Raw genomic sequence first — 72,089 nt, forward strand, 5'->3', positions numbered from 1 at the left:
TGATAGGAGTTCTTATCGTGTAAATGTTTTCAGAAAATTAATGTGGTCATAAAACTATTATCGTGAAAGGTTTCAGAAAAGATTACGTTGTTTGTTACATGGTATAAATATGAAGTAAAGCTTGATCGTAGCAATATATATAAATATAAACTCTCAGTGCCAGTTTCTTAGGCATTTGCTATATCTCGCAAGGCAATGCGAAAATCATGTACGTGCATAAATTCGATACGCAGGCTTTTGAAGAGGTTGTGATACCTTTAATGAGTTACTATTCTTAGCAGATGAAAGGTTTCGATTACAATGCAATGATGTGAACAGGCTTTGGAAGAGATGGTTGAAATTCAGTTCAAATATAGAAGAGATTTTGTAGATTCTATATTGCGAAAGCAAATTGTCCTGAAATGGATAGAACTAGTCAAAACAGTATGAAACATTAACATTAATGTCAATGGAAAATCAACGAACAAGAAATAATTCTTTCACTTATTTCAAAAATGAAAAGAGAGAGATGGCTGAAATTCAGCTCAAGTATAGAAGAGACTATATTTCAAAAACAAGTCCTAAAATGGATAAAACATAGTCAAAAAGCACGAAACATTAACATTAAAGTCAATGGAAAATCAGTGAAAAAATGAAGTCATCCACATATCTCAAAAACTATAATGAGATGGCTAATTGAAAGCTTATTGCAAAGACATAAAGAAGAGCTTAAAAGCAATGCATAGCACGTAAGGTAAATATGGATAGAACATTGTCAAATGTCAAGTTGTTTGAGTAAAATCAATAATAATGATAAAGTATAAGCACTTTCTGCGAATTACCCAAGGCAACCCACGCGGAGGTTACATTCTTGAAATATTTCGCATCTGGATTTGGAATCTTCAGAGCGGATTTAATATGCAACATGACTTTTGACCTGATCACATGATACAGGTTCTGGTTCTCATGGCAAACCGGATAGAACTTTATATTAAAAAATGAAGACCACAGTGGAAAAAAAAGAGGTAAGTCAAGAAATCGTCGAAAACGAGTTAAGAGCAGAATTATGTATCCTGAGAGATGTAGTTTGCATTGACTAAATCCCACAGTAAGAAGAAGGTTAGTCACTAAGAAATTTAATGTTAAAGAGTTTGCCTGTAGGAGAACAAGTACTTAAGTCAGTGGAAAACAGGGCAATTGTGTAAAATTATAAAAAGAAACCTGACTTATCTCCTTTTCCCCTGTAATCGTCATATATTAGCGTCTTAATGGCTTGTGTTTACCATACTAGCTGGGATGTTACCAACAACACATGGTATAAATAGAAAGACCACCATGTTGTTGTTTCTATTTTCACATTCCTTTGTTCATTCGCCTAGTTCTACAAGGTCATCGTGATATCATTTTCACAAGTTTTACACCGTCTCTGTTTTAAATCGGTAACGCTAAGCTTGTGTTAATTGCAACATCGGACCCCTTAATGTTGAGATATCACGCTAAGATGGTAATCATGCTGAAACCACTGGCCTGAGTTAAAATTGAACTATTTTAATAGCATCACTTTAATGCTGTGTAGTATTCGACACTTAAATATTGTTAATATGTATCGCCCTGTCCACCTCATTTGTGTTATTTCTGTCGTACAAACTTCTAAAATTCGGAAATTTACGATGTTCTACCGATATCTTTATGTAACACTGAACAGTACAAATGTTGTGTGGTATGCTTTTGTTTAATACATAGAGTAACTGAAATAAGTACATAACCGGGTTTAGTGTCATTGAGACACTCACCCACTCACCCCTCTCCCACACACACAAACACGAAACTCACAAGAAATACAAAACATAAACAGTGTTGTGATGTCAATTAAAATTAAGAAAGCCCGGCAGCATATTGCAAGAAGTTTCCCGCAAGGGCATAGGGAACATAACATAGCACTTAACGGGTCTGCTTCCCCGACACGAAACATTTAAATGAAAGGGAGGAGACAGCATAATGGAGCCAGGTGCATTGTTGTAAAAATCTTTAAGTTTTTCGTCCCACGATTATGCAGGCAAGGCTAAAGGAGACGATGATGATGGAAAATGAATGAAAGAATGGATGAAGAAAGTGGGAGGAAACGGGAGAACCGGGGAAAACCTACGCACACGGTGTTTGTCCACCACAAAGCTCACTTGGCGTGAGCTGGGATCGAACCAAGGACCACATGTACCAGAGGTGAACGCTCTACCAGTGAGCCACTACGGCCAACTAGGTGCAATGTTGTGTTGTCACTCTCAACAATACTGGAGACAACGTTTGAGTGATTTCACACGGGGAAGAATCGTCGGAAAACTGGAAGAATGGTGAGATATGGCGTTTGGTATTTCTACATCATTGTCTACATGAAGAGTATTCCCAACCACAGGCAATGCTGTGCGAAGTAGAGGTGATGGTCAACCACGGTCAACTATAACAGTCACATTGTGAAACATATACAAAAGAACCGACGTCAAATAGTAAATGCAATTGCAAGCACACCTAAGAGGACTGCAAGTCGCACAACTCATGCTACGTACATAGTGACACGTAGACTGCATCGGAGTTGACACCCAAGCATTGCTGCCATCGTTTGCATTTGTGCCAAGAACATAATAACTAGACCGACAAGCAGTGGGGTCGCGTTCTGTTCTCAAATGAGAACAGATTCTTTTCATACGTGTAGTCTGCTCCAATTTCTTCCTTATGAGTGCTAATGCGCGACCGCATCCAACACTGCATGTAACGGAGCTCTTGGAACAAGAGAACAGACCCGCCTATTCTCCCGAGTTGAATCCCATCGAGCACGTTTGGGATGATATGGAGACACATCTTGCGGCATGTCCACATGCACTAAGGATCATACAATAGTTTTCTCCCGATCTAGTAATGGAACTTCATACCACAAAAATTCATTATCAACTTTATAGTTAGTATGGGAGCATGTTGTAGATCATACATAGTTGTTCGTGGTGATTACACACCCTTACTTCTTCTGTAATTTCAAGGTGGTATCGTATGTCACAGTACCTTCGCTGTAGTTTTTATTTGAGTGTAAAAGTGCCAATTTTGTTCTTCTAATCACATGTTTCTGTTGCTTTCTGAATTATACTATAATACTATTTTCTATGTATGGTTAAAGTTTTACCAATGCATGCTACTTATGCTACTTGGGAGTGGCACAGCATATATAAGTTAAATTATATAATTTTGGTAAGAATTTTAACATAAGTATATATATAAAAAATAGATGATCATACTTACAGCAGTAAGTTTTGCGAGAACTCCTCCACCGAACGAAATAAAAAGTGCTGTTTTTAATTCATTTGTAAGTTTCTTTCTCAGCTTTGGATCCTGGAGAATCTTAAGCAACGTTGAAGATTTCTGATTTTTAGATTTTCCTTGGACTTCTCTCCCTTCCTTTTTATTCTTTCTTCTAACTTGTCCTTCCTCCTTGCTATTGTCTCCTTTTTGACTATGTTCATCTTCCTCCTTTCTATCTGTCTCACTATTTATTTGCCCTTCCTTTTTATTGTCTAGTATTCTTGATTCTATGTCATGTTCAAGCGATCCTCTTCCATTCGTCTGTTCATAACTGTGACTGATATGTTTTTTTCCTAGTTGCCCATTACCTCGTCCCTCAGTATATCCACTATCTTCTTGTACGTCTTCTCTATAATTGTATTGTACTCTTTGTCGATTACCTTCTTGTCCATTATCTACTCTCTTTATGCCTGCATTACTTGGTTGTTTTTCTTTGCTATTCGCTTCTTGTTCTCTTTGTCTAATATCTGTTTCTATTTCTTGTTCACTACTTTGTCTTGCTTGTCCTCTTGCTTGACCTGTTTCTCGCTGTCCATTACTTTGTTGTTTTCCTTCTCCAATACGTTTTTGCGTAGTTTGCGTAATACCTTGCTTTTTCTGTTCATTAGAACCTTGATATCCTTGCTCAGGATTTCGTTGTTGTCCAAGTACACTAATATCTCGTGTCTCAAGTCCATTTGTTTCTTGTCCACCTCGACCATTACTTCCTTGTCTTTTATTTAAATTAACATTTGGTTCTTTCTGTCCGTTACTTTGTTGTTTTTCTTCTCTTATAATCTCTTGGCCTTCGTGCGTATTATTTAGTTGCTCGCCCTGCCCATAACCTGCTTGTCCATTAGATTGTTCTTTCTGACCATTTGTTTGTCCATCTTCAGGTCTTCCTGCCCAAATTTGCATATAATATTCTTGTTTATTTTGACCACTACTCTGCTTCCCATTCTGTTCTTTTTCCTCTAGCCATCCGCGTCTGTTATATCTTTGTCGTCCTTCTTCATTATCTTGTTCCCCTTGTTGAGTATGCTTTTGCTTGCTTTGTCCAAAATTTCGCGTATCTCTCTTTTCGTCGTCTTGCCATCGCAGTCCTTGTCCTATCAGTCCATTACCTTCTTGTCCATTATGTCCTTTCTTTTCCTGATTATTATTCCATTGTTCTAATTGTCCATGGATTGCTTCCCACTGCGGTTTACTTTGATTTGTTCTTCCTTGTAGATTTCCTGATTGCCATTTTTCTTGATGTGCTTCTCCCTGTCCATTACTTATATGCAACTTATCTCCATTTCGTAGCTGTTCCTGATGTCTATTAATTCCTTTAAATCCATGTTCATTTCCATGTTGTCCATACAATTCTCGCTCTCTTTGTTCTATTTGCTCTCCTTGCCAACTATTTTCATTATTCCCATTAGTTCCATCCTGTTTAAAACTATTCCATTCAGATTCATAACTTTCTTCTGTTGCCCTTCCTTCAACAGGTTGTATTCTATGTACACTAGAGTTTTGTACTTTCGGTTCATTATTTTGTGGCCAATTTTGAACATAATATTGTTCTCTTCCTCCTCCATTCTTTCCTTTGTTACCATGTCCATAAGCGCCTTGTATACCTAATTTGTACATTTCTCCTTCTTGTTGTTGATTGTATTCTTTCCAGTCCTCCTTGTCCTTTTTTCTTTGTCCTGATTGTCCACTACTTGCCCTACTTGTCATCAATCCCTGTCCACTAGGTTGTTGTTCTGTATCTTTTTTACTATTTTTAAATTCTTGCATGTTCGTTGGTCCCTGGCCATAACTTTCACCTTCGACTTCTCCAATTCCACCTTTTTGTCTATATCCCATATTTTCTTGCCTCCTATTATCCAATTCTTGTCCTTGAAAAATTCCTCGGTACCGTTCCTGTCGAATACCATCATGCTCATTTTGCTCTCGTTCTGTACTATCTTCTAATCCTTGCTGTCCATAAAGCAATTGATTTCTATGGCCATACTTTTGACTTCCTTGTGGTTCATTAATTTGATGCCCTTGTTGTACATGTGTTCCTTGCCTTCTCTCTTCATCTCCATGTTGTGCATAACCTTGTTTGCCTGAATGATCATTATCACTTTGTCCTATCTGCCAATGTGTTGCTTCCTTTCCTTGTCCATAATAATGTGGATCTGTTTGTCCTATAGCTCCTTGATCTCCTTTCTGTTCTTCCTGCCAGCTATTTCCTTGTTCTTGCTGTGGATAATTTCCTTGCCCTCTCACTCCATTATGTACATCATATCCTTGAAAATTTCCTTGGTACCATCCTTGTCTAATACCTTGCTGTTCTCTTTGCTCTGATTGTGTACCGTGTTTTTGCTGTCGCTGCCCATAAAATGGATGCTCTTCATTGCCATAATTTTTAATTTCTTGAGGTTGATTAAAATGTTGTCTTTGTTGTATATTTGTTCCTTGCAATCCTTCTTCTACTCCTTGTGGCCATATATTGCTGATCCTTTCTCTTACTGGTTGTGTATAATCTTTTTCTTGTGAATGTTCATTTCTACTTTGTACTTCTTGCCAATTCGTTGCTTTGTTATCTTCTTCATAATATTGTGGATTTGTTTGTTCTGTAGGTGCTTGATCTCCGTTTTGCTCCTGCTGCCAGTTATTTCCTTGCCCTTGATGAACATATCTCATTTGTCCTCGCACACCTTTATGTAAACCTTGTCCATGGAAATATCCTTGGTGCCACCCCTGCCGGATACCATCACGTCCCCTTTTCTCTGATTTTGTATTGTGTTCTTGCCCTCGCTGTACGTAAAGTGGTTGCTCATCAAGCAAATAATTTTTAATTTTTTGTGGTCGATTACTTTGTTCCATTTCCTGTAAATATGTTCCTCGCCTCTCTTCTCCGCCTTGTTGTGTATAACCTTGATTTTGTGTATATTCACTTTCACTTTGTCCTTTTTGCCACTTTGTTGCTTTGTTTTCTTGTCCATAAAATTGTAGATCCGCTTGTTTTACAGCTGCTGGATCTCCATTTTGTTCTTGTTGCCAGTTATATCCTTGCAATTGCTGTGGATAACTATCTTGTTTCCTCACGCCATTATGTATACCTTGTCCTTGTAAATTTCCTTCGTACCATCCTTGTCTATTATCTTGCTGTCCTGATTGGTCTGATTGTGTACTGTGTTCTTGCCCTTGCTGTTCTTGTCCATCTAGTGGTTGCTCTTCATGCCCATAATTTTTAATTTCTTGAGGTCGATTTGTTGGCTGTCGTTGCTGGAGATGTGTTTGTTGTAATCTCTCATCTCCGCCTTGTTGTGTATAACCTTTTTCTCGTGGATATTCATTTTCACTTTGTCCTTTTTGCCGATTTGTTGCTTCGTTTGCTTGTCCATAATATTGTGGATCCGTTTGTTGTATAGCTGCTGGATCTCCATTTTGTTCTTGTTGCCAGTTATATCCTTGTCCTTGCTGGGGATAACTACCTTGTTTTCTCACGCCATTATGTACACCTTGTCCTTGTAAATTTCCTTCGTACCATCCTTGTCTATTATTTTGCTGTCCTCTTTGCTCTGATTGTATTCTGTGTTCTTGCCCTTGCTGTTCTTGTCCATCTAGTAGTTGCTCTTCATGCCCATAATTTTTAATTTCTTGAGGTCGATTTGTTGGCTGTCGTTGCTGGAGATGTGTTTGTTGTAATCTCTCATCTCCGCCTTGTTGTGTATAACCATTTTCTCGCGGATATTCATTTTCACTTTGTCCTTTTTGCCGATTTGTTGCTTCGTTTGCTTGACCATAATATTGTGGATCCGTTTGTTGTATAGCTGCTGGATCTCCATTTTGTTCTTGTTGCCAGTTATATCCTTGTCCTTGCTGGGGATAACTACCTTGTTTTCTCACGCCATTATGTACACCTTGTCCTTGTAAATTTCCTTCGTACCATCCTTGTCTAATATCTTGCTGTCCTGATTGGCCTGATTGTGTACTGTGTTCTTGCCCTTTCTGTTCTTGTCCATCTAGTGGTCGCTCTTCATGCCCATAATTTTTAATTTCCTGAGGTCGATTTGTTGGCTGTCGTTGCTGGAGATGTGTTTGTTGTAATCTCTCTTCTCCGCCTTGTTGTGTATAACCTTTTTCTCGCGGATATTCATTTTCACTTTGTCCTTTCTGCCAATTTGTTGCTTCGCTTCCTTGTCCATAATATTGTGGATCCGTTTGTTGTATAGCTGCTGGATCTCCATTCTGTTCTTGTTGCCAGTTATATCCTTGCAATTGCTGTGGATAACTATCTTGTTTTCTCACGCCATTATGTACACCTTGTACTTGTAAATTTCCTTCGTACCATCCTTGTCTATTATCTTGCTGTCCTGATTGGTCTGATTGTGTACTGTGTTCTCGCCCTTGCTGTACATAAAATGGTTGCTCTTTATGCTGAGAATTTTTAATTTCTTGAGGTCGATTTGTTGGCTGTCGTTGCTGGAGATGTGTTTGTTGTAATCCCTCTTCTCCGCCTTGTTGTGTATAACCTCGTTCTCGCGGATGTTCATTTTCACTTTGTCCTTTTTGCCAATTTGTTGCTTTGTTTGCTTGTCCATAATATTGTGGATCCGTTTGTTGTATAGCTGCTGGATCTCCATTTTGTTCTTGTTGCCAGTTATATCCTTGTCCTTGCTGGGGATAATTGCCTTGTTTTCTCACGCCATTATGTACACGTTGTCCTTGTAAATTTCCTTCGTACCATCCTTGTCTATTATCTTGCTGTCCTGATTGGTCTGATTGTGTACTGTGTTCTTGCCCTTGCTGTTCTTGTCCATCTAGTGGTCGCTCTTCATGCCCATAATTTTTAATTTCTTGAGGTCGATTTGTTGGCTGTCGTTGCTGGAGATGTGTTTGTTGTAATCTCTCTTCTCCGCCTTGTTGTGTATAACCTTTTTCTCGCGGATATTCATTTTCACTTTGTCCTTTCTGCCAATTTGTTGCTTTGTTTCCTTGTCCATAATATTGTGGATCCGTTTGTTGTATAGCTGCTGGATCTCCATTCTGTTCTTGTTGCCAGTTATATCCTTGCAATTGCTGTGGATAACTATCTTGTTTTCTCACGCCATTATGTACACCTTGTCCTTGTAAATTTCCTTCGTACCATCCTTGTCTATTATCTTGCTGTCCTGATTGGTCTGATTGTGTACTGTGTTCTCGCCCTTGCTGTTCTTGTCCATCTAGTGGTCGCTCTTCATGCCCATAATTTTTAATTTCTTGAGGTCGATTTGTTGGGTGTCGTTGCTGGAGATGTGTTTGTTGTAATCTCTCTTCTCCGCCTTGTTGTGTAGAACCTTTTTCTCGTGGATATTCATTTTCACTTTGTCCTTTTTGCCGATTTGTTGCTTTGTTTGCTTGTCCATAATATTGTGGATCCGTTTGTTGTATAGCTGCTGGATCTCCATTCTGTTCTTGTTGCCAGTTATATCCTTGCAATTGCTGTGGATAACTATCTTGTTTTCTCACGCCATTATGTACATCTTGTCCTTGTAAATTTCCTTCGTACCATCCTTGTCTATTATCTTGCTGTCCTGATTGATCTGATTGTGTACTGTGTTCTCGCCCTTGCTGTACATAAAATGGTTGCTCTTTATGCTGAGAATTTTTAATTTCTTGAGGTCGATTTATTGGCTGCCGTTGCTGTAGATGTCTTCCTGGCAATCTCTCCTCTCCTCCTTGCTGTGTATAACCTTGTTCTCGTGTGCGTTGATTTTCACTTTGTCCTTTCGGATAATTTGCTGCTTTATTGCATTGTTCATAATATTGTTGATCCGCTTGTCCTATAGATGCTTGATCTCCGGTTTTTTCTCGATTAAGACCTTGCTCTTCTTGGGAATACCTCTCCTTGCTTTCCCATTCATTGACATTTTGTCCTTGCTGTACATCTATTTCTCTGTTGGTACTTCTTTGCAGTTCACGTATATAACCCTGCTGTAATTCATGCTCATTTCCATCTTGATCTTTTTCCCATTTGTCTTCTGCCTTTCCTTGTCCATAATTAGAAAGCTGCATTTGTTCTATCGTTTCTTGATTCCCTTTTGGTACTTCCTGCCCTATATGTCCGCTAGAACCTTCGTCGGTGTACTTGCCATCTTGTTTCGCTTTCTGTGTATTAAATTTTTGATCAGTTTGCCCCTTACACTGTCCTTTGGCATGCTCATCAGTATTCTGCTTACCATATTCATGGTTTTTCTGTTCCTTTTTTCTCTTCCAATTATTTCCCACTACTCCCTTTGCAATATTTTCGTTTTCTCTATCAATATCATATATTTCAACTCCTTGTTCCGTTTCACTGTTGTTACTCTCTTCTGCCTCCTGTGTATAATTTTGCTGTCCTATTGGTTTATTTCCTTTCTGATCTTGTTGAGAAGAACTAAGTGGAGTTTCTTGTACATTACTTTGTTCTCCATGTCCAATACCTGTTATACTTTCCTGTTCACCATCTTGTTGTAGTTCCAGTCCAGTACCTTCTATCTCTTCCCCTATGTTACCTGTTTGATCTGCATTTACACCAACATGTACATCACTCTCATTTCCTCCTTGACCATTATCTCCTAGTCCGATCTTATCTTTAGTAGGTCCTTTTTCTTGTCCGTTTGTATAATCGTTCTCGTCTTCAGCTGTGTTTTGTTCTTTCTGTTGATTAGATTCTTGTTGTCCAATTTCAATTCCTTGTTCCGTTTTACTGTTGTTACTCCCTTCTGCCTCCTGTGTATATTTTTGCTGTTCTATTGGTTTATTTCCTTTCTGATTTTGTTGAAAAGAACTAAGTGGGGTTTCTTGTACATTACTTTGTTCTCCCTGTCCAATACCTGTTATATTTTCCTGTTCACCATCTTGTTGTAGTTGCAGTCCAGTACCTTCTTTCTCTTCCCCTATGTTACCTGTTTGATCTGCATTTACACCAACATGTGCATCAGCCTTATTTCCACCTTGAACATTATCTCCTAACCCGATCGTATCCTTAATAGGTCCATTTTCTTGTCCGTTAGTATCATCGTTCTCGTCCTCAGCTGTGTTTTGTTCTTTCTTTTGATTAGATTCTTGTTGTCCAATTTCAACTCCTTCTTCCGTTTTACTGTTGTTATCCCCTTCTGCCTCCTGTGTATAATTTTGCTGTCCTATTGGTTTATTTCCTTTCTGATCTTGTTGAGAAGAACTAAGTGGGGTTTCTTGTACATTACTTTGTACTCCCTGTCCAATACTTGTTATATTTTCCTGTTCACCATCTTGTTGTAGTTCCAGTCCAGTACCTTCTTTCTCTTCCCCTATGTTACCTGTTTGACCTTTACTTACACCAACATGCACATCACTCTCATTTCCTTCCTCTGTATTACTTCCTAAGCCGATCTTGTCCTTGATATTTCCTTTTCCTTGTCCATCAGTATCACCATTCTCGTCTTCAGCCGTGTTTTGTTCTCTTTGTTGATTAGATTCTTGTTGTCCAATTTCAGTTCCTTGTTCCGTTTTACTGTTGTTACTCTCTTCTGCCTCCGGTGTATAATTTTGCTGTCCTATTAGTTTATTTCCTTTCTCATCCTTTTGAGAAGAACTAAGTGGGGTTTCTTGTACATTACTTTGTTTTCCCTGTCCAATACCTGTTATATTTTCCTGTTCACCATCTTGTTGTAGTTCCAGTCGAGTACCTTCATTCTCTTCCCCTATGTTACCTGTTTGATCTGCATGTACACCAACATGTACATCACCCTCATTCCGTCCTTGACCATTATCTTCTAACCCGATCGTATCCTTAATAGGTCCATTTTCTTGTCCGTTAGTATCATCGTTCTCGTCCTCAGCTGTGTTTTGTTCTTTCTGTTGATTAGATTCTTGTTGTCCAATTTCAACTCCTTCTTCCGTTTTACTGTTTTTATCCTCTTCTGCCTCCTGTGTATAATTTTGCTGTCCTATTGGTTTATTTCCTTTCTGATCTTGTTGAAAAGAACTAAGTGGGGTTTCTTGTACATTACTTTGTTCTCCCTGTCCAATACCTGTTATATTTTCCTGTTCACCATCTTGTTGTAGTTGCAGTCCAGTACCTTCTTTCTCTTCCCCTATGTTACCTGTTTGACCTTCATTTACACCAACATGTACATCACTCTCATTTCCTTCTTCTGTATTACTTCCTAAGCCGATCTTTTCCTTGATATTTCCTTTTCCTTGTCCATTAGTATCACCTTTGTCGTCTTCAGCCGTATTTTGTTCTCTTTGTTGATTAGATTCTTGTTGTCCAATTTCAATTCCTTGTTCCGTTTTACTGTTGTTATCCTCTTCTGCCTCCTGTGTATGATTTTGCTGTCCTATTTCTTTATTTCCTTTCTGATCTTCTCGAGAAGAACTAAGTGGGGTTTCTTGTACATTACTTTGTTCTCCCTGTCCAATACCTGTTATATTTTCCTGTTCACCATCTTGTTGTAGCTGCAGTCCAGTATCTTCTTTCTCTTCCCCTATGTTACCTGTTTGACCTTTATTTACACCAACATGTACATCACTCTCATTTCCTTCTTCTGTATTACTTCCTAAGCCGATCTTGTCCTTGATATTTCCTTTTCCTTGTCCATTAGTATCAGCTTTGTCGTCTTCAGCCGTGTTTTGTTCTCTTTGTTGATTAGATTCTTGTTGTCCAATTTCAGTTCCTTGTTCCGTTTTACTGTTGTTACTGTCTTCTGCCTCCTGTGTATAATTTTGCTGTCCTATTGGTTTATTTCTTTTCTGATCTTGTTGAGAAGAACTAAGTGGGGTTTCTTGTACATTACTTTGTTTTCCCTGTCCAATACCTGTTATATTTTCCTGTTCACCATCTTGTTGTAGTTCCAGTCCAGTACCTTCTTTCTCTTCCCCTATGTTACCTGTTTGATCTGCACTCACACCAACATGTACATCACCCTCATTCCCTCCTTGACCATTACCTCCTAATCCAATCTTATCTTTAATAGGTCCTTTTTCTTGTCCGTTAGTATCATCGTTCTCGTTCTCAGCCGTGTTTTGTTCTTTTTGTTGATTAGATTCTTGTCCAATTTCAATTCCTTGTTCCGTTTTACTCTTGTTACTCTCTTCTGCCTCCTGTGTATAATTTTGCTGTCCTATTAGTTTATTTCCTTTCTCATCTTGTTGAGAAGAACTAAGTCGAGTTTCTTGTACATTACTTTGTTCTCCCTGTCCAATACCTGTTGTATTTTCCTGTTCACCATCTTGTTGTAGTTCCAGTCCAGTACGTTTTTTCTCTTCCCCTATGTTACCTGTTTGATCTGCATTTACACCAACATGTACATCACCCTCATTCCCTCCTTGACCATTATCTCCTAGTCCGATCTTATCCTTAATAGGTCTATTTTCTTGTCCGTTAGTATCATCGTTCTCGTCTTCAGCTGTGTTTTGTTCTTTCTGTTGATTAGATTCTTGTTGTCCAATTTCAATTCCTTGTTCCGTTTTACTGTTGTTACTCTCTTCTGCCTCCTGTGTATAATTTTGCTGTCCTATTGGTTTATTTCCTTTCTGATTTTGTTGAGAAGAACTAAGTGGGGTTTCTTGTACATTACTTTGTTCTCCCTGTCCAATACCTGTTATATTTTCCTGTTCACCATCTTGTTGTAGTTGCAGTCCAGTATCTTCTTTCTCTTCCCCTATGTTACCTGTTTGACCTTTACTTACACCAACATGCACATCACTCTCATTTCCTTCTTCTGTATTACTTCCTAAGCCGATCTTGTCCTTGATATTTCCTTTTCCTTGTCCATCAGTATCACCATTCTCGTCTTCAGCCGTGTTTTGTTCTCTTTGTTGATTAGATTCTTGTTGTCCAATTTCAGTTCCTTGTTCCGTTTTACTCTTGTTACTCTCTTCTGCCTCCGGTGTATAATTTTGCTGTCCTATTAGTTTATTTCCTTTCTCATCCTTTTGAGAAGAACTAAGTGGGGTTTCTTGTACATTACTTTGTTTTCCCTGTCCAATACCTGTTATATTTTCCTGTTCACCATCTTGTTGTAGTTCCAGTCGAGTACCTTCATTCTCTTCCCCTATGTTACCTGTTTGATCTGCATGTACACCAACATGTACATCACCCTCATTCCGTCCTTGACCATTATCTTCTAACCCGATCGTATCCTTAATAGGTCCATTTTCTTGTCCGTTAGTATCATCGTTCTCGTCCTCAGCTGTGTTTTGTTCTTTGTTTTGATTAGATTCTTGTTGTCCAATTTCAACTCCTTCTTCCGTTTTACTGTTTTTATCCTCTTCTGCCTCCTGTGTATAATTTTGCTGTCCTATTGGTTTATTTCCTTTCTGATCTTGTTGAAAAGAACTAAGTGGGGTTTCTTGTACATTACTTTGTTCTCCCTGTCCAATACCTGTTATATTTTCCTGTTCACCATCTTGTTGTAGTTGCAGTCCAGTACCTTCTTTCTCTTCCCCTATGTTACCTGTTTGACCTTCATTTACACCAACATGTACATCACTCTCATTTCCTTCTTCTGTATTACTTCCTAAGCCGATCTTTTCCTTGATATTTCCTTTTCCTTGTCCATTAGTATCACCTTTGTCGTCTTCAGCCGTATTTTGTTCTCTTTGTTGATTAGATTCTTGTTGTCCAATTTCAATTCCTTGTTCCGTTTTACTGTTGTTATCCTCTTCTGCCTCCTGTGTATGATTTTGCTGTCCTATTTCTTTATTTCCTTTCTGATCTTGTTGAGAAGAACTAAGTGGGGTTTCTTGTACATTACTTTGTTTTCCCTGTCCAATACCTGTTATATTTTCCTGTTCACCATCTTGTTGTAGTTCCAGTCCAGTACCTTCTTTCTCTTCCCCTATGTTACCTGTTTGATCTCCACTCACACCAACATGTACATCACCCTCATTCCCTCCTTGACCATTATCTCCTAGTCCAATCTTATCTTTAATAGGTCCATTTTCTTGTCCGTTAGTATCATCGTTCTCGTCCTCAGCCGTGTTTTGTTCTTTTTGTTGATTAGATTCTTGTCCAATTTCAATTCCTTGTTCCGTTTTACTGTTGTTACTCTCTTCTGCCTTCTGTGTATAATTTTGCTGTCCTATTAGTTTATTTCCTTTCTCATCTTGTTGAGAAGAACTAAGTGGAGTTTCTTGTACATTACTTTGTTCTCCCTGTCCAATACCTGTTGTATTTTCCTGTTCACCATCTTGTTGTAGTTCCAGTCCAGTATCTTCTTTCTCTTCCCCTATGTTACCTGTTTGATCTGCATTTACACCAACATGTACATCACCCTCATTTCCTCCTTGACCATTATCTCCTAGTCCGATCTTATCCTTAATAGGTCCATTTTCTTGTCCGTTAGTATCATCGTTCTCGTCTTCAGCTGTCTTTTGTTCTTTCTGTTGATTAGATTCTTGTTGTGCAATTGCAACTCCTTGTTCCGTTTTACTGTTGTTACTCTCTTCTGCCTCCTGTGTATAATTTTGCTGTCCTATTGGTTTATTTCCTTTCTGATTTTGTCGAGAAGAACTAAGTGGGGTTTCTTGTACATTACTTTGTTCTCCCTGTTCAATACCTGTTATATTTTCCTGTTCACCATCTTGTTGTAATTCCAGCTCAGTACCTTGTTTCTCTTCCTCTATGACACTTGTTTGATCTGCACTCACACCAACATGTACATCACCCTCATTCCCTCCTTGACCATTATCTCCTAATCCAATCTTATCTTTAATAGGTCCATTTTCTTGTCCGTTAGTATCATCGTTCTCGTCCTCAGCTGTCTTTTGTTCTTTCTGTTGATTAGATTCTTGTTGTCCAATTTCAGTTCCTTGTTCCGTTTTACTGTTGTTATCCTCTTCTGCCTCCTGTGTATAATTTTGCTGTCCTATTGGTTTATTTCCTTTCTGATTTTGTTCAGAAGCACTAAGTGGGGTTTCTTGTACATTACTTTGTTCTCCCTGTCCAATACCTGTTATATTTTCCTGTTCACCATCTTGTTGTAATTCCAGTCCAGTGCCTTCTTTCTCTTCCTCTATGACACCTGTTTGATCTGCATTTACACCAGCATGTACATCACCCTCATTCCCTCCTTGACCATTATCTCCTAGACCAATCTGATCTTTAATAGGTCCTTTTTCTTGTCCGTTAGTATCATCGTTCCTGTCTTCAGCTATCTTTTGTTCTTTCTGTTGATTAGATTCTTGTTGTCCAATTTCAACTCCTTGTTCCGTTTTACTGTTGTTATACTCTTCTGCCTCCTGTGTATAATTTTGCTGTTCTATTGGTTTATTTCCTTTCTGATCTTGTTGAGAAGAACTAAGTGGGGTTTCTTGTACATTACTTTGTTCTCCCTGTCCAATACCTGTTATATTTTCCTGTTCACCATCTTGTTGTAGTTGCAGTCCAGTACCTTCTTTCTCTTCCCCTATGTTACCTGTTTGACCTTTATTTACACCAACATGTACACCAGCCTCATTTCCTTCTTCTGTATTATTTCCTAAGCCGATCTTGTCCTTGATATTTCCTTTTCCTTGTCCATTAGTATCACCTTTCTCGTCTTCAGCCGTGTTTTGTTCTTTTTGTTGATTAGATTCTTGTTGTCCAATTTCAACTCCTTGTTCCGTTTTACTGTTGTTACTCTCTTCTGCCTCCTGTGTATAATTTTGCTGTCCTATTGGTTTATTTCCTTTCTGGTCTTGTTGAGAAGAACTAAGTGGGGTTTCTTGTACATTACTTTGTTCTCCCTGTCCAATACCTGTTATATTTTCCTGTTCGCCATCTTGTTCTAGTTCAAGCTCAGTACCTTCTTTCTCTTCCTCTATAATACCTGTTTGACCTTTATTTACACCAACATGTACATCACCCTCATTTCCTTCTTGTGTATTACTTCCTAAGCCGATCTTGTCCTTGATATTTCCTTTTTCGTGTCCATTAGTATCACCTTTCTCTTCTTGAGCTGCCTGCTGTGCATCCTGTTGGTTAAATTGTTGTATGTTCTCGGTGACTTCTTCCATTTTTCTGTTGCTAATGGCTTGTGTCGCTTGTGTATGACTTTTCGCTTCTATTTGTTCATTTTCTTTTTGATCTTGTTGCCTAGAACTTGCTGTAGTTCTTCGTTCGTTAGTTTTTTCTCCTTGTCCAATACCGGTTTGATTTGCAAGCATACTATCTTGTTGTGCTTGCTGCCCGGTAACTTCTTTCTTTTCTTCTATTTTACCTGTTTGACCTGGATTTACACCAACATTTACATTCCCTTCATTTTCTCCTTGTCCATTACTTCCTATCCCGATATTATCCTTAATGGGTTCTTTTGCTTGTTCATTAGTATAACCGTACTCTTCTTCCTCTTTATTTTCTCCTTGTTCTGCTTGTAGAGTACTTTGTTGCTGATTTTGTCTGTTGATTTGGCTTCCTTCTCCATTCTTATACTGTTTCGGGTCTTCATTATCTCCTTGTCTGCCTTGCTGTTTGTCTTCTTGCTTTGCCTTTTCATTCATTTGTAGATGTCCAAATTTAGTTTCATGTTCAGCGTTTTGTTCGACAACTTTTTCATCTTTAGGTTCTGTAGCTTCATTTTGTTTAATCTGTAATGAAGATGTATTACAGTACTGCAGATAAATACAGAAAAAAAACGATATGTACGGCGTTGAGACCACAAGAAAATCAAGTCTAGATATCAAAGTTTTGAGGAAAAGAAACATTTTTTTAAGTACAAGGAAAAGTTAAATTTTAAAATAAAGCTTTGCCTTTTCATTCATTTGTAGATGTCCAAATTTAGTTTCATGTTCAGCGTTTTGTTCGACAACTTTTTCATCTTTAAGTTCTGTAGCTTCATTTTGTTTAATCTGTAATGAAGATGTATTACAGTACTGCAGATAAATACAGAAAAAAAAAACGATATGTACGGCGTTGAGACCACAAGAAAATCAAGTCTAGATATCAAAGTTTTGAGGAAAAGAAACATTTTTTTTAAGTACAAGGAAAAGTTAAATTTTAAAATAAAGCTTTTTTACATTTGGCCATGAATTTTAAAGTTGTCAAAGTGGCTTCAAATACAGATTTTATAAAAATGAAATGTACCTAAGATAAGTGAAAGTGAACTTGATTTCCATGTGCACTGAACGCGTCATTTATTTGGCAAGAAAGGTGAAGTGAAATGAGAAAGGAATATGAATGACACAGATGTTATGCTTAAATGAACACTTCTATGCTATGCAAGTTTCACGTTTTACAGAATACATATCATCTTGGGAGCTAAATTCTGTAACTGTTGTCGTCTAACTTACTTCTAATACTTGTATTGGGTGATGTTAATTGTAACCCATTTTTTCCAAGCTAATTTTGAGTTTGAGGCTTTGAAGGACAGTTTTGGCTACATTTCAACGTAGTGTTAACCGTGGATCGGTATACAGAAAATTTATACACTTGACCTAATATAAAAGCACAACACTTCCAATCATACAAATAAACAAAATACGTTACCTGAACAACGAATATTTATTGTCAATTTAAATGCTTTAATAAAAGACACGACACACAAATTTCCATAAAACTTAGAGATTAGAATCTCAAAATAATAATTAAAAATATTTAACTACTTTCTCTGAAATGGATTTTTGATCGTGGCTCACTTATACACTTTCACGTTTTCGCTGTATATACTTTCCACACTATATTCCAAGGGGGGAAGGAGTGATAGCAGTTCTGAGAGATTATCTCGTGGCGAAGATGTAGATGCGAATTCTTCCACTATCCACTGATGTTTTCTTCTGAATTCAGAGTGCTTAATAGTTGAACAATCATTGTATTATAATCTAATCATAGTATGAAATATCCGGCGTACATAATGTTCTACGGCAGAGAATAACAAGTCTTAGTTATTCCTTCCGTTTATAGATGCCCATTGCCCATTAAAAGAGTAGTTTCTCAGGGTGGTTAATGCATTGTTCTTCCATCCAGGAAATTCGCGAAGGATTCACAATAGTTCGTTTAAATACTCAAGATGAGCAATTGCGTATAAAAACATATAGAAACTATGCTCTAAGTAAAATATTCAGTGCGTTATTGATGTTCTTGTCGGAGAAAGTTTCGTGAGAGGATTGCTGAGTATAGTTTCTCAAGCATATAAAATGTTGCTGATTAACTAAACGAAAATGTTCAATAATCCACTGAATATTCATAAACATCAGACATATGAAAATATTTTAGTTCAAATGCGATTACCAATAGTGTCGAGTGGTGCCTATTCTTCTAGGCTACACCTGGTGCGATGGAAATAGAATTGGAATGAAAAAGATACTTTGTTCGATTGGTTACGACGACTAAAATGAACTAACTTGTTTCTCACCGATGTTCACCATCACTCAGAAAAAGTTTTTGGAGCATGAAAAATATATTAAAATGGATTTTTCCGTAAATTTCTTTATATGGTTGGAGACAAAACTACATATAGAACTGGGAAGTAGTTATCTATATGACATCTCGACATGGCGAATAAGCGTAGTATGATTAAGAACTATGGCGGTAAAAAATTCCAAAGTTTTCAAACGTAAAATCTCAAATGTTTTATCTTGGTTTCAAAGTTTAGTATAACTGGCAACACTGTTCAGTAATATTATCCATTGAGATTTGCAACATTGTTTTGTCTACCCACAACAAACATTACTATAAATTCCTTCGCACTAATTCTTCATCAGATGGAATGTGGTCACTGACAATGATTTCACTGAAGAGGGTGGGTATATATGGGAACTGTGGAAATTCAACATTTGGTTTTCCAGTGTAGTATAAAATATTAGGGTATTTTATAGTTAAATTTACTTGCTGTTTAGGAGTTTATTCGTAAGTTCTTTTGTACTTTTTGGATTTTTAAGGTTAATTTGAATTCCATAATAGACGTGTTCTCAGAAATTTTCTCCTCTCGGTGGAAGTTCCATGTTCATGAAATTATTCCAGTATCCTCTTGAAATGAGGGAAAAGGGATATATGTGTGGAATAATTGCACTCTGTGGGAATTTTCTTCTTTTCTTTCAAGAAATACTAAGAAACTTTTATATCAATTTCACTCTTCGATTTTATTCACTCAAAATTTCTTTTATTAAGGAAATTATTTTAAAAAAGAACTTTAGTTTTTAGAATCGATTTCTGCACTTAATATACACATTCTGAATAACACTAAATATATTTTCAATAACAGCAAATACTACTTATATATATAAGAAGTACTATGGGGCACATTGAATCATATTATTGTGGTGCTCCCCAGGAACGCCCTTCATGGGGGTCCAGAACCACATTCAAAAGTTTAGATAGAAACGTGGGTCGAGTGATACTTCGTTCGATATATCTTTAAAAACTAAAGAGCACTGTAGCAAAAGATTTTTCATATCGGTCACCGTTTTCAAAATGGCCGCCAAGACATGGTACCTGTATCAGATAAAATGTCCAATACCACTATTATGAAAATATTTAACGTAATCTACATAATAATTGACATAATGTATTATTAAAACTTTTGCTTCGCATTTCAGTTGTTTCTTTTTCACATCAAATCACACTTCACAATACAAATGCGTGTTACCCTTCAAACCGAATTTCACCTTATTTTTATTAATTACAGTAAAGGTCACTTCTACACAACCATTTTTCACACAAACCATACTATTGCAAGTAAAAGTGGGGTTCTAATTTGAGATTTTATTATTCATTCCCCCTTCACTTACTTACGGAGAGAAGTCGGAAAGATAATTTTCTAAGAATTAGATTTCCTCCTTTGCATTATACCACTTTTACTTAAATCATCTTTTTCTCCGTTGCATTATTCTCGAGCCTTGGAATGATAAATATCCTCCGTGTTTTCCTATACGAATTTTATTCTCTTCATTTATCTCTAATCGTTTTCATATTAGTGATACTGGACGTTTTATCTGATACAGGTACCATGTCTTGGTGGCCATTATGAAAACGTTGACTCATCTGAAAGCTCTTTTGTCACAACGCTGTTTAGTGTTTGAAGATATGTCGAACGAGGTATCACTCGAACCCTGTTTCCATTTAAAATTTCGAAGTAGCATCCTTGAAAGACGGCCCCGGGGGACACTGAGACAACACCATTCGACGTGCCCCATTCCATTTTCCTGTTTCAGTTTTTGTTCTGTTCATTTATCACCAAACGTTTTATATCAGTGGTAGCAGACGTTTTATCTGATACAGGCACCAGTCTTGGCAGCCATTTTTAAAACGGTGACGGATATGAAAATCTTTTGCTAGAGTGCTCTTTAGTTTTTAAAGATCCATCGACCGAGATATTACTCGACCCATGCTTCCATTTAAACTTTTGAAGTTGGGCCCTGTTCCCCCATGTAGAGCGGCCCTGGGGGCACCGAGACAACGTCATTGGACGCGCCCTATATCATTTTCCTGTTTTAGTTTCTGTACTGTTCATTTATCTCCAACCGTTTTCATGTTAGTGGTACTAGACGTTTTATCTGATACAGGCACCATGTCTTGGAGGCCATTTTGAAAATGGTGACCGACATGAAAAATCTTTTGCCACAGTGCTCTTTAATTATTACAGATCTATTGAACGAGATATCACTTGACCCATATTTTCATTTAAACTTTCAAAGTTGGTATCTGGGCCCCCAGGAATGGTAGCCCTGAGTGACACAGCGATAATACCATTCAATGATGTGCCCCATGGCATTTCTTACTTGAGTCTTTGTTCGGTTCATTTATCTTTAACCGTTTTCGTGATGTTCAGGGGTGTAAATAAGGCCGCCGCAGACCCCGCATTTCGGGGGGCCCAAGCCAACATGGGGCTCACGAATCGTGAAATCGGACATGGAGAAGTGGCCCACTCCACGCTGTCTGCGGTGTGGCCCCCAAGGCTTTAGTTACGCCACTGGTGATGTTTCCGTGGAAAGATTAAAATGGGCCACACTGTATATCTATCTATCTATATCTATCTATCTATCTATCTATCTATATATATATATATATATATATAGAGAGAGAGAGAGAGAGAGAGAGAGTTTTTTATGAATGTCTCGAACTTAGGCACTCGTTATTTATTTTGAAAATAATATAGTCAAATAAGCAAAACAAAACATATATTGTTATATATTGATTTAAAAAAAAAATCAAAAGTTCAGGTATCCATCATAATTCGGTCACTATTGTTTTAGTTACTTCTTTATTCAACTTTTATCTCATAATATTTTCGTTCAATAAATACAGTAATTAAATATGCGTTTGAGTATACAAGACAGAATAAAGAATACAAAAGAAATGCTAAATAATTGAAATATTAAAGCGATATCAAATATAGGGAATATTAAAATGTTTATGTTTACTAAGGAGATAACTTCATAAAATTACGTTAGTGGATGAGCAGTCAAACTAATTCTATGGAAATGTTTTCTGCAAATTTTAACTATCAAATCTAATTAAACTAGGAATGCAATGGATATACCCGATTGCAATGAAATGAGCTGAGCGAGCTTAAACTACGTAATCATGACTTTTTCCCCATGTTAAGTCTATGGAAGCGTTTTTCGGTGATTATTCCTCGATGGTAATCGGATTTTTGATTTCGACCTATGTTCTCACTCAGCACGACATACTCTATCAGCGTGCTAAGTTTGGTTGAGATCGGCCAAACGGTCTAGGAGTAAGCGTTTTTCGGTGATTATTCCTCGATGGTACATCGGATTTTTGATTTCGACCTATGTTGTCACTCAGCACGACATACTCTATCAGCGTGCTAAGTTTGGTTGAGATCGCCCAAACGGTCTAGGAGGAGTTCGCGGACAACCAAACGGCTAACCCGAGTATAAGAGCTTCGCTTCGCTCAGCTCAATAATAATAATATAAGTATTTCCCAAAAGTCTTTCGAAGTGAATTGAAATCTTTAAGTTTTACGTCCCACGCTTATGCCGGTGAGGCTAAAGGAGGCGGTGATAATGATAAATGAATGAAATAGTGGAATGAAGAAAGTGGGAGGAAACGGGAGAACCCCAAGAAAACCCACAAGCACGGTGTTTGTCCACCACAAAGTCCACACGGCGCGAGTTGGGATCGAGCCAGGGACCCCAAGTACCGGAGGTGAACGCTCTACCACTGACCCACCGCGCCCCCCAAAAGTTCTTAGATAACGCGTAATTACAAACAATCCTTCATTGCTCAAATCATATTGTTTTCTCAACATATGACTGACGGGTGTCTCATAGTTCAAATTATTACATGTACTGAATTATGCGTATGCAAGTATTGTCTCAACTTGTATATAGTTTCTTATTAATGACTGCATGTTGTACAAGAATACGTGAATATTAGAAACTGTGATCTAAATAAAATAAAAGTCAATAGTAAGCAAATTTCTTGATCAAGCCTCAATTGACCCAATTATTCTGGAAACAAATATTTATTAGTAATTTACTTAGAATCTTTGTCTCACCAGTAAAATTGCTTAAAATCTACAAGTAGTCGATGCAATATTAATAAGTAATGCATTATTTCCTTTTCCAATCTTAGAGTCTGCAAAATAAATTCAAGGTATTAACGTCAGAAAAAAGAGTAATGAACTTATACAAACAATATTTAGAAGATATAATCGCTGTATAGATTTTCATAGGCTGTTCTTAATAAATTCAGTGACTATACTAGTCGTACTCAAACATAAATTCTCATTAATAATCCTTATATCTTCACATGTATATCAGACAACATATAGAATAAACATATAAACAATTGCAAAATACACATCTCCGTGACGTAAATAATATCATTTCTACAACATATAAGTATGTGTTTTATTGAGCATCACAATATTCATTTCTATAGAATATATTCTTCCATATTCAGAATTCCGACGTATGTCTACGAGAAAATGCATTAATGACATTTACTATATTCCTATTATTCTTGAAATACCACATAACAATGACTTCAAGCCTTCAAAGCAAATAATATAAAAGCACATAAGTGAATTATCTCTCCTAGTACTGAATATTTCCGTTCATTTAACAAACATGATGCTATTACTGAAATAAAAATGTGTAACATTATCTCCGAAAAAGTTATGTAACCACAACTATATATTGGCGACAACTACAAATGCGGACAAATGTTACGTCGACACTTGAATTCTATATTATTGATTAAAATGAAATTATTATAATCTTAACCTAAAAGTTTTAGCGCAAGAATAATTGACTTACAATGTTTTTTTTAAATATACTATTTCGAGAGGTTCATTTTGAAATTTTGTATTGTTTCTGGAAGTGAACTGTAATTAAATGATCAATGGAAAGTTTGAATGCTTTTAATTTTTTTCCCGCATTCTAAAAACAAATTATTATTATTTTTCAACAATTTATTAAAAAATCCCAAACAAGGACAGGACCTAAAATTTAGAAATCACTATCAACATAGCATGAGTAATTACATATACCGGGTGCCGCAAAAGTAGATATACACCACTTTATTGATCAAGTATAACATTCTAGTTTACGGGTTTATTTGCTTTCTCTCTTCCGAGCTTAAGATATAAGTAAAAATACATTAAGAACTAATAATAAAGAAACTAACTTTACCTGACAGATAACAATAAGAAATGATATAAAATGCAATGAACTGATCAGTACGGTACTGTATACCTACTTTTGAGCTACCCTGTGTAAGTGAAAGTTTTCTTAACACTAAATATACATATTATTTTAAAAAAGATTTAAAATACATTGATATCACATAATACCTACAAGATACATGAAAATATATTTACTGTGAAAGTAAGAATTCTTAAAATTACGTAACATACTTAGTTATATGATGTTAAAATATTATGGATGTGGCTTAAAAGTTAATAAAAATTGCAAATAAGATTAATGGTGATGAAAAGTAATTCACAACAGAATAAAATATTACAAATTATTGACATATGTAAGTCCTCTGGAATACTATTTGACATAATTATTCAAAATGGTTTTCTGTAACAAAATATGTTTAAATTAGAAAGAGAAAGAAGTATAAAAGCGTATTTTCTTGGAATACGTCCTGTGCTCTGCATTCGCAATTGATTGTAGAGTCATACGGAACCGCAGAAAAACGAATACTCAAGGAGCATTAAGTCCACTTAAAGTTTATAGCAATCCAGATTCGCAAATCTTGCTATGATCCGACACCCTTGCATCACAAGGTGGCTAGAGTGAAATTCATTACCCTCCATTAGTCATATTCAGTACCTCCCCGTACTGGAATGATAAGTTTTTTAGGAACCATATTAACATGAAATAGAAAAAAGAAATCATGTTCTCATTACCCATAAAGATTTTGTGTGTGATACACAAAAAAGTGAAAGAAAATCAATCCATCTTGAAATAATCTATTTATTTGGCATATGAAAACAATAAATTTTATCGAATATTCTTCTTCTACGCACATATGCTCGAAAAGTCTGCGTGCATCTGTAATCCTAACAAGGGAAGGTCACGAAGTGGCTCCGCTGAGATCCCAGCAAGAAAATTATGTTTGCATTTGATATGGTATAACTAGACGAATCCCAAAATTATGCGTGCCACTGGGACGAATATCCTGAGTCACAACATATTTTGTAACGTGAAAGCTACAGAGCTGGAAAAATAGTTTGAACGGTATTCTCATTTCTTCGGTAAATATAAAACTATAAATGAAAGAAGATGGATCAAGTCTTGACTTTCTACGAAAACTCTGTGCAAAATGGCGGCGGGTCAAAACGTAAACAAAAGCATAATTGAAATTCTATTTCCACGTTGAATCCAAGATGGCCGCTTAAAACCTGTCATTCTATTATGTATTTAGAAACAATAGGAAGACTGAAGAACAATTGAAGTTCGATTCACTTTAACTATTATTTCATTCCGTAACAACACATATATTTGTTCCTAATGCAAGGTTCTCTCGATATCATTTACGTGAATAGAACGAATGTGTGATGAACAGACAACTCTGACTTTCTATTCATACTGCTAAACAAAAGTTGAATACCTTCATGTATTTTTCAAATTTTGTCATACGTAATTTATACATAAAGGACTTGCTGCACCAGTCAGATTGGGGGATCTATTGTAACGTATTCGTGATGATTGCATTTGTATGTCATTCATTGGTTTGATCACAATGTTCCAAGCAACACGAAATATACAAAAACATTCATTTGCAAGATTGGCGAACAGTACTAAACAACGTGTAAGTCTTTTAGTACATTGAGATGCGTCAAACTTTATTGGTTTGATCACAATATTCCAAGAAATAGCATATTTATATACAAAATCAGTTTTCAAGCTGGCAGCCATATTGGATTACAGATAATATTCTTTGATATTTCGTGGATATCTACTACTAGCCATAAACGTGAATACCACATTTCCCTTCTCTAACACCAGTGATTTGGGGTGGACATGCTTTCGATACGTAGTGTGGCATTTGGATTCAAGATGTCGCGTTTCTGAACATTTCGCATCTTTTCTTCACCTACTGATCAACATTAATGCCAAATTTAATTTTCTTAGCTTCAGCAGTTTGGTATACCTATCCTTTCAATATAGGTTTTAAACACCCATTTTTGATTCAAGGTGGCCATATATTTTTCAATTAAGATTTTGTTTACATTTTAATCCGCCGCCATTTTGCACAGGATTGTGGTAGAAAGTCAAGACTTGCCCCTCTACTTTCATTTAACAGCTTTCAAACGATGTACTACTTAAGCCCCTTTACCATTTGAAACTTTTTAATTGGACTCCACCTGGAAACCTGTGGGGGCCCTGGGAGAAGACGTTTTAAATTAAATCGTTCTACTTTGAAAATAATGCCACACTTCCTTTCCTGTTTTCACATTTGTCTCACCTTTTCCGATTTATAGGGGTGGCCATGGACTTTTCAATTAAGTTTCTGTTTACATTTTGACCCGCCACCATTTTGCACAGGGTTGTCGTAGAGAGTCTAAACTTGCTCCATTTTCTTATATTTTACAACAGCTTTCAAACGATGTGCTACTTAACCCCTTTTGTCATTTGAAAATTTTGAGTTGAACCCGTCTGGGATCCTACGGAGGACCATGGGGCAAACTTTTTATCCCAAAAAGTGTGTCCTTGAAATGATGGAATACGTGTTCGCCAAGTTTTACATTTAGTTAACCGTTTCCGAACAAATAACTCAGATCAAACTATTCTACCAGGTATTTTTTTTGTAGCTTTTACATTACAAAATATGTTGTAACCCAAGATATCAATCCGGTAGCACGTATAACTTTGGGATTCGTCTAGTTACATCACATCAAATGCAAACATAATTTTCTTGTTCGGATCGCAGCGGAGCTACTGCCTGCATGACCCTCCCTTTTAAGAATTAACTCTGAAGTTGAAACACTAAAGACAGAAACACACACACACACACACACACATACATACATACATACATACATACATATATATATATATATATATATATATATATATATATATATATATATATATATATATATATATATATATACACAGTGGTGCCCCCCCTCATGTCCATGACGCACCCCCCTCAATTGTCTATCCGTAGGTGTTCTTCCATGAAAAATAAATATTTTCGATTAATTTTTACACCTCCTCAAACATATTTATATAGATTTTTACCCCCCCCAAATATTTCAATGACGCAGTTTGCGTCATAGCCCCCCTTGTGGGCACCCCTGATATATATATACGAGGGTCGCTACGAAAGTTTTGAGATAGGCACAGTATTTGAATTCCAACAATTGCATTCGGTAGCGGTATCCAGAGCGAAGAAGCGAAGCAAGTTTCAACTCGCCTCGCTTATCGGCGTGGCCGTATCGCCTTCTCTTGTTTGTTGATGTAAGCAGTATTCGACTGTCTAGAATGGAGCTCGAAAGGGAACATTTTCGAGGCAATGATCCTTTACGATTTCAAAAGTGGTTTGAACGAGACACAAAGCCTTGACCATTTGCAGGGGGCCTTTGGGGACCTTGCTTCTTCCCGTGCTACAATTTTTCGGTGGTTTGGTGAATTCAGAAGAGGCCGGACATCGCTTAAAGATGAAGAGAGAGCTGAACGTCCAGCAACAGCCGTCAGATGAAAACATTGCCGCTGTGGAACAAGTGATTCAATAAAATTCTCGAACAACTTTCAGCGACATTGAATCTACAGTGAACATTGGGTCGCCAGCAGTAACAAAAATTCTTCATGATCATCTTCGGCTCAGGAAGATTTCATCTCGTTGGGTGCCTCACACTTTGACTGAACAGCAGAAGCGCATGCGTGTGGAGAAGAAATGCTTGCAAGATTTGATGGAGGCAATTCTCGATGCCTCTCATTATTACTATTTTTCAAAACATTCTTTTTCAAGATGAAAAAGGTGTGTATAATATGAAAATGTTTAATTGTTTATTTGATAATTGTTCAGTGCATGTTTATTGTAACTGCCCATTTTGTACAAAATGAATATGCCCATGTTATACGCAATGATAATGTTCAGTAATTTGCAACACTGCAGCTAAACTGTAATCGGGCAGCTCCATCCTTTGCTGTGTAGCGATAATGCAATGTCTGTAGATTAAATGAGCTGACATTTGTATTCAAAAGATTATAGTGCATGAATTAAATCAAATGACAATTACTCACCTTTATTTTTCAAAATAACAAGATACCAGCACGATCGTCGTGCACATTTGTATTCAGCCTTAAACTGGAGTAAACAAAGTTATCAACTAACAAATTCAGTTTTAGATTAATTCTGGTGTGAGTAATATTCTAAAAAACCTTAATTCCTCCCATATTATTGAACTCATCATATTACCCAAAACTACCCTACTAATTGATGAACATATGCGTGTTACAATCAACTTTAGCTGGTATGCATAGTAGTGAATCTAAAGTGCATAACAGTGATTATTTTTGTCTCCCGGAAACACATAAAAGAGTTTTGGTAATCCTAACAACTTGAAAATGTTGACCACAGGTTAATATAATATCAATATTAATACGGTAATATATATTTAGCATTTATTAACTCTTCATGTACAAGGAAATATTCTTTCGAAATTTCCCTACAGTTTTGTTTCCGCGATTTTTTAACTGTCCGCCATTTTAGGCGTAAGGAGGATTAAGCTAAGCGAGGACGACTTTTTCGCCTAAAATGGCGGACACAAATAATATCATTTATCTGCTATAAAAGTGTCAGATAATTGGTTAGGCGAAACGTGGCGACACGGGGTTGAACGGATAGATAAAAGTCAAGACAAAACTGATTCTTGGGGCGCTGAATCTATGTAAAAAAAAAAAAAAAAAGAAAGAAACGAAAAAGAAAACACGAAAGAAAGAAAGAATTTCGCTTTCTCTTGGAGAGCACGATGGCTTATGATAGAGCGCGCTTACTTCTGGTTCGTGGGGTCCATGGTTCGATCTCCATCCAAGTAAGTTTGTGGTGAACATGGTGTCCGTGAGTTTTCACGGGGACTCCCGTTTCATCCAACATGTTCATTCCACCAATTGTTCCATCATTATTCACTTGACTAAGTCATCTGTTTCCCTTAGACTAAAGGGAATAATCGTGAGATTTTAAACTCAAACAGTTCATTTCATTTCGTTCAATATCTTTTACTGTTTTTCGCTCTTTGTTAATCAGTATTGGGACCAGAAGAAAACCTAAATTTTAACGATTTCGCTTTTGGTAGTGTGTTGCGAGTGATGATGGTATGCTATTTTGAGACGCTGAATCGACTTCTACAAAACAACTTGATGCTATCTACACCTGCCAGAAAATGATTTCTAACCTCAAACTCTCTAACAGTTTGTACCTACGTACATAGTACTGTTCTGTGTTGAAGAGGGAAATGTTTAAGCGTGGGTGTATCTAACAACAGGTACGTTTTGCCAACCTCCCCTGTTAGAATTTCGAAATAAAACCTATGACAATCGTTTGTACTACGTTTGTACCGGAATGTACCGCAAAAAAATTCGTTTGTACCACTTCTTCTACAAAGATATAAGAGTTTTCATGTGGTGGTCTGTGGAAACGGCATCTCCCACCTTGGAATTTCATTAAAACGACTATACAGCCCACCATTTTAGAACATATATCTTTCTACCGGAAGTGCTACAAAGCGAAACTTTTTGCGATACATTCCAGTACAAATGTAGTACAAACGATTCACATACCTTTTATTCAGAAATTCCAAGGTTGGGGGAGCAGCCCAGAACAGAACCACAGTACAGAACTTCCCTTGTATATCAAATATACACTAAGGAAATATTCAAAACCACAGTAAATTAAACTAAGGCACAAAAGTATTACATTATAGGAAATAAAAATTAAATTAAATTTGTCAGTTTAAAGTCCACGATTATGCCTTTTGGGCTAACAAGGCATATTCGTGTAGTGTCCTCTCGGGATTCGTGGAAAATTGATTCAAATGCAAAATTCTCCGAGGTCCAAAGTGTATTGTACTAATTTTAGCAGCTCATTCTGGTAATTTGCGTATTTATAAGCCTTCATATATCTCGAAATCAATCATGAACTATTATAATGCTCAGATACAAAATTGCTTTTAGTTTCTTTAGATGTAACTGGATATGAATGTGAGCATATGCAAAAGAATTTGGATCAAGTACTGCTTATCTGATACATGTTACACACCCTGGCCGCCATTTTGAATCCGCCATTTTGGATTCAACTTTTGTTTTTTCCAATGGAAATAGCTGCAATTTATATATCAAATTCATGTATATTTTTTTTTTCGAAAATTCACTGGTGTAATGAATTTTTCAGTATCTTGTACCGTTTGCAAGGTATTGCATGTTAAATGTCAGACATTTCACTAATATTCAACCAATTAGAAAGCTATACATGGCACTGTGTATACGTGTATTGTGCTAATTGCTGCAGCCCATACAGGGGAATATACCTAGGTATATGTTTATGAGACTTCATGAACCAATGAAGTGAGCATAAATACAGGCCAGTAAGCACACTGGATGAATGTCTAAAATGTCTAATGTAAATCCAAATACAAGATTTGTGTGCAGACCTACCATTTCCGTATTGACTGTGTCTCCATGTATGAATGTCCATAGAATATTTCGTCAACGATAAATCACTTAAAAGGTTACATATACACACGAGGTACACTGCACAACACAACTTTCTGCCCTGACCTGCTCTGCACTTACGAAAAAAATGTCTCTTGTATTTTTTGGGGGAAGGGGGAATCTAGAGTTACATATTTTTTTCCTTTCCGGCTTTTAAAGAGGCAATTAAGATATATTTAAGTTCATTAAGATATAATATATATATACATTAAATTCATTAAATAATTTTCAGGTTTTATGGATAATCAATGTGCACGTGTATTCCTAAAGCAAAATTTACCTGATGCATGAACTAGGTAAGTAAAATAATGAAAGCGTTGATATAAGTCCCAAGAATTTAAAGAATAATGTAACTACGGACAAAAGAAATTCCCTCCTCGTTGAAAATACAATCTCACTTCATGACAATAAGTCTTACAAGAAAACTTTTACACGAGTGGGAGGACATCATCCTTCCCTGAGTGTGAGATTAAGAATAAAACAACTCAACTTCAGACTATTCTAAACATTAATTAGCTTTGCAGTCTCTATAATTCTAAGTATATCGTAATACTTGGTGAGTTTTGTCAACAAAATGTTAATATAAGAATACTGTATGACCTATTCTTAGTTCTACTGCTATCATTGGAATAAATAAATAAAATACACATCCACAACAATATCATCATAAAGTTATACTAATCATAAAACCGTTTGTTAAATTATTTCAATAACATCAGTGCCTGGAAGTATGCCAAGCCAGAGATGGATATTTGTACAGTGATAAACAAACATTCAACTTTATATATAGTACAATATTTATAATCAATATATGCAAATGTTCTTACCTGTGTAGCGGTTAAAAATACAAAGATAACGATGGAAAATATGTTCCTTTTCATTGTCTACCATGAGTATTCCTAGACATGGAAAGCAATTATACACGTATACTTATGCACTTTGCATACTTTACAATGTATAATAAATTTCTAACATCTTTTATATATATTGATTACATTGATACTTGGTAACATTAGTCCAACTAAATTTCACATAATTTTGAAAGAGGTCATCAGCATTTAACTGCCTTTTTATCAATTAGGTTTTCACGTACTTATCTTCTGGTTTAGTTTCATGTCTTATTAATTCTGCAATAATCAATGAAGATAATTGAATAGCTTATGAGTTTTCACAATTTTATACTGCAATCTGGTTGATATGACGAATAGTGTATGTTTGCTGTAATCACAACGCAACTGTGTTTATCGAAAGATATTATTGAAAGACTTATCTTTTTCACTTCATTTCACAACTTAAAAAATAGCAATGTATAAGACATTTGTTTTACAATCCGGTTACATTTCAGAAATAGAGTATGTAAATGAGAAGACTGCGTAGAGAATTATTGTTATATTTTGACAATTGTTCTCTGCTATTGATATGTGCAAATTGAAATTAACTATGAGTAATCCGTTTTATTAATTCACTGTCAAGGATTTGTCTATATTCTAGTACAACGTATATAAGTAAATATTACGCAAATCAAATGAAGAATCTAAATTTGAAACTTAATATCTATAGAATTCGTTGGCAAATGTAATCTGTATACAGGTTGGGTAAATTTATTTTATTTTACACAATAATGGAATTTTACATAAAATATTGCAACAAGAGATTATAGGCGACCAATTGTTACTTGATGCTCATTGTTAAAAAAAATTGTAGTGCTACCTATAGTCCTATACTTGAAATAAACATTTAAGATGAACGGCTGATACATATTACTTCATTCTGGAAACTAGTGCCGTAAGATGTTCTGTTTTTCCCCCCTTATATTTCGTAACTAAGTTCTCTATACAATAATGGGGTAACATCTAATTGAACATAGCCAAGAATTAAGATATCAGAAACTTTGAATTTAAATAAAGTTATTGGTGAACTGCAGATAGGGTTTGCCAACTTTGAAAATGGAGATACCGGACACCCTTCTGAAGTACGTATACTCTTAAGATTGTGACATCATTGCTCGTCAAAAATGTGAACAACCTGAAGGTGGTTACGTCACATAAAATTGGGCAATTCGGGGTTCGAATTTAAAAACTTTAGTTACTTTTGAAGCATTTAAATAATCTAATTATTCAAGTTTTAGTTGTGTCGGCATATGTAATTTTTTGTAGTCTGCCATCAATAATACATCGTATTTGAAACAGAAAAGCAAATATAATTGTCAATATAATTATGACATGTACAAAATATACCTGTAAAATCAGTCTACCAGCATCGCTGGGGCTGGCAATGTCTCATAATGTCTACATACTTTTACTGGACCTTGATGCATTATTTAATTGGAAAATGTAGCTGAAGATGAAGCACTGCTAGCTGTGCTCTTGAAAATATACTTTTGTTGAACATTAGCAATTTTCGATGTTTTTCCTTTCGATATTTCATTTATAGGGATATTCAAATGTCAAGATCTGTAGCTCGGTTTGTTTGAAGCTTAATGTTTCTCCCAACATCGATGCTATATGAAACACAAGCCAACAGCTTAACATGAATTCAAACCACATACGCTGTTACCAGGAATCGAACGCGAGTCGTATGCTAACCATGTAGCCACGAGTAAGCTAACTGTCGACTTTGAGTTAATGATAAACCAAGTGCATACATATAGAACTTATTTCTACAAAACAATCTGACACTAGCGTCTTTGTAGTAACTTGCGACTTGTGTATTCCAGCTTAGATTCTTATCACTCTGATTCCATTTCGCTGCATCAAAATAGTTCAGAAATGAAAGAAGAATATTACAACATATTTGTGTAAATTTCTAGAGAGCACTTGGTAAACCAACCAATGATTATGACGTGGTCTTCATCTTTCATTAGTTTAATAAATAAAATAATCGAATTGAAGACTTTTTCTTTAAGAATTGAAAACCTACCGATAACAGTGTGTGCTATTTTCTAAGTACTAAATAATAACGTTGATATATTTTTAAAGTATAATTTTCATCTTCGCTGTACAGTATTCTCAAACATGTAGAAAATTGAAGTTGTTATTAATGAGCAACCAAACATCAAAATTTCTCAAATATAAAATATGATATCGATCTCAAAGTTAGGCAGCTCAAAAAGTGAGAAAAATTTTGCCGCGTCAAAACTCTGTTCATTCTTCGTCTTGTCCGATTGTGAGTTGCTTCTACCGTAATACGTGAAATTTGCTGCATGTTGATCAGAATGATGCAAATTTCCCACAACTTAAATTTTTATTATGTTATTTAGCTCGTATCATTTTCGTTTGGCCTCGAAATTCAAGACGAGAAGAGATAGGGATATATTTTCCAGATGAGACATCAATTTTACTAGATAAAAAAATAAACTCTTGAGTCTCATTTTTGCTCTCTTGTTTCTTGATTTTTGCTAAAGTTGTTATTTATTTTGTAATAGGCTATGTGTTCAACAAATTTCTTTCGATAATTCCAAATATTTCTCGCGACACTTGATCAATTGAACTTTTGGACTGATATATATGAACATTTCCACTTACCGAGAAATTATCGAGGGTCACATATAGATAAACGTTAGGATAGAACAGATTATAAAGATTATATGCACGTTGACTTTATATAGAGCCAATTTTGATCAGTAGCAATTGTTTCTGCGTCGATAATCCTTCGAGACTCTTAAATCATACAGTCATCATCATCATTGTCATAGATATTCTGCTATTATTGGCAAGCAACTTGCCACAATTGAGAAGCATTTTTGCATCATTTACTTCAGCTAACATCATCCTCACATATGATTTCTGTGGTTTTAAAGCATACATCAACTGTAGCCTCTTTTACTATCTTCCTCTTTTTCCTGCCACCGTAATTTCTAACACATCCCTCATGATGTAAATCTTTCCTTATGTCCTAATTTTGCATAAAAAGCACATCTCCCTGGCAAGGAATCGAACCTCAAAACTTCAACTTTATAAGTTTCGCTTTTCTTATCATCTTATCACTGGTCTAAAAGTCCAATTTTTGCTAGAGTTCAATTGCTGGTTTGAAGACTGTTTAAAAAGTTTGCTGATTGTAAATTTTGATTGAACATTCTTCATATGTACGTAAATAGATGTTTAGAATTAATGTGAGGATGATGGAGCTAATATTTATAATAATTTCATGACAGAAAAAAAGCTGAATAAGATTGGAAAAAAGGTTGCGTGTTTGGGTCAGTGATAAGAACAACGAATATTGTGAAGTCATAGCTTTATTGTCTTATTTTTATTTCTTTTTTTATTAACATAATTTATAAAGTGTTGTGTGAAACAATCAATAGTACGGTCCAGAGGTCCGGACTCGTGGTTCATACCAATTCACTGAAGTAGTTTCTCTCAACTGTCTTCTCAATGTAGGGATGTACTCAAGCAAGTAGGGAATTAATTCCCTTACAAGACATCGAGTAATGTAATCTCTTTCAACAACTAAAGGAGATCGCAGTGGAAGTGGGTAAGTAGGAAGACCAATTTCTCGTGTGTTGCGAACAATTAATTCATTAGGAATATTAGTTTCCAGAACATCGGTAGCTGGAATTCGGGAAGCGATGGACGGAGTGCGAACCAAAGCATAAGGAACTGGAATATCACGTCTTGCTACTGGTATGTCAATTCCTTCATTTAGAGTAGGCACAACTGAGAGGCCGTCTGTTCCTATTTGTGATCTCCACAATGCGTTCACAAATACACCCTGTAAAATAGAAAAAAACGTATTTTTTAAACAATTAATAGTACAATTAAACAGGCAGTAGAGATAAATAAATAGAAAAATTATATATATATATATCTGAAGGGAGAGAGAGAAAGAGAGATGAGGGAATAGTCTAGATAGATAGATAGATAGATATATTTGCAACATATAGCCACTTAATGAATTAAAATTAGTTACAGTGACAAAATATTGTTAATTTTTGTCAAGCTTCCTAATACTTGGTAGTCTCAAATAAATTAGTTGAAAAGGTGCATAATGCCCAAATTTCTGAAAGATCGAAAGTAAAACTTCAGAATTATTATCCGCAATAGCAAGAGCTAAAAGCGAAATAAATATATGCTTTAAGCGAGAATATAGTTCTCATTATCTAATAAAGTGCAATTGTTTGAAATAAGTACTCAGTTAGTACTTTATATTTTAAATAAAATGTTTTAAGAAATTTCTTATAAAGTAAAAAGTAAAAATGATTCCCCTATCCACTAAAGAGTTTTAAATTATCTTTCTTCAGAGTACGGACAGCATAATTCTAATTAATAGAAGTGATTGAGCCATACAAAGATTTGATACATTCTCTGAACAAGAAGAGTTAAATAGAAAATTCAACAATATATGCGTTCGTTACTGAACTTCTATCTAATAACTTCGGTACGAATCCTACCTGGAAAAGTAGTGCTAGTCCAAGCGAAACTAGAGTTGAATATTTTGCAGCCATTTTTAATTAATATCTTGTGTGCTTGTCTACTTAAAGATATTATTGGAATGTCATTATATGTTGTGAGGAGACATTTATAGTTACACCATTGTTATTTTCTCCAATTGTTTATGTATAGAAATCAGCAAAGGATTTGTTGACATCAAAATAAATTATAAATAAAATGACCTTTAATTGTTATTTTTAATACTTGACAGTTTTATATATTAGCTACGGTTCGTTAATTGGTTACTAGGAAAACATTAATTACAATCTTTATTTACATATTTATATTATTATTTATTATTACCTTACTAAAGATTCGTGTTTACATTAGTTGTAATTTCATCTGAGTATAATGAGCGAGCTCTTAAGCGTTTTTCAAGCCACATGTACATATTTGTGTTCTTTACAAACCACATAACAACGTTCTCTGATCAAGGCAAAATCTTAATTGTAAAACATACCACACTTTTATTTAATCTTGAATTTTAGTTTTTTTTTTTTTTAATGTATGCAAACGTATGATGTAGCTCAATAGATGTTTTGCAATTTTTAAAAGAGGGCAGGATTTTTAATTATTCTCTATTCTTACTGTCTTCTTTGAAGAAGGTGATTAATTAGTCAGTGACTGAATTTACTGCGCTATGTACACTGAGCAAAGCATTGATTGTACATTCATGAACGAAGTTCGTTACCGGTTTCACGTAATCAATGAAGTTGATAATCAGAGAACCTCGTCAATATTCTAAAAGCAGTAGCATCTGTAGCTATGTGTGCACATAAAACTGATTTTTAAATTAGTTTTTCTATCCGAAAGTTATATTACAAAAGTGATTCGTGGAAAATGAACAAACTTTTGTGTACATAAGTGCATATCGATTTTTTTTTAAAAAAGAACAAGATCAACTACATCACGTTGAAAACCTCTAAACACAGATTTGCTAGATTTGTTTCAACAGTTTTATTTTCTATGTCACTTAGATCTTCCTTACAAGTCACATTCATAAAATATTCCTTCCATGGTTCTGAATAAAAAGTCATTAAAACAATAGAATCACTGATTGGAAAAAGGTAATAAGTGCATCAGACCTAAGTTTTCAAAAACGCTAAAAAAACCTTCCCGAGGCGTTGTTTGTACTTGTTGCAAAAAGTGTATAATTGATTACTTGTAACAAAAGAACTAACAAACACTAAGACAAGAAGGAGAATCTTGTATTGTAGCACTGCAATTGGTTAAATAAGCTTAAAAATGGAAAAGATATTCCATTTTTCCAATCAATTAAAGTTGGACGCAATTCGTTCGTTTTTTTTTTTTTTTTTTTGTAAAGCACATGTTATTCGTACAGCAAGAAAAGTAATACAATAGACAGCTGGAAAAATACGTAGCAAAATACGTTGTCAAAATAGAATGACTTTACATAGGGTCCTATCCGTCTGCATCTTCGTCTTCTGCAGTTTCTTGGTCAGTGGTTTTCCATGAACAAATCATCCTATAAAACTTTTTGTATTGATCAGGTATGCATTTGATGATTTGTGAAGAATCGTTTATCTTTTTCTGATTGATCGGGACTTGCCAATCGTATGTCTTTGACGTTGGCAGTGGAACGTTTGTGACATTACTTTCGAGTAATCGAAAAATATCAGTTCTTAGTTCATTGATAAACTTATGAGCTTGCACATAACCTAGAGATTCTGCTTTATAAACAGTGTCTCTATTTACTTACTTGGAATTTCACTGTTTTGTCCACAATGTTACCTGAAGATTTCTTGTAAAACGGTTACCACCAATGTTTAAAATCTAAGATTTCTTCATTGACAACTTCGTAAACCTGAAATGGAGTATCAGTATTTCTTGCATTCGTAATCATGTGGTTATACTGTGCTGGTAAATAAATGCGATTGTGTCGTTTGAGTTCTCGTTTGATTATAACAAAATTTCGGTCACATGGTAAAAACTGTGACCTCTGACTGACAAATACTGCTGTACAGTGGTAAAGCGTTATGACACGATCAGACTGAAAAGCATTAATGTCATTGTATGATTCCAGTTTTGGTATTGTATGATCACCACTTGTATCACTGAAAACACGTAAATCTGTAACTGATTGGGCCAAATATTTCTCTATAGATTGTGCAATGCGAAGACAATGCGAAGTATCGTAACGTCAGCAGAGGGCTCTAATGGTTGTCTACATACACACAGTCTCACAGTTGTGGTGGTATCCTATAGTGATTGGAAGAATGAAATAAGAAACATAGTTATTCCCTTTTTCTAATCAGCGAGATATTTTGTCTTCTACATTGGTCATATAGAGTTGCCCAAACATTCCTATTTTCTACTCAACGATGTAACTATCTCAAAGGAACACATCTGCTATCTCAGTTAAAATCGCAAAAAATTGTACTTATTCCCTTTTTCCAATCAGTGGTTCAATAGTGGACTTATAAAACAAAACTAATACAATGCGTTAATAGGCATGATATTGTTTACATTTTTTTGTCAAATACGATAAGCAAGTTAAGTACACACACATCTCTTTACAGAAATTAAATTTGGTTTAAAATATTGCAGTATCCGAATCAAACATTTATTTGAGCAGTACGTAATCAAACGAAGTTTCTAGATGCTTTTTTAGGCCATATATAGTTTTACGATGTTGTCGTTATATTATTTAAGGAACATAACTTCTTAGTTCTTGAAATTTAATTTCATGTTAAGAAATATAACCTATTGGAAACTGTGATGTAGTACGCTTTTCGGATAGTCCAATTATGAAAATATACACGGGGAAAGATACGAGGTGATCATAAATACCTATAGACCCGATATATATATATATATATATATATATATATATATATATATATATATATATATATATATATATATATATATATATATATATGCATTTGAATTGACGTGACTAAGCTAGATATTCTGTTAACACTTTCAGCAAAAAATAAAGTTTGATTTGAAAATTAACGTCCTTTATAGAATCGAATCTACATGAGGTGTGGACCTACTACTTAATGAGGAATGCGCACTACATGAATTCTCATGGAAAATCATAAAGACAAGTATAGTAATAATATAGCCATGAAGGCTGTATATATAAGGCTATATATAACCATAATATAAAATATAGCCATATACCTATTCTCATTTTATAGGTAACTAGAACGAATATAAACGATAGGTTTTGCGTTACTTGAGGCGCTACGCTAGGATTTGATATCCATTTACCTTGAGTATGAGTACTTTTACTACAACGTATCTTTAATTATTGCTACTTATCTCTAGTTTGAACTTCTGGTTCAGTCCACAGTGAGTAACCTTGATTAGACCAAGTCTGAGAAGCGAGACTCAAACCTGGATGATTAATACGAAAGTTGTTAACCAAGTGACCAAGTGATTTGTTCTATCACTCTGACTCACGCACTGGACGTGTAACCCGCCTAGGTTCGATTCTCTTGTTCGGGCAATAAAAATTTTTATTTATGGTAAACTTAGTGGTTAGAGGGAACAAACGCTTTACTCCGCAGATAGTAATGGCTAGAATAATAGGCATGTAAACCTCCAAATTGGATCACGAACCAACACGAACTTAGACTGAGGTTGCACTTGCGCGTACCTACCGTTTTTGGTAAGCCTGTTAACATTTACAGAATGCATACAAGTACCTGAATAGAATACCAACAATCTCGGTAGTGATTCATGTGGTAGTATTCATGCTGAAACGATAACAGAAAACAAGACAAATGCATAGGATAGGATTTATTTGATTAAAAATAATTTACATATGAAGTTACTTACGTACACCCATTTTTCAATAAATTTTCATTAATAAATTTCTTTGTATGTTTTAAAAACCTTTTAGCCCATTTGGAATTTCAATAAAAAATAAAAAAATGACGAGGAATAAATTTAAAATGAAATAATAGATTTTTGCCTGCGTATGTCAGGCTTGCTAGCGCATGACCACCTAGCACACGTTGATTCACTTAATATCACTTCACTACATAACACCAACGGGGGATTAAAATGAAGGAAGGGGGGGTATTGAAGTAAAATCTTGCAATCTTCCCTTCTTTTTCTGATAATCGTTTTCTGGCTCCGTCCCGGCTACTGCGGCTCAGCTCTGACCATGATCAAGTTTGTGACTGAATCACTAAATATTGAATAAATTGATAACGCAGCAAATGGAATTGTTCTTGCTAACAATTCATATTGTCTTACCATAATAGTCGATGAGCTTGACTCCGAAAATTAAATATTCTTTTAATAAAACACATACATTCCTAGTTTTTACGGCGTGCACTGATGTAACTTTGAGTAATTTTCATTATTTTTTACATAGTTTAATAAGTTCATTAAAATTTCACGTTGAAACAACTGAATTGACCCTTGTTCGCATTTACATAATCAATTCTACAATATTTCGAGGGATGATTTGACAAATTAAAGATTTTGTTAACACACAATGCACATCTTGGTTTTTTTTCACACAACCCATGCCGTCACAATGCTCATCTTCGCGCTCTCAACATCAAGCGTCTGTATACTTACGTATACTAATAACTACGCTTATTATTGAAAAACACTCTTTGATAGAAAATATACACATTAACGAATTTTATCCTTATTCGTCATTAAAATAACATAATCAGAGTACTCAAAATAGTAAGAATAAACATCGATTATGCTGGAATTGATAGGACTATTCTTTTTTATAAAGTCACAGCCGCTTCGCGTTCCTTTGTGCCTTTAGCCGGCAATGCAAGTTATCACTGTACAGCGTTCCCAACACATTAAAAAAAGACAGAACCATAATAATAAGGTTTGCGTTAACGTATAGTGCATGGAGCCTTATTCCATTTTAGATGACACTGACTAGGGAATTTAAAATGGAATTGTAGTGTGGGAGGACACACGCTCACAGACGATGTTTACATTTCAATGAGTTCTACCATCGCCTGATAATTTTTTGTCCAAGAGCTACACTATACCACTGTATTTTTGCTGTACTTGAGAATTATTTATGAATTACATTTTATTACATATTATCGCCCTTCTGTTTGTAAGGATAAACTCTGACAGAAGCTTTAGTTTCGGTAGATAACAGGATTTTGTTTCGAAATTCGAATATCCATATACAGAGTCTGGAAAGAACATTAGAAAATAAAATGAGATTTAAAAAATTGAAATACTTTATTTAAAAAGTAACAAACAAAACGAAAGCAATCGTGCAAAATATTAAACAAGAATCAAATAATACTAAAAATTAAAAGAATATTCTGTTTTTTAAAAAATATCAATTAAAAAAATGTCAATGCATGAAGATAAATATGGAGAACGCTCTCACGTATCTATTGATATTTTATAAATTGATTGTATACGAGAATGCTACCCACGCACTTCTTTAGTCATGAATAATTGATATTTCCTTTTACTTTTCAGTAAAATTGGTTTTATTTTGTTTGATATTTTTTTTAAAAAAAAGAAAGCATGTTTTTTTAATCATTTTATTTTATTTTACCTTATTCTTATATTCAAATACATTATTTTTATTGTAGATTTTTTGCTTCCGATACTACATGCTTGTCGATACTCTTTGCATTGGGACATTATAGTCTACAAGACGAAGAGAATCAAAACTATACAAAAGTGAAGAAATGAGACAAAAGTCTAAGGACCATTATCTGCTGTAACTAGTAAGTTATATTCCTTTGTAATCAATCTCTTCCAACGCTTATAACGTTTTAGTTCATTTTTTGAATAGACAGAATCTAAATAGAATCACACACAATACATACAATAGAATCTCCTTCTTTACCCAAATAATTCGGGATGTAATCTGAATTTGTATATTATATGGGAAGACACCAATAAGAGAAAAACACAATCACTCTTAACATTACAAAAGAAGGCCGTAAGACCTATTTTTAGTCGTCCTGCATATTATCGAAGTAAGAGTTTGTTAATTGAATCAAATATACTGCAATTCCATTTCCTATTAAAAATTCATTATTGTGTGTGTGTTTACAATGTTCTTACATGTAATACACATAGTAATTTACTTTTAATAGAGAGGAAATATGTCCATATTTAGAATACAAGGAAAAATGAAATTCAACTAGACAAAGTTAATGCAATAAATTACGATTTACATAGTGTTACGTACAATATTACCGACACTTACAAGAGGCTGTACAAATATAAAAAAATCAATCATAATATTTAAAACAGAAATTTAAAAATATCGAATAAATATGTTGATTAGACCCGAATAATATGTTGTAAGTTAAAAAAATGAAATACAAAGAGATCAAGATATTGACACAAAATACGAATAATATAACAATATATAAGTATTTAGTCTTTTAATATGATTTTTTGCTCGCTGTTATAGACTAATTCCCAGTCTTCAATTTTCATATCTTCAATATCCATCGATATGCTATATGGGAACCTTCGATTAACCAATTTTCTTTATAAAATAAACACATATAAACCTAAGTGTAAGAAATCTGGGCCCTACTGACTTCTTAAAAATATAAAAGAAGAACGTAATAAATTTGGATTTCCAATTTCCATTGGGTACTTTGGTTTCGTCTTCTCTTTTTGGCTTGTTTTTTGTAAGGTAGTCTATTAATGTATGTGAACTTCGTTATGCTACAACATTTGTAGTATTTCAACTGCCTATTGAATTGATTCTATAGTTCTAGGTTCTAGTGCAATTCTGGCGCCACTATAATAATGTAGAGATTTGTATATTTGTTTCCTTAATGAACTTTCTTCTTTTACGGAAAAAGAAAAAAGGAGCTTATCTTCTCACTCATCTTGCGTGATTATGCAGAAGATGATCATTGGAGGCTATAAGTAAGAAATGAGTTAAATTTAGGTTTCAAGATTTGAGGACGCGGTTGAAACATTGTAAGGAAAAGAAAACCACGTAAGAAACACGTTCCGCTCTTCGTTTCTTATAATAGAACGACGTATTCCATTTTCATACTTCAAAGTGACAACTTGTTCTATGCAATATGCTTAATAATAACTACATGTAATCTGTGATGTCATTTAGCCAGTTTGCTGGGTTTGGTTTCTAAAATATCTCAGGTTCCCCGAATTGGTCGTTAAAAGTGTCACTTCTCCTCTATATTCAGTACCATATGAAGTGATATTTTAAAAGTCAAGTTATTGGTTGAAAGTGAACCTGTATTAGTTTTCTAGTTCCTCGGGCTATATCATTAATATGTTAGATAAATTCCAGATTTCTATCAAACACTATGCCTAAATATTTAATTTTTTAATCTTATACAATATTAGTCCATTTACAACATTTTTACTCACATAGTATTGGGTTTTGTTAGTATAAGAGGAGCATTTTTTGAAAACTCAATAGAGCACAAATTTTGAGAAACGGAGAGTGTATATTGGATAGGTTTTTTTTTTTTTTGCTACCAATTGAGCTGTGAAATAGAATTGGCAAATCTCGATGTGTGCCGTGTGTATAGCATACTAAATCATAAGTGTTTTGTCGTAAATCAAGAGGTTATGTACAATAATAACAAAACCGCAACTCATGTAAAAAAAATGTTTTTTGCTCTATCGAGTTTTGAAAAAAAAAAACGCTCCTTATATGATGCATCTATATTTTGCAACCACCTTTACAAAGACACTTATGTGTGGGGTGGGGAGGATTGCGTGCTACAGTGAAATTTAGAGCTGTGTCGGTGGTAGTTCACTACCAGAAGGGCCACCCCTACCGAATTGGTCTAAATGGAGTAGCCAGACGAAGAGTGTTGTGGGAGAAGGCAGCAGTTCTCCAGTAGCCAAGTTGGCGGAAATCATAGTGATTGGTACGGCAACTTGGACATTAGTCCCAGGTGTGGTCAGAGTGACTTTAACGGCTGGGATACTGCGGGGTGGAAGGCAACGGGAAACCACCACTCTATTTTCCCTAGTTTGCTAGCAGCAAAAAAAAAAATAGAACATATGAACAATGGTCTTTCGCAGGTCAAAATGTAGTTCCGGAGGTAAAATATCCCCCCATTCGGATCTCCGGGAAAGGGATGGCTTGGGAAGGACTATTGGACGAGAAAGTAATAAAGGGAGGAAGACAGACAGAGAAAGAAATACAGGGAAGAGCGAAAGGTTTAGGATAGGGACATGGAACGTACGTACTATGTTACAGGGAGGAAAATTAGAAAATCTTAAAGAAGAAATGAAAGAAAATAATTTAGATTTGGTAGGCGTTTGTGAAGTTAGATGGGAAGGTAATGGGGTATTGAACAGCGAAGGATATAGAATGTTTTACTCAGGTAATGAAAAGGGCAGTCATAATGGCGTAGGAATAATTCTTGGAAAGCGCTTAAAGGAGAAGGTAGTGAAAGTAGAATTTATTGATGATTGAGTTATGATGTTACGACTTAAAGGGAAAACGAAGGATCTAGTGGTGATACAGACATATGCACCGACGACTTCGCATGCAAATGAAGAAGTAGAGGAAAATTATGAGAAAACAGAAGACATTATAGATAGGGAGAAGAAGGGTGCATGCATAATTCTAATGGGAGATCTCAATGTAGTTGTGGGAGAAAAACAGGAAGGTAGTATCGTAGGCAAATATGGTTTAGGCGAAAGAAATGAAAGGGGAGAAGGACTGGTGAATTTCTATAGACAGAATTCACTAGTAATTGAGAACACTTGATTCAATCTGCACAAGAGAAGAAGATATACATGGAAATCACCAATAGACGGCGGAAGATATCAGATAGACTATGTTAAAATTCAGGACAGGTATCGGAATACCTTAAAGAACGCGAAGGCCCTTCCCGGGGCTGATATTTTCTCTGATCATAATCTTGTGCTGGCCGAAGTAGATATTCAACTGAAAAATGTAGGCAGAAGAAAAGTAGATAACAAAGTGTTGAATACTGAAAAGTTGAAAAAGGAGGAAATAAGAAATCTTTTCGCTGAAAAATTGGAAGAAAAATGTTCAAACGAGGAAAGGATAGGCGAAGGTAGTAACGCACGGTGGGAACATATTAAACGTTGCTTACAGCAGGCTGCAGAAGAAGCAGTAGGTTACCGCGAACACAAAACTGCTAAGAAACCATGGGTTACAGAGCAGATGTTGCAGATAATGAGGGAGAGGAATATGTGGAAACAGGTTCATACAGAAGAGGGCAGAAAGATGTACAGAAAGTTAAATAATGAATTACGAAGAGAAACAGACAGAACGAGGGAAGAGTTTTACAAAAGAAAATGCGAGGACATAGAAGAATTAGAAAGAGCTGGGAAATATGCGGAAATGTACCAGGAGGTGAAATCTATGGAATTTCGGAGGAAACAAGGAGGTATTATTATGGCAGTAGAAAATAAGAATGAGAAGGTACTCAGAGAGAGAAATGAGCTCATAGGAAGGTGGAAAGAATACGTTGAAGACTTATATGAGAGTAGGGATAGACCGTGTAGCCTAAATGTTGAAGTGGAAAATGAAGTAGGCGAGGATGATAAAGGATTTAGTATTCTTCGGGATGAGTTTGAAAAGCCCATATCCAAGATTAGGAATGGAAAGGCAACCGGAATAGATAAGATACCAATCGAATTCATTAAAAATATAGGAGACAAGGGAAAGAAAGAATTGTGGCGACTATGCATTGAAATATATGAAACAGGAGAATGGCCAAAAGACTTTCTGAAAACGATCATGATACCGATGGCTAAGAAATCGAACCCAAAGAGATGTGAGGATTATAGAACTATTAGTCTCATATCTCACGCAGCTAAAATTCGGCTCCGAATACTGAACAGAAGGTTATATGGAAGAACAAATAAAGATGTTGAGGAGGAGCAGTTCGGGTTCAGAAGAGGCAAGGGCACAAGAGATGCTATTGGATTATTAAGGGTGATCGGTGAAAGATTTATAGAAAAAGGGAAAGGGGTGTATGTTGTATTTATTGATCTAGAAAAGGCTTGTGACCGCGTGAATTGGGAATATTTGTTGGGAGTTCTAACAAAGATAGGGTTGGAATGGAAAGATAGAAGATTCATAAGAAACATATACATGAACCAACAAGTAAGTGTTAGGATAGGGGAAGAACTGACGGAAGAGAGTGCAATTGGAAGGGGAGTTCGACAAGGATGCTGCCTCTCGCCAGCACTATTTAATGTCTATCTAGAAGAGATAGTGAAAAAGAGCCTACATGATGATGATGGCATTTCGGTAGGAGGTAGAATGATTAGATGCATAAGATTTGTAGACGATATGGCCATTGTTGCAGAATCTGAAAAGAAAATGAATAAAACGTTAGAAAAAATGAGAAAGGGCTTTGAAAAATATGGGATGAAAATAAATGTTACAAAGACAAAAGCCATGGTGATTGGAACGAAGGGGTCTGTGTCAAATATAAAAGTAGGAGGGGAGAAAATAGAACAAGTGAATAGTTTTCGATACCTGGGTAGTATTCTTAGTAATGACATGAAATGCAAACGTGAAATAAAAGCAAGGATAGGAATGGCGAAAGAAGCCTTTAAAAGAAAGAAAAGTCTGTTTTGTAGGACCTTGAACAAAGAGTTGAGAAAAAGACTCATAAAATGCTTCGTGTGAAGTGTTGTAGTGTATGGGGTGAAAACGTGGACATTACGTAAAGGTGACGAAAATCAACTGGAAGCCTTCGAAATGTGGGTGTGGAGAAGAATGGAAAAAATTAGTTGGGTCGAGTGGAAAACGAATGAGAGAGTGTTAGAAATGGTGGGTGAGAAAAGAACACTTTTAGATATTATTAGGAAGAGGAAGAGAAACTGGTTGGGACATTGCCTAAGAAGAGATTGTATCATGAGGGACGTCCTAGAGGGTATGGTGACGGGAAAGAGAGGAATTGGGCGAAGGAGACTCCAATTAATGGATGATATTAAAACAGAAAGATCATACGCGAAGACGAAAAGGTTAGCGGAGGACCGTGGAGCATGAAAGCTTCTCAGCTATGGCAAGTGACCTGCCAATAAGGGCAGAATACCTATGATGATGATATTTTGGAATGTTGTATCTGTGTCTCTGATTCGCCTGACATCGATATTAGCCGTTAGTTTTTCATTATTTCGTAATTTTGCTTTAAAAATACTTCTCACTGACACGAATTCGAACCTCCTAACTTAAGCTTTATCACTGTCACTTTCTCTAACTTTTTATAACTGGCCTATTTTATAACAGGCCTAAAAACTGCTATTAGGGTTCTTTGCTATCTTACATAAGGATGTGTTAAAGAAGTTTGTTGTTTGCGTATTTCGATTCAAAAGTATACCTGTTTGTTTGATATACATGTAAATAGACGTTTAGATTTAAATGTTTGGATCCTTTAGTTAGAATGTATACTAATTTCATGACAGAAAAAGACTGGAAAAATTTTGAGAATATCTTTCGTATGTGGGTCTAAACTTTTCATAGCTCTGCTCTTCGGAGGGAAGTATCAAGGTTCAAAGTTGAAGAGTACGAATTTCCCCATTTTTTCCTTGTAAAAATGTTGACAGGGGAAGGAAGGTAGCCCATGTGTAAGTGATTCTCTCCTAATTTAATTATTTCAGGCTATTATTGAAGAAAAATGTTGAAAATAAATATATCAGTACTTTTTTTCTCATACTGAAACTTTTAAATATTTTAATCATATAAGGAAAACTGAGATGCTTTGACAAAACATTTACAGTATATGGATCACATTCTTTTGATCGTAAGGGTACATGCTAAAAGCTGTACCAACGAAATTATAGTGTAGCAAAATGCTTTTCTTTAGATTTTTATTTCTGCATTAATTAACTTTATCTGTAGTACGTAGTCTTCAAAATTCTTTTCTTGAGTAAAGTTTGCTTAACTGCACTTTCAATTTTAAGACTTTATTGATTTCAACCTTTCAAAACTATATCTGCAGTTATCGCATAACAAATAATCAGAAAGTGGATTTAATAGTAGAATGGCGTAATTTGTTATTCTTACACATCCGCGTAAAGAAAATAGTTTTAAAATTCGTCAAAATGAACAGCTATTTGGTAACTTAAAGTACAGAAGAATACGGATACCAATTCTAAATTTGGACGGTTCTCACTATTAATATCATTAATATGATTAGTTGAGAGAAAACTCATCTGATTTAAAACACTCGATTGGATTTCTCTCCTTGCTTAAACATTTTAAATATACTTATTTTAAAAATCTATTTAGAGGTGGTATATTATGAGGAATGCATTTCATGAAAGCACCATTGCAAGGAACAAGTGCAAACTCTTCTTAGATACCAGTATAGAATAAAAAAGATTGGGAATTGAAATGTGTACATAAAAAAGAAATTTTATATGGTATTCGTTTATTTCCATTTTAATTAACACATTATGTAATTAGTAATAGCGACCAGAGATCCGGGGTCGTGGTTCATACCAATTCACTGAAGTAATGTCTCCAAGCTGTCTTCTCAATGTAGGAATGTACTCGAGCAAGTAGGGAATTAGTTCCCTTACAAGACACCGAGTAATGTAGTCTCTTTCAACAACTAAAGGAGATCGCAGTGGAAGTGGGGAATTAGGAAGACCAATTTCTCGTGTGTTGCGGACAATTAAATCATTAGGAATACTAGTTTCCAGAACATCGTTAACTGGAAGTCGGGTAGCGATGGACGGAGTGCGAACCAAAGCATAAGGAACTGGAATATCACGTCTTGCTACTGGTAGGTCAATTCCTTCATTTAGAGTAGGCACAACTGAGAGGCCGTCTGTTCCTATTTGTGATCTCCACAATGCATTCACAAGTACACTCTGTAAAATGGAAACAAATATATTTTTAAATTAATGGCATAATTGAACAGTAATCATAATAACAAAATATAGTTAGTTTTTGCAAAGTTTGCCAATATTTGGTAGTCTCAAATACATTAGCTAAAATGTACTTAATACCAATACATAATGAAATATCTGATTTAAAATTTCAAAATTATTCTCCGTGGTAGCAAAACTCAATCACGAAAGAAATATATATTCGAAGCGGTAAAGTAGTTCTCATGTGCTAATAATGTGCATTTATTTGAAAGAATTACTCAGATAGTACTGTATACTTGAAATAAAATGTTTTAAGAACTAGCTATGAGGTAGAAAATAAAAATGGTTCCCGCGTGTATTAAAGAGTTTCAGCTTACATTGAACAGAGTACCGACAGCTCAATTTTGAGTAATAGAACTGCTAGAGCGATATAAAGATTAGATAGATAGTCTAACCTAAGTATAAACATTCTCTGAACTAGAAGCGTTAAATAGAAAATTCATCAGTGCTAATTTGTTACTAAACCTCTAATAACTTCGGTAAGAATCCTACCTGGAAAAGCAGTGCGAGTCCAAATGAAATTAAAGATGAATATTTTTGAGTCATGTTTTCTAAATATCTTGTGTACTTGTCTCTTTAAAGATACTTTTGGAATGACATGATCTGTTGCGAGGAGATATTTATATAGTAACACTCGTGTTATTTTCTCTCACAAGAGTTATTGATATCAAAATAAATTATAAATAAATTGGCCTTCGATTAGTATTTTTAACACTTGACTGTTTATACATTAGCTACTGTTAGTAATTGGTTACTAGGAAAACATTAATTGCAATATGTGTTTATATTGTTATTACATTAGTACAAAATCATATTTACATTAGTTGAATTAAATTTGGATATAACGAAACATCTCTCATAAAAAAAATTTCTCGAGCAACACATACATATCTGTATTCTTTACAAACTTCCTAACATTGTTCTGTGATTAAGGCTAAATCTTAATAGTAAAACATCACACTTTTGTTTAATCTTGAGTGCGAAGAGAACCAGACAGAGCAAGAGAATAATTTTATAAAATAAAATGCGAGAACTTAGAAGTATTGGAAAGAGTTGGGAAATATTAGGAAATGTACAAAGAGGTGAAATCTATGGAACTTTGGAGGAACCAAAGGGTATTACGATTGCAATAGAGGATAAGGAAAGGAATATAGGAAGAGGAAAGAATATGTTGAGGACTTATACAAGAGTAGGGACAGTCCGTGTTACCTAAATGTTGAAATAGAAAATAAAGTAGGCAAGGATGATAAAGGGTTTAGTATTTTTCAAGGTGAGTTTGAAATACCTATATCCAAGATTAGGAATGGAAAGGCAACCGAGATAAACAGTATACCAATCGAATTCATTAAGAATGTAGGAAACAAGGAGAATAAAGATTTGTTCCAACTGTGCAATGAAATATATGAAATTTGAGAGTGGCCAAAAGACTTCCTGACGACAATCATTATACCGATGGCTAAGAAATCGAACCGAGAAAGATGTGTGGATTGTAGAAATATTAGTCTCATATCTCATGCAGCAAAAAGTTTGCTTCGAATTCCGAAGAGAAGGTTGTATGGAAGAACAAATCAAAATGTTGAGGAGGAACAGTTTGCTTGTTGATTTGATTTTTAGTTTAGCGTCCCTTTCAGCAGCGAGGCTATATGAGATGTGGACCTACTGATTAACGTGGAATCCAAGCCACATGAGCTCCCTCCAGGAATCGAACCCGGGTCTTCCACGCCAAAGGCGCGTACGCTAACCACTTAGCCACGGAGGAGCTCTGAGGAACAGTTCGGGTTTGGTAAGGAGACAAGAAAAGCAATTATATCATTAACAGTGATCGGTGAAAGGGTTGAGCAAAAGATTCATAACATGCTTTGTGTGGGGTATTATATTTATGGATAAGAAACGTGGTCATCACGCAAAAATGGACTGGAAAGTTTTAAAATGTGGGTGTGAAGAAGAATGGAGGTAATTTGCTGGTTGGAGTATAAAAAGAATGAGAGAGTTTCAGAAATGGAGTGGGAGAATAGAACAGTTTTAAATATTATTAAGAAAAGGAGAAGAAGCTGGTTGGGACATTGGCTAAGAAGAAACTGTATCATAAGGAACGTAGAGGGTATGGTGGCAAGAAAGAGAGTGAACGGGCGAAGGAGACTACATTCAATGGACGATATCATAATAGAAAAGTCGTACGAGAAGAAGAGGTTAGCGGAAGACTGTGGAGAATGGAGGCTTCTCAGTTGTAGCACGTGAAATGCCAATAACGGCAGAATACGTATGATGATAATAATATCTATTTTGTAGCAGTTCTTTTCTTATATTTTTATATAGGCCCTATTCGTTTTTAAATTTTATATGAGGCAGTCATGTTTTTGAGCAATAGTGTTGATCGTGACGAGGACAAATAGCCTCCATACTGACGTTCCCATTAAAAGTCAACCAATCAATCAATCAATTATTGAATATAGTGATAAGAATTTCTAAACTTCAGCAATTACAAGCCTCATTTGACTCCGAACCATGGTGTAAACAGCTCGGTTAGTCGACGCGAAGTGATTATTTCATATGCTACTTTAAATCTACTTTGTGTAAGGTGTTTTTGTTCCTCACTTGAGTTGTTTACAGTCGGATTTTTCGCACAAATCACATTCTCTTTTACGTCACAGTAATTGTTTGAATCTGTGAAATGACGAGGTTTTGAATGATCGTTAATGCTAAAGCAATAATAGAATTGCAATAATAATTACTTCAACAATAAAATTTGCTGAAGAAAATGAATTAAGTCAACTAATGATAGTCTCTTCATAATGTCTTAATGGCTCGTCGAGATTTATATGAAGAGATTATAACTAACAAATATTGTGTAAACTTAGGAAACACATTAACGTATTTAAGTTGCTCGTGCAATGGATCTTGAAGCAGATTACCCAACTGCAAACGCCGGCAGGTCCGGATTTTTGCATCCTTTAATTTCAATTTCAATCCATGGTCCTAATTTATTTCCATCAATTAATTTAAATTTGATATTTTTAATTTATTCCCACCATTTTAACTCATGTATGATCAGATTTTTTGTCATTCTTGTCATATGCATTTTCATTATTAAGACAATCCCTTTGATATGTGGTGCTTGTTGGATAACATTGACAAACAAAAGAGATTAATGCTAAAGTGCAGAATAGATTATTTGAGTTCCGTGGGTTTGCCACCTGTAGTTGCCTGTTCAATACTCGTATGTTACATATAAGTTGGGTTACATCTTGCATTGGGTTATGATACCAGGAAAAGTAGTAGAACTCATCTAATGGGGTTATACCAGTCAGGGATAGTGTTGTAAAGGCCTGAAAAACAAACGGAAATTTTGGGTAAAAAAAACAGTCTTTTACAGTTTTTTCCCGAGCTTGAAAAAAAAAAAACAACGGAAAAATTGGAAAAAAATTGAAATTTTCGAATATCTTACTACGTTATGCTTTTAAGATTAAAACTATTTTACATTTAGTAGTTTACAGTTAAGATCATTGAGTATTTATGTCTCTTGTATTAGAATAGGGAAATTTTCTGGCAACAAATATATTTATTGAGCTGAGCGAAGCGAAGCTCTTATACTCAGGTTAGCCGTTTGGTTGTCCGCGAACTCCTCCTAGACCGTTTGGCCGATCTCAACCAAACTTAGCACGCTGATAGAGTATGTCGTGCTGAGTGACAACATAGGTCGAAATCAAAAAATCCGATGTACCATCGAGGAATAATCACCGAAAAATGCTTACTCCTAGACCGTTTGGCCGATCTCAACCAAACTTAGCACGCTGATAGAGTATGTCGTGCTGAGTGACAACATAGGTCGAAATCAAAAAATCCGATGTACCATCGAGGAATAATCACCGAAAAACGCTTACTCCTAGACCGTTTGGCCGATCTCAACCAAACTTAGCACGCTGATAGAGTATGTCGTGCTGAGTGACAACATAGGTCGAAATCAAAAATCCGATGTACCATCGAGGAATAATCACCGAAAAACGCTTACTCCTAGACCGTTTGGCCGATCTCAACCAAACTTAGCACGCTGATAGAGTATGTCGTGCTGAGTGACAACATAGGTCGAAATCAAAAATCCGATGTACCATCGAGGAATAATCACCGAAAAACGCTTACTCCTAGACCGTTTGGCCGATCTCAACCAAACTTAGCACGCTGATAGAGTATGTCGTGCTGAGTGACAACATAGGTCGAAATCAAAAATCCGATGTACCATCGAGGAATAATCACCGAAAAACGCTTCCTGATTAAGTAGTTTAAGCTCGCTCAGCTCATTTCATTGCAATCGGGTATATCCATTGCATTCCTAGTTATATATATATATATATGTATATTATGGAGATACGTATCTTCCTTGTACTGTGTAAAATTTCCGGAAATTTGGAACCCATTAGTAAAAATCTTTTGTTCGGAAATATTGTCAAATCCCGGAAAATATAATTTAAAAACCACTGGCGTCTCTGCGATGTAATTTTTTTTGGGGGGGGGGGGGCATCAAAGAAAGTGATTTAAATGAAATGAAATGAAATCTTTAAATTTTATGTCCAACTGTTATGCCGGTTAGGCTAAAGGAGACGGTGATGATGAGAAATGAATGAAATGGGAGTGAAGAAAGTGGGAGGAAACGGGAGAACCCTGAGGAAACCCACGCACACGGTGTTTGTTCACCATAAAGTTCACTCGGTGGGAGCAGGGTTTGAACACGGGACCCCATGCATGGTAGCTACTCCCTGGCCCAACCTATTTTTTGATCTACGATTCCATTTGTTATCTTTCTGCTTACCTTCACGGACCCCCTGAGGTATGGGTCTTTCTGCAAAGTAACATTATTAAAAGCTTTGCGAAGCATAACAACGATTTCAACTGCAGTTTCTGCAAAATGAGAATAAAATTTAACATCGGTCTTTTGTTCTTTGTCGTCTCTCTTCTCGCAGCACCACAAACAATGCAATACAACGACGAATCGTTTAGCATACAATAACACCAACTCGGAAATTACAAAAGATAAACCATATCAATGGCACCTAGCAGCACAAACCATAAATACATCGAAATCCACTTAACATTATGTGTAAGTTTTTTCGGGGGAAGGTATCATTCGTATATATGGGTGTTTCTTCTCTTCTGATATCAGGAACTAAAAATTATGTATTTAGATTTATTTTGGCTTGAAAAACACTTTACCATAATATACATCCATTTTTTTAAAATATTATACATTTTGAATACTTACCAAAGTTTGTGTAAGTAAGCATTTAGTAGTATTACACAACACTACCTTCTAAATTTTACAGTGCATTAACTACTTGTACGTCCTACCTCTAATGTTCTAGAATACAGTTTCTTGAATAAGGACAAAACAAAATGCTATATATTTCCAATTTTAAAGTTTTCGTTCCTATTTTTAAAACCTCTTCTTCAATCGCTACAAAAGAAGTATTCATTATAGGGTTAATTATCTACTAGATAATTATTATTCTCCTTTAAAATATAGTATATGTAATTAGAGTTGTGAGCACGAAATGTTTCAATTGAAGTGTATCCATTTGAAATATTCCAAATGAAATACAATATTCATTTCAGTGCTTTAGAATATTTCAAAAATTGCGATCGATATGGAAAATGCCCAGTCGATTTTCACTGTCAAATTCACTCTGCTAACTTTATTGTTACAGCACCCGACCCAGTTTTTTTTATAAGTCCCTCCCAATTAAAACTGCTAAGTATGATGCTCTATATATTGCTAAAACCATAACTGATGTGATGCAACAAGGCGGGCCAGAAAAGTTCATTGCTATTGTAACTGATAACGCAGCAAATATGAAAGCAGCAAAGTGGAAGAAAAGTCACAACTTATGGTTGTGTGACACATGGTCTGAACTTGCTTATCCAGGACATGGTGAAAATACAAGGTAGACATCCTGAAGCATCTTTCTGACCAAACAAAACATGTGATAAACGAATTCAACGGTAGTGCAGTAGTGAATGCAGTGTTCAGGGAGAAACAAACGAGGAAGAAAATTACACTGAAACTTCCAGCTTTGAGTCGAGTCGATAGGATTCACATGAAATTTGTTTTTGCAGTCTCCCGCAAAACAAATCAGCACTAAGAAGTCAATGTATTAATGGAAAGGCAGAAAAAACTACTATCGAAAACAACCAAGGCCCCTATTCTTCGAGATGTCTTCTGGGATAAAATAACCGATTTTCATAGCTTACAGAAGGCGGCATAGTCTTCTGTAATTGTTCCAATGGCGGCTTTAGCGAGTAGGCCAGGCAGGCACAGGCCTACCCCAAAATGTTGAAAATATAGCTATAAACGCTAAAAGATGCAATTAAGAGTAAATATATTTTCCAATATTTATATTAATGGTACATAATTATTTAACAAATAGCATCAACCACTACTGTAAAAGTAATTTCCTACTTTCATTAATCAATCATATGTGTATGTATCAATAAGTGAGGGAGCGGGCCCAACCAAAATTAAAATCCTAAAGCCACCCCTTAATAGCAGACTGAATCACTAAAATCGAAAGCACAAACCTCAGATTAGCAAAGTGTATGAAATTTTTTCTGATTTGAGGAGGAAATCCAGAACACAGTTTCAAGCGCTCATGTTCTTTAAAGGGAAGAGCAAAACATAATGCAGTCTTCGAGAACCGTAAGCAAATCTGTGTGTGTCCTTTACATTTGTTAGCAATATTCTAGATCCAAGTTACAGAAGCAAGAACTTGACCATCGAAGAACAATCGGACGCTCTAGAATATCTGAGTCAGACTTCAAGATTTTATTCAGATATTGATGAGACAAAAGTTCTGGCCAAATTTGCACACTACTGAATGAAAAAAAAAAATGTCTGCTCGAAAGAATATTTGTGGTTTACTGCGTCAAAGATGTCTACTCTAACTTCGTGGAATTGACTATGCCATTCTTGTGAGCTAACAAAAATTGCATGCAAAGTCCTTGGTCATGCTGCCACATATGCTCCTTGTGAAACGATCTTTAACACATATGGGAACATCTATACGAAGAAATAGTCATTGAACAAATGAACGTGCTGCTAAACTGACTTTTGTACAGCATGGCCTAAAATACAAATCACTATTTAAAAAAGAGATCTGTTGGAGATGAAAAACCATCTTCCCCTTCTAAGAGAAGTCGACTGAGTCCGCGTCGTAAGCAAAATGAGCTTATAGCAGATCAAGTGGACATTCAGTAAAGAAAAGAAAAAGCAGATTTAAGGACCAATGGTCCCAATGTGTGAAAAATAAACAGTCACTTCTACACCTACAGAATCTGATGATGATGACAGTGATGTCGATATGCCATATGCAGAAACTGGTCTATATGATATTTCTGAGAGCAGTAATAGTGCTCATTCTGATCTTTCTGATGCAGAAACATATTAAAATCAGTTACACATGGGAACTGTCGAGTATGTCGTATACTCGTATAACAAAAGTCTTACATATCTGTATTAAACAGCCATAACAGTGTCATATCTGAATTAAACAATAATAAAAAAGAAAAAATATTTTTCTGAAATATCAAATATTTTACATGAAATTTTTCAACGAAATATTTCAATTTGAAAAAATTCATAAAATTATCTATCCCTATGTGTAATACATAATTATAAGTGTCAAAAATGTATTATAAGATAAGGCGTAAGAAGAAACTTAGAATTAGTGCTCTCAACAGGTCGGGTCGGGTCGGGTCGGGTTGAAGACCGACCCGACCCGACCCGTGACCCGAATTGACTGACCCGACCGACCCGACTGACCCGAACCGTAATCCGACCTGATTGACCTGACCCAACAACCCGACCCGAACTGACCCGGTTGACCCGACCGAGCTGACCCGATTGACCCGACCCGACAACTCAACCCGAGCTGACCCGACTGACCCGATTCGAGTCGGGTCGGGTCGGGTCAAACCAACCCGTTTGAGAGCACTATGGTCACGACACTGGGTGAACGCCAAAATGTACTCACATTGGGAATTAAACCCGGACCACGTGTAGCGAAGTCTTACACGTTAACCACTAGCTAGATGAAACGGGGGATTTGTATATGCATCCTAATGAATATTTGGCACTTTTGAGGTTTGGTTATTTCTTTTTATAACTGATACCAATGTCCGACGTGGGATAATTTTTTTCCTTGCTTTAGTTCTATGTGACGAAATTTTTCTTCAAGGTCAGTGTTCTCACCTGCTCGGACGGCAGGGGGTCTTCTCGGAAGGCAGTAGCAAGAGTATCTTGGCGGAGACAAAAGGAAATCGTTTAACTACAATGATAAGGGTTGTGGAAACGGGAGAACACCTGTGATTTTTTCCAACCCTTCAACTTTCATTCCAAAATAGGTTCCTATGATCCCGGGACCCCTGCCACTTTGATTTTTCTTTCTCGGTAATTAAAACGTATTTTATAGTATATATAGTTGCACGTAAGAAGATACATAATATAAATTTTGTAATTTAAAATTTAAAAATACAGTATGATGATTAATTATAAAGTACTAATTTTATTTCATCACTTTCAGCCCAACAAATGAAATTCAAACAATTCGCTCCCTGGGTCTTGGTCATCAATACTGCGTCTTATCCTTTGTCTTGTAGTCAAGTCTTGGTCCTGCATTTCGTAGTCTTGGTTATCTTTCATGCTATACAAGAGCCAAGAATGTTCGCCTCATCGGTAGAAATGAAGACCAAGTGTGATTTTGATTATGGTCTTTCATACTATACGGAAAGCAAGAAAATACGCTCATCGCTACTTGATGATCACCAAAACAAGGCCAAGAGCAAGATTACTATGCACTTCGTATTGCATATCCAATCTTTATCTTGTTCTTGTATCGGTGTCATTGGGCTTGGTGAAATAAAATAAAATATTCAGTTTAAGATCCCTCGATTCTGCACCGAGGCTAAGGGATATGGTGACCATGAGAAATGAATGAAATGGTGGAATGAAGAAAGTGGGAGGAAACAGGAGAACCCCGGGAAAACCCAATACACGGCGTTTTTCAACACAAAGCCCACTTAGCACAAGCTGGGATCGAACCATGGACACCATCAGTGGCGGAGCCAAGGGAGGGCAAGGGACCCAGGCCCCCTTGCTCAAATTCTTGGCCCCCTAGTGGCCCCCCACACAGATGATGCTATTATAGGTCGACAAACAACGAGTTGCCAGTGGCTACAAGTGAAACTACTTCCAAAACATCTCTTGACAACAAAGTTACGAACTGCAGAATAAAATAGCTCCACTCGTTTTAGTTTGTAGTACGGGAAGATCTAATTCACGGAAATCTGTGGGATGCTTGTATTGACCTCGCCACCTGGACATTCATTTTAACCTTTGTCCATTATCTAGTTATCTCCTTTGTTTTTGACAAACAACCAGAAAAATAGAAAATCAGTCGGCATTCTCATTCGCTTCAATGTTGAAAGTCATACTAAAATATGATATGCATACTTACAAATAACATGCACTGCAGTAAAACATCACACTTGTGTTGGACGAAAAAAGTCTTCGTACACTAAGTAATTGATTTCCATTGATTATGGCTACATAGAACAAATGCATAGCATCCATTAAATAATTTGGTATTATTATTATTATTATTATTATTATTATTATTATTATTATTATTATTATTATTATTATTATTAAGAGATTATCTACCAAACAACTATTTATTGATTAATAAAAATGATTAATCAATTATATTTAATTACGTATGGTAGATGACTTCAGATTATATTATTTACTGACCGACAGTATCCCTAAGGCTGGATAGTTGTTCTAAGGCTGGAAAGACTTTAATTACGCTAGGAAACTAAAACTATGCTCAGACTGTCTTTCTTAGCTAAATTTTACAAGTGGTAGCAATTGAAACTCTCATGAGTATATGGTAACCTCTCACCCGAAGTCCAAAGTTAATCTGTTAATCTCTTTGCACATGGCTTAAAAAAAGTCTCTGTTGCCTCCGTTTTCACTCTTCCCCTCCGCCAGCCTGAATCCCCATTATATTACCAAATGTTATCAATCTTTAATCTCAAATTAAGTGCTTTATGATATTTTTTTTTTGCAATTATAAAGTCTCATTTGTTTCTATCACCGTTGTCCCTTAGGACAAGTTATTATAACAAAGGAAAAACATATTAATGGTTCCTCTCGATTACTTTTCAAGGCTTTTTCTTATAATTCACTTAAGCACTATCACTTCTTTTTTTTTTTTTTTTTTTTTTTACAAATTATCATATCCATTTATTCCTTTTTTTTTCATAAAATCTGTTTTCAACACATTATATTATCATGCGGTATTAAAACAAATATGGAACTTCTGATATTTATTTACCTCTATCATTCCATCCGGAAAATTACTGTGATCTGTATACGAGGGAATGTTTTCGGGCTGCTCAAATTAAGATTACTGGTGCCGTGCTATAACTTTGAGTTTCGCCTTATCTCAAGTAGATGCAGACATTTCAGAAGGTTTGATCCTTGTAGATACACTAGTTCAAATGCTGTCCAAGATGAGGTCTGGTAAATATGCCTCTCAACGAACAATATTCGAACAAATTTATCAAGAATTTTTGGAGATGTGCAAAGAAAATGGTCTCGAATTCCAGAGCCGGAAACAAATAGAATATAGGGGTTCCTCGTGGAAACGAACTAGACATCCGCCATCGAAATATCACAAATTCGTTTTGGATGAATCTTTTCCTTCATTGGGTGCAGAAAACGAATTTTCTAAAGATAATATATCTATCAAGAGACATTTTTCTCCCTACTATTGATAGACAGTCACTGATATGGAAAACCGCTTTGTATCATGTTGCAAAATCATCAGATCAATCACCATTCTACATCCAAAAAGTAAACACTTTTTTAAATTACAACATTGTCGAGCCTATAACCCAGCATTATGGAGTGATCTGCAAACATTAAAGTGAGAACTCAAAATCCTCCCAAACACAATTAATAGAGCAACTCAAAAGATATAAAGCATATAAAGCATAACAGCAATTTACACATATGTTTGGTACCTTGAACATGATTGTGATTGTCTAAGGGTCCAGAAGAAACTAGTTTTAAAAGCATAATTTTAGAAAATAAAGCATAAAGCATAATTTAAAATATATAGCACAATTCTTGGAAAATTCTCTTTAACTGAAAGTTTAACATACTGTGTTAATATTTTTTAAAACCAATATTTACAATGCAAAATCATTGAGAACATAACAATGCAACAGTGAAAAGCTTATTTTCATTTCTGTAAACTTTTCGGTGTAATCCTTTGATGTGGAGAAAAGAAAAAAAGTAAAAGAAGAAACATTTCCGCCAGCAATGAATAGTATGAAAGAACTCCATACTATATTGTTATGTTTACTTTTTGAACTTAAGCACTTACTGTACTTTTTGATGGCATCTTTTACTTTCCATTTCTGTATATATGTACCTGTAAGGCGCACACAAATGATAGAAAAAATTTATTCGAGCAAAGCACATCTCTTTACAATGAATTAAGTAGAAAGTTCATTAAATATGAGAGAAACTAGTTGCAAAAAAAATATCAATAAATAGATCAAGATATTTAGAATATTTAATGTATAATAAATATTATACATTATACACGATTAATGTAAAATAATCATTGAAATTAACAATAAAACATAATTTGAAAAAAAAAGCATAATTAAACAAGAAATAAAGCATAATGGGGTTGCTCTAACAATTAAGTTGTATGAAGACGAGAAGAAAACCAAAGCTGATTCCTTAACGAATTTCATTGATCTTCTTTGTATCTACAAAAACGCATTCCTAGAAACCTACAAGCTAGGTATCGTCTCTGTGATTATATCAGTTTCTAGTGCTACATGTGAAAGGTCATTCTCTACTTTGAAAAGATTAGACTTGTATACGCAATTCAATGACTCATGATAGGTTGAAAAACTTAGTGTTGCTTTATATTGAGAAGAAAATTGCTAAATCGTTAGATCTTTAACAAATTGTGGATATGTTTTCTGCTGCCCACACGAATAGAAAGATCTTCTTCAAGTAGAGGCATGAACCTATAAGTTATTTTCTTTACCTGTAAAAGTGTGTTTGCTTCCACTTAAATCAACCAGCTACACATATTTTAAACGCCATGATTAAATAACTATTTACTTATATTAGAAATCAATTGCATTAATGAATCCTAGTTGTTTGAGGTACTAAATTCTTATATTTTCACTGTTTTCCAAATCATGAACAACAAAGATGGAAACATTCACCTTGAATACACACACACACATATATATATATATATATATATATATATATTGGAGATGGCCCCCTCAAAATCTTAGGCCCTTCATTGGCCTCTCTGAAAAAAACTCTAGCTACGCTACTGGACACCACGCACCAGAGATGAGTTCTCTACCACTGAGCCACCGCGGTCCTGCTTGGGCTTGGTCGTCCATATCAATATCTCTTTTGGGGTTGCTTAAACAACTTCTGGTTTTGTTCTAAATCCAGACTCCATATTGGCGTAGATATTAATATTACAGTCGATTGGTAAAATCAATATTCCACATTTAAAAATTAAAGTACACACAAGTAGAAAAATAAGCATTTATCATAAAAACACTAGCTGGAAGTGTTCAAAATAGATTTATGGTTTCTATAAAATCAATTGAAAATTGCTATTTTTAATTAGGCAGCTAGTGAAAAACAGCAGCTTTCGACTCCAGCCGAGTTTAAACTCAACCTAAACTCAGTTGACCAAAGTGAACTGACCCGACTGACCCGACCCGACAACCCGACCCAATAACCGACACGAGCTGACTCGATTGCCCGACCCGACCACCCGACCCGAATAACCCGATTGACCCGACCCGAATAACCCGACCCGAGCTGACCCGACGGACCCAACCCGACCCGAGTAGCTTGACCCGACAACCCGACCCGAGCTGACCCAACTGACCCGACCCGACCCGAACCGTAACCCGACCCGAGCTGACCCGACCCGTCGACCCATTTGAGAGCACTACTTGGAATATTAATCACGAGTTGATACACTACACACCAAACGTAATGACACTTATCAAATATTTCTTTTAACAAATTAAGACTATATTAACTGTTCTCTCGTATTAATAGAGATGTTTACATATAGCACCCAAGAGCGGCTATACGCCCACCAGGCACGTAGCAAGGATTTCGTGAAGGGGGGGGGGGGGTCCAAGGCATGAGATACTGTGGTCATCAAACCAGAGGCTCGATCATTCTAAACTATTTTATTAAAACATACATTGGTTCGTTTAGCCTGGATTTCGTAATGAAGGGGGCTAACATGAAATACTGAAGGCCCAGGAGCTCGATCAATCTAATTACTTCACTGGCAACATATATTGGTTTGTTAGAAGAATAAAATGAGAATATGTTAGTAAGTATTTTAATAAACTATGAAGAAATCTCGAGTAAAATAATAAAAAGACGTATTTAAAAATATTTTACAATATTTACGTCCTTCCTCTCTTGATCCAAATATAAGAATTTTACTTTTATTATGACCTCAACTATTACAGGGTGTTTCAAACCAATACCAACAACGTTTGGGAGGTGATTCCTGATATCAAGATGAGACAAAAAGTATAGACCAACCTGGGTGCACAAAGGCTTCCTTTCGGAGTTGTAGGTTCCCGAAAACATGAAAAACTGAACTTTAAAGGCCCATAGCTCCAAAATATGGGACCTATGTGCCCTATGCAAATTTCCATGTTTCAGAATCCTGCGGTACCTCCGCAACAATTTTTATAGAGGTAGTTGGTGACTACTTCAAATTATATGCCCGTAACTATACCCCTTCTACAAAAATGGTTGTGGAAGTACCTCAGGATTCTCAAACATGCATTTTTGGATAGGGCACATAATAGTTCCTAAGTGAAGTCTTGACCCGACTACAATAGGTCCTATAATTGTGAGGCTATGGATCTTTAAACTTAATTCTTTCATGTTTTTGAAGCCTATAAGTCCAAAAGGAAGCATTTGTGCACCCAGATAGGTCTATACTTTTTGTCTTATTCTAGTGTCAGGAATCACCTCCCAAACATTGTCGGTATTGTTTTGAAACACTCTGTATAAAAAGTACATATTCACTATTATAAAAAGTACATACTCAATAATGTCTTGTAAAATATTTTTCAATATCTGCATTCCTTTCTTGTTGAATCAAGTGTTAACAGAACTTTCTTTCCTTATAAATTTTTGTTTTTATTATTCCGTCAACTACTGTCTGTTCCAAATCACAGATTGAAAAAGAAGTAGAAAATTGTTTTTGAAATAACATATGTGATACTGCAGAGAAGCGATAACAAAATATTATGATAAAAAGATGTCCACGCTGTTACACAACGGCGCTATGCTTTCGGAAGCTTGAAATCTCCCAGACTAGTAGCAGAAATTCTGAGAATTCCGTAAGTTTTCTAGAAATTTCAAATTCCCTGACTCTGCCAGGTTATCTCGCTCACCTCACCACAATATATTACAATACAAATCTCCTAATAGGAAAAAGTAACCAAAAGCTTCCTGTAGTTTTTTGTTTTTATTTTTAACGCTGATCCTTCTTTTTCTCATTTTATTTTGTTTCATCCTTTCTTATTTTTTTTCATTTCTGGTCTCGAAGGGGGAGGGGGTCCGGACCCCCGGATCCCCCCTTGGCTACGTGCCTGCGCCCACACTATTATGAAATTTAAAATGTATAAGCATGTCCGTAAAATATAAGCAGTCCACATTTTTGTATGATATAGGCTTTGCTAAAAAAAGTAATCTGACTATTAAAAGAAAATTCGTGACTTAAAACACTTCATTCGATACTTCTTCTTGATTAAAAAAGTGCGTATAAAAAATTTACTCCTGATATTTTGTGAGGATTATGTTATAGGAACATTCGTCTAAAGAATAAGCGCCAACTCTTACTTAGGTAGCAAATTAGTAAAATGGAGAAAGGATTAATATTTTAATTGTAGCAATAAAAATATAATTCTTAAAGTGGTTTGTTTATTCTCTTATTTGTGTATCTTTACATCTTATTTATAAAACGATTACTGAAGTAATCAGTAATAGCGACCAGAGGTCAGTGGTCTTGGTTCATACCAATTCAGAGGTTGTTTTTCATACCAATTCACTGAAGTAATGTCTCCCAATTGTCTTCTCAAAGTAGGGATGTACTCAAGCAAGTAGGGAATTAATTCCCGTACAAGACATCGAGTAATGTAATCTCTTTCAACTACTAAAGGCGTTCGCAGTGGAAGTGGGTAGGTAGGGACACCAATTTCTCGTGTATTCCGAACGATTAAGTCATTAGGAATGCTAGTTTGAACAACATCAGTAACAGGAATTCGGGGAGCAATGGACGGAGAGCGAATGGGGCGATAAGGATCCTCAATATAACGTCTTGCTACTGGAATTTCCTCATTTAAAGTAGGCACAATTGACAGTCTTTCTCTTCCTATTCGTGATCTCCTTGGTATTGGAATTTCCTCATTTAAAGTAGGCACAACCGACAGCCCTTCCCTTCCTATTCGTGATCTCCACTCAGCACTCACAAATACACTCTGAAAAGAGGGCCAAACAATTAATCACTTTTAAAAGTACCAAAACGTATGCATATAAAATTAATTAAAAACTTTAAAATGATTACCAGCATTAATTATACAATAAACTAAAAATTATTATTCAAACATAATTTTCTGAAATATAAATTCAAGGATAAAACTTCTCAATTTTAATACTCTCAAACATAGCAGGAAAGGTTTCAAATATTAGCAAAACCTCAATATGAAATAAACGGCTGAAACAAAGATAAAATTTCCATCATTAACTTAAATACAAATTGTTACGTCTAAACTTTCCGTGCTGTATATCTTTAAATAAAATGTTTCGCGAAACTATAAGGAAAATTTAAAACAGAAAGTAAATTCTTGTACAGTATATTAGATAGTTTCAACTCGGGCTCAGTAAAAAATAATAAAAAAATGGTATAATGAGAAACGGATGAACAAAATTATATACTGAATTAGAATCTTATATTTAAGTATGTCTGTGTGGTGCATATACGTATACGTTTGTAACTGTATGCCAATATAATAACTTCGGTAAAAATCTCACCTGGAATAATAGAGTGAGTCCAAATGCAACTAATGATAAAGAGTTTGCAACCATTTTTCCTTAACGTCTAGACTGGCTTTCTCCTTAAAGAGACTATTGGTATGACATTATCAGTTGGAAAGTGATATTTATATAGAAACAATGTTGATATTTTTTCCTAAATGTTTATGTATGTAGATCAACAAAAGAATTGTTGGCATTGAAATCAATGTTAACTGATAGCCTTCAGTTATTTTTGTTTTCGCTACACAATTTATTGTTTTAATGATAATTTTTGTTTTCATGATGTGTATTTGGACATAATAACTCAGTAAATCTCATATAATCCTAACCCAGAAAAGTTGATTGAAAGGGGCACTGTGGGTCATTGATAAAGATCTTACCTCTGGTGCATAGGGCCCCAGGCTCGATCCCTGACCAAGTAAGCTTGTGGTCGATGGGGTTTCTTGGAGTACTCCAGGTTCCTCCCATATTCTCATTCCAGAAATTCGTCCATAATCATTCACTTGCCTTGGTCCTGAGCCTTCATTAGCCTGAAGGGCATAATTGTAGGACGTTAAACAGAAATATTACTTTTCAGTTTTGAGTACAGTTGATTCATCAATTTTCCTTTTTAACAATTAAATCTTAGACTGGCATTTAATATGCAGAATTTCATACAAGGTTGAGGAATCTAGACGTAGTGGATATCAAAATGTTTGTCAAATTTGAGTCATGTGAATCTGGAGGAGGAGCCACTGGATCGGATACTTAAGAAAAAAGAAGCCCACTTCTATTAACTTCCTATACAAAGGTGCATGTTTAGCCGTAAAGCAGAGGTTCAATTTTTCCTTACGTCTTCTGAATTCCAAGTATCCAATACATTCTCGATCTTAGACCGGAATGCACTAGTGTTGAGGATACTTGGGTTGAAATTAGAGATAGCATTAACATTTTATCAAAAGAGAAATTAGGGCACGCAAAATATGTAGAAACAAGCCATATGTAGAAACAACCAGGAATGCATTAAACTAGCAGAGGAGGGAAAGTATTCAACATTACGTTGGTTACTAAATCCAAGTAAAATAGGTACACGAATTTCGTTGGCAATAAAGCGAGAAACTTTCAAGATAATCACAATAGAAGAACGACTTTTTGAAAGCTACAATTAATGAATTTGAAGATAATAGTAAGAACAAAAACATTCAGGAGATGTATAAGAGCATCAACGAATTTAACAAATTTTATCAGTCTCGCGGTTATATATTATGAAGAAAACCCACGGTACAATTCTCAATGGTACAGACAGCATCTTGAATAGATGAGACGGTTTACTTACGGCAGCAAAAATCTAATGGAGAAAAGAAAATATACCAAGTATAATCGTATACTCTAGAGCTTAACCAAACAGAAATTTAAATAGCTATAAAGAATTTCTTTTTTTAAATCTACGGGTTTGACGAAATTCCGGCTGGGGTATTTAAATCTTGAGGGGTAAAATTGCGGAACAAGATAAATAACCCCTTCTCCTTATTTGGAACAAGGAGAAATTGCCAAAAGAGTGGAAAAAATCAAACATTGTCCAAATTCAAAAGAAAGGCGGCGAAACTGACGGTAATAACTATCGGGGCATTTCTTTTATGTCAACATCCTATAAAATCCTCTCAAACATTCTATTAGCAAGATTGATGCCATACGCAGATGAAATAGAGACTATCGGCGCGGATTTACAAGAAATCGGTCAACTATCAAGCAGATATTTACCATGGGATACGGACAAAATCTCGCTGTCGAAACATTGCTACCCCAAAACCTCGCTTGCCCGAAACCTGGAGTTTCCAAAACCTCGCGTGGCCGGAACCTCGTGGACGAAAATCTCGCCTGGCTAAAACCTTATGGAATGAAAATTTCTCGAAATATTTTATTTAAATTCAGATATATGGGTAGTTCTCTGAAACATAACAACTTGTATTTAAGTTAGTATTGGAAATTTAATTTTCCATTCAAAATTTCTCTCATATTGAGACTATGCTATTACACTTAAATATTAAAAACCTTTTCTTCTATGTTTCAAAGTATTAACATTTTGGGAATTACTTTTTGCATAAATGATGTTTCAGAAAATTTTATTATGTGTTAATAATTATTTTTAGTTTATTATATAATTAATGTTGGTGATCTATTTAAAGATTTTAATATTTTTTTTAAAAAAAGAACTTTTATATGCGAAAGTGTTGTTACTTTTTGAAGTGGTTAACTTTCTGCCCTCTTTTCAGAGTGTATTTGTGAATGCTGAGTGGAGATCACGAATAGGAAGGGAAAGGCTGTCGGTTGTGCCTACTTTAAATGAGGAAATTGATATTCCAGTAGCAAGACGTTATATTGAGGATCCTTATCGCCTCATTCGCTCTCCGTCCATTGCTTCCCAAATTCCAGTTACTGATGTTGTTCAAACTAATATTCCTAATGACTTAATCGTTCGGAATACACGAGAAATTGGTGTCCCTACTTACCCAGTTCCACTGCGAACGCCTTTAGTAGTTGAAAGAGATTACATTACTCGCTGCCTTGTACGGGAACTAATTCCCTACTTGCTTGAGTACATCCCTACATTGAGAAGACAATTGGTAGACATTACTTCAGTGAATTGGTATGAAAAACAACCTCTGAATTTGTATGAACCAAGATCACTGACCTCTGGTCGCTATAATTGATTACTTCATACTTCGCCTTATACACTGAGAAAAATCCATTATCCGGACAGCGGTATATTGTACAAATACAAGGATTCGTTATGTTTACTAAGGAAATCTGTACGGAGCGTACTTTATCCATATACTACATAGGTACTGCCTTTTACCCGCTTAGATATTACATCATGTCGCTGCAGGATGTCTGACATCTAACAATCTTCCGTATTTTACATACGTATACGTATGTTAAATACTTCAGCTATATGTTAAATACGTCCATCTGTGTGTGAGATCCAGGCCGCCTATAGACACCTCTTTCTTTCGCCATGGCTGACGTCATTGAACTACCGTCTTTTGCTTGCGAAACGAGGTTGTTTACAAACGGAAAAGAAGAGAGGAAGGAAACAAATGCTTGGGTAAGTACACTAGTTAACTATTACTTTAGTTAAATATTCCATTAATTATATATTCTTTTAGTGTAACTTGCTTTAATATAGTACTAAGTAAGTAATGTAGTTTATGAATACAATTCTTACTATTGTAAAACTCGTTAATGATTGAGGAGAATGGAATGGGTGAATCTGAATTTTGAGAAATCTTTGAATATTAATGTTTTGAAACATTTTACATTTCAAGGTAGCAAAATGAATGTCATGTGTTTATTCATTCCGTTTTATATGTGACGATTTATTACTTGGTGCAGATTTACTACAGAGCTGCTTAACATAATTGCTAATAAACCGTTTTCAGCGCGAAAATTCCCTTGTGTAGTGAAGATTTAGATTTCTGGGCTTTCGGCATCAATGGCCTTGTTAGCCCGTCGCATATGAGGGATGACTTCCCTCGGTGATCACACTATCCGGGGAAAGGAAGGGAAGAATGGATTGGGGAAAAATGGGGCCGCGGTGGCTCAGTGGTAGAGCGTTCACCTCTGATGCTTGGGGTCCCGGGTTCGATCCCAGCTCCCGCCAAGTGAACTTTGTGGTGGACAAACACCGTGTGCGTGGGTTTTCTCGGGGTTCTCCCGTTTCCTCCCACTTTCTTCATTCCACCATTTCATACATTACTCATCATCACCGTCTCCTTTAGCCTAACCGGCATAACCGTGGGACGTAAAACTCAAAGATTTCATTTTCAATTTTGGATTTGGAAAGGAAGAAAACGGCCTGGGACCTATATGTTAGGTACCACTCCGGCATTTGCCTGCTGTGAATGAGGAAAAGCCAAGGAAACCTCATTCAGGATGGCTGGACTTAAAATCTTTTGATACTTTTTCGACCGAGTTCCCCCACCGGGATCGAACCCGGGACCGTTCGCACCGAAGGCGAGAGCGTTAGCGACTACGCTACGCGGGGCCACTAGTGTAGTTTAGAAAACTCATTTTTACTAGGATATTTGCAAGATTTTTTTTTCTTTTAGTTTAACGCCCCATGATTGTACATCAATGTAAGAGAGAAGGTGACGATGAGATACATGATAATGGTGGAATCAAGAAAATGTAAGGAAAATGGAAAGTCTTAAGAATAACCACACCTACAGTGTTCACCAAAAGCCTATTTGTCGGGAGCAGGAATCGAACCAGGGACCTACCGCGTCAGAGGCAAGCGCTCTCAGAGCTTTCTTTTCTTTAAAGAACTTGTCTACAATGAAATATATATATATATGTATATATATATATATATATATATTGACATATTTTACAGCCTCACTGAAATTAAAAAAAAAAGTAGTCAGGGAGAGCTTACTTGTCAGGTTTTTATTTTTTAATTTAATTTATTTTTATTTATTTATTTTTGCTTTGTTATGTTCCCTAGTTAATTAATGTTTGGGTTACTGAAAATTAAAACCTTTTTAGTATTATTGTTATGTCATCACTTTGGAACCAAAACGTTAGATTTTTTTTCTTGTGTTTTCATATAGGAAGTTGGTGAGTTTGTGCCTTAGCATTGGTTTGGTTTCTAGAACGTAATTGAAGGTCATGTTGAGTTGAGTCTTGGTGGGTTTGAGTTCGTGAAGTGTCAGGCACTGCTTGTGCCCCTGTCTTCTGTTTGTGATGTTTCCTGGCTTTGGGCTGTGACGTGTTTATGTTGAGGAGTACCAACGCAGGCCGCGTGATATACAGGTAGCTACAACACAGCTTCAACAGTTACGAGTGCCAGGTCTTTGAATTTCAGCTTTCGTTACGGCGTGACTAATGCAGTATAGTACTAGGTTGAAATTCTATGGGTGGTAAAAACGGTATGGTAAGAAATACAACGTAATTGTTATTAGTTTAATTAGTGTTTCTTCATAGTATTGTTTCACTATTTCTAGAAGGAATTAAGTATTAACGAAGTAATGAATAAGCAAAAACACACATTGATTAACGTTTACTATTTCTCATACTCCATTGAGAATGTTTTGATCCTCAGTTGCGCAAACATCCAGTGTGTGTTTATTTTCTTTCTTTTTGGGGGGTTTTACACTGCCTCACAGATGAGCTCCCTCGTGGCTAAGTGGTTAGTGAACACGCCTTTGGCGTGGGACACCCGGGTTCGATTCCCGGCCGGGGGCCGCGGTGGCTCAGTGGTAGAGCGTTCACCTCTGGTGCTTGGGGTCCCGGATTCGATCCTAGCCCCGCCAAGTGAACCTTGTGGTGGACAAACACCGTGTGCGTGGGTTTTCTCGGGGTTCTCCCATTTTCTCCCACTTACTTCATTCCACCATTTCATTCATTTCTCATAATCACCGTCTCCTTTAGCCTAACCGGCATAACCGTGGGACGTAAAACTCAAAGATTTCATTTCATTTTTTCCTCTCACTTTGATTTCATGATTTCGCACTCTGATGAAAAGTATTAAATACCGCCAGGAAAAGTACTAATATATAACCTCTCTTTTAGGCGCCCCTCCAACCACGCGCCCGGTACACGTGCTTTGCTTGCTCGCTCATAGCTGCGGCTCTGTGAGCTACATAAGTAACATACAATGCTTACGTAATACTTTGGGTAATAAGTACTATTAAGAAAGGAAGAATTGCATTTTTTTAACTTTGGGAAAGAAGCTACTATGGGATTAAAGATAAGGTAGGAAAGGCAACACATTCCAGTCTATGCTTTCACCCAGCAGACATATTGTTTGGAACCAAAAAAATGTGACTTTTGGAATCTTGTACTTAGGTTCACAGCGGAAGCGACGAAATAACTTGAATCATCCATTGTAGCTCTCCCCGCAACCAGTTTCTAAAATGTTGGCAATAAGTTTGCGAAACGAGAGGTGACTACTCCAATTTTGGGTGAAAAGTCGCTATAAGAAATAATCGAGAAATTCATTGTCTATAAGCATTGTAAAAGTTGTAGATGTAAACTAAACAATATGTTCTACTCACTGGCGCAAATCCCGGGGGGGATGACGGATACATGTCCCCTCCAATCTTGGAACTGAGGGGGACTTCTCCCAAATAATCCGATTTGAAATGTGTTTTTTGGGAGAAATTTTATGATTTTTGTCCGATTGCTACAAAGGAACGTGAGATAAAATAGATGTCCCCCAGAATAAGCCTCAAATCTGCAGCCTCCTAACGCTAAAGAAGTTGATCCTCCACAACATTGTTTTTCAACTTCATAAGTATTTTGGACATCGCCAAAAAAAGTATGGTAACGGTCTTACCCTTCCCCCCCCCCAATGTTGAAGACAGATTTGCGCCGCTGGTTCTATTCACATCTTTGTAAACAGGGCGCAACCAATCCTTTAATTCAGGGATCATTTCAGGTTGTTTCGGGTACTTTTGTTCATGTTGTGGTCAAAATAGTTCCGAAATAATTAACACTACAGTACTTACGTTAAGCAATTTTTTGTAAAAGAAAAAGTGCAGAATAATTAAAAGACCCCAGAGGACAAATATAACAAACACCTTCTTCGCCTTTATTCACGCATCTATAGCTAATCTTGTTGCTATCGGTAATGATGTATTACGTGTGTCTCTCAACGGAAACTCTGCGAACTAAAGGACATCAAGTTTGTAGTTATTCTTCGTTAGAGGGCAAGGGTAACATGACAATGCAGGATTGTGGAGTAGTGAGTACGCTGTATTTCCAAACTCTTCATCACTTGCGCTGATTAAAACAAACAAACAAACAAAAAAAAAACGTAAAAACTGTTTTGAACTAATAATGCTTCTCTACAGATGAACATTTTGTTTGCAGCAAAAAGTCGCTAATTGTGTAAGTAGGTAAATCGTCATTTAAAAATCACCCAAAAAAGTCTCCAATCGGAAATTTTTTTTGTCGCTATCGTAGGGCGACCATACGTCCCGTTTTGACCGGGACAGTAGAGGAAAGTATATAAATATGGAATACCATTTACTTATTAAGTAATTACTCGTCACCAAAAGTGAAAATATCAGCAAAATATACTTTGAAAGGTAAAGTAGAATGTTTACTACAGCACTATGGAGTTACAATCATCACATGAATAAGACTAAGATAGATATTAATGATTTACTGAAAACATGCGATTTTTTCTGTTTACGTAAATGGGTCTAAATATGGAATACTTGTAATAATCT

The sequence above is a fragment of the Thermobia domestica genome, chromosome 8 (genome assembly GCF_964235325.1).
Source record: "Thermobia domestica chromosome 8, izTheDome1.hap1.1, whole genome shotgun sequence".
NCBI classification, from domain to species: domain Eukaryota; kingdom Metazoa; phylum Arthropoda; class Insecta; order Zygentoma; family Lepismatidae; genus Thermobia; species Thermobia domestica.